Here is a 72,089-nt window from a genome sequence, read left to right as displayed (position 1 = left end):
ATTCAATTACACATTCTAAACCATCTGTTGCCATGCACAGTTTATCAGCCGCCATGTACTCCATGCATCATTTGTCAGTTTCTGACCACAGAACTGTTGTTGACCAAATATTATTTGTGTGGTGGATCATTCTCAAGGTACATACCACAGTATGTCAGGCACAGTATTTTTGGTTTTTACACAGTGTCACAACTAGATTTAGAGTGGTCCACCTCCTAAAAACTGTGCATCATCAGATAGTCCACAGTCTTTAACTGTACACTAGCAACGTGGAGCTACAAGGGGTTTCTAGTAAAGTAGCCAATGAACGGACTTCAGTGAGATGTTTGAATACCCAGGCACTACACCACGGTGGATATGCCTGAGTCTTTGAAGGGCTGTCAGCATGCCTCTGCAGGGCCATTTAAATCCTCATAGAAGAGCTTATTGCTTTAGGCAGCTTATATCGGTATAAATGAGCAGCTGTAGCATGTCTCCGATGTCACTGGATGAATGGCCATATCAGGAGCAATAGCATTGATTTTAGATTTCAAGTGTCAGCATTGGCTACCATCTGATGTTGCATCTGTGGAGTCCATAGCAGTAAACAGAGCTGTAAGTGACAGTAATATGGGGTTTGATTGGTGCAAATTGAGATTATAGTGACAGTCAAGTGGAAGAGGATTGATCCTAGTCCTAATCTGCCTGAGATAGATGCTGGGATCAGCAATAAAACAATGAAAGCTGTCCTATCTCTCAGACACAGGCCAGTGCGGTGCCATAGGTTTGATAAGGTCACTGTGGATGGAAGCTCTGCTGAGGGTCCTTTTATTCTTTTCTGTTCATAACATTAGCATTGTGCTGTGTTTTGTAGGCTAATTATGAACTAATTCAATGGCAGTGATTGAAGAGCATTACTTATAATAGTAAGTAATTTTAGAGTCCTGACGTAGAGAATGATAATGAACGTGTGCACCACAGATTTGATCAAAAGAAGGAAGCAAATGAAAGCAGCATTAAGTATAACTTTTCATTTGCAACTTAATGAAACATTTAAATGTAATCTCACTTGATGTTTATTGATGCTGAATAGAACACAGTGATTAGAAGTAAATTCTCAGAATTATGACAAAGACTGCGCATAAGAAAGGAGCACACGTGGATGAAGTAAACACTGTTTGGAGCAGATGGCTGGTGTACTGATGGGATTCAGCTAATCATTGATTATCATTACTAGAGGGATCCAGAATAATTAGACTTGTTTATCAGGGCCTATTATTCACTGAGGTAATAAACATTGTTTGTATGTCCCTCAAATGAGAGAAATAAATGGACGGCAAGGCGTAATTGACAACATCTCCAGAGTCCAGATTGTTATTTGAAATTAGCAGATAAAATTTATGACAAACATTTGTTCTGTTTTTGAAGATAAAAGAACCCACTCACCTCTCTTCTGGAATCATTGAAGCCCTCTTGGTTGTAGTACACATGTACTGGCCACTGTGTTAGAAACTACTATCTTGTATTTCCAATCTCTGGCCACTTTACCAGAAACAACTACCTGGTATATCCACTCTCTGGCCACTTTATCAGAAACATCTACCTGGTATATTCACTCTCTGGCTACTTTATCAGAAACACCTTTTTTGTACGCCCACTGACTGGTCGCTTTATTAGAAACACCTGTTTTGTACTACCACTCAATGGCCACTTTATTAGAAACACCTATTTTGTACTTCCACTCACTGACCACATTGGAAACACTTGCTATGTCCTTCCACTGACTGGTCACTTTATTAGAAACACCTATCTTGCATTTCTACTGACTGGTCACTTTATTAGAAACAACTCTTTTGTACTTCCACTGACTGTTTACTTTCTGAGGCCCAACTACCTAACAGGTAAACTATATAGATGTTCAGTTACAGACTGTAGCCCCTCATACACAATTTTTCAGCCACTCTCAACTCCCTTCATCACTGGTCAGTTTCTGACTACAGGACTGCTGTAGTTCGCACTGGGTGTTTCAGGTACAGTGGTGTTACTGGGGTTTTTACACACGTCATTGTCACTGCTAGGTTGAGAGTGGTCCACCACCCAAAGATATCCAGCCAAGAGTGGCTCTCTGGTCAGACACTGACCACTGATGAGGGCCTAGAGGATGGCTAACACAAATTATGCACCAACAGATGCTACAACTACAGTACACCAGCAAAGTGAGTCTATAAGGAAGTAGTTTCTAAATTCTAAGTGGGTGATCAGTGTTTTTTTATTGTATTATTTACTGAGCACTGAACTTATTTTTCTACTAATAAATAACTGTTTTTTCCTATAAGTTAACTAAGTATGGATTTAGTTTATTCTGAATTTGTCCACACAAGGAAAGAAAACCGAAGCCTACTTAGCTCTGGGAGTCCTACACATGATTATATTTACAAAGCAGTATATATGAAATATTAGAACTTTGTGCCTTCTCTATTTATTTACTTTATTATTTATTTTATTATTAAATTATATGTCCTTATCAGTGTTGGGGTAGTTACTAAAAAAGTGATCAAATTAGGAATTACATCAAGCTATGGTGGGATTGCTTACTTCCTGGAAATAGTAATCTCAGTACTCCATTACGTCTGATTTAGTCTCTAAAACCCATATAAATCTGTACCAACTGGAAAGTAAAACAGAAAACCCATTAGTCCTTTTCAGTACTGCATTTTAAAAGAAATAGCCAATTCACAGTAAATGTCATTACAAAGGTCTGTCACAGTCCCTGTCATTGTACAAGACAACCAGTTGTGCTTGATTAAACTTATGTCCTGAGTGTTCTGTTATTTTTGTCATAAATATAATGTATTCTATGCACTTGCACCAAGACAAAATCTGATAGATGCTTGTGTATTGGTGTAATGTTCTGGTGAACAAAGTGTTTTCTGATAGTAATACATGAAGTTTATTAATGAAATCATGCACTAAAACATGCATAAAACTTGCATGCTAATACATCCCCATTGGACACACACAGTTTCCATTTTAATGGGGCTTCCATTAACTTTAATTACACTTTTTATGCTGACAGGTTGACAGTCGAGAGCAATGCCTGAGGCCGACAGTCAAAACAAGCAGAAGAGAAGCCAGGATAAAAAAAGGCCAGAGGTACATTCAGCTTTGGTCTTTAAAGTCTGATGAAATCTGAACTGATTATCCAGACTGTGTTCATTACCCAACTGAAATCAAAGTGGCCCAAAAAAGCTCACTTTGGTCAAACTAAAATCAAAGTGGTGTAAAAACATATATGATGGTCAAACTGAAATCAAAATGGTCCAAAAAAGCCCATGTTGGTCCACCTAAATCAAAGTGGTGTAAAAACATATGATGGTCAAACTGAAGTCAAAGTGGTCCATAAAAGCCCATGTTGGTCAGACTAGAATTAAATCGGTCTAAAAACATTTATGATGGTCAAACAGAAATCAAAGTGGTCCAAAAAGATTACAATGGCCAAACTCAAATCAAAATGGTCTAGGTAAGCTCATGATGGCCAAACTACTATCAAAGTGATAAAAAAGGTCCTGCTGGCCAGACTTGCATGAAAGTGGTTCAAAAAGGCTTATGTTGCTCAAACCAAAATCAAGCTGGTCTAAAACCATATATGATGGTAAAACCGAAATCAAAATCGTCCAAAAAAGCTTACAATGACCAAACTCAAATCAAAGTGATCCAAATAAGCTTGTGATGGCCAAAGTGATCAAAAAAGCTCCTGATGGCCAAACTGATCTCATAGTTGTTTAGAAACATTCATGTTGGAAGTGTGAAATCAAGTGAAATCAAAGTGTATCATAAAAACAAGCTCAGATCGCCCAAAACGAGACAGAAGGGGTGTAAGAAAGCTCATGTTTGACAACACTATTTATTCCATTTGTGCTCGCACAACTTGGAACACAACCGTCAGTGATGAATATTAAATTACAGAACATAGTAAAGTACAGGTTTTCACCTGGAGCTGAGTGTGAGTCAGTGGCATAACTAGAGGGAGGGCAGGGTTGGCAGTTGCACTGGGGCCTGCAGTGAAGGGGGGCACGCAGCGACCGGCCCCAATTTTTTTAATTTTCAGACTCTAGCTAATCGATCTTATTAACGATGGCATGTTCACATGCTTACAAAAAGTCTAGGTTCTGCTTCCTGATGTATCCAACTTGCATCTGATGACAAACAGAACCCAACAGAACAGTCTTCAATCATGTGGAACCTTTTTCTTACATTTGCAGTTTCTGCTCAGGCTGATTAAAGCTTTTTTTAATTAATATTTTTAAAGAGATTACAGAATACTTAGCAAACACATTGCATCATACACACAAAAATTACTTTTACATTTAAAGAGGAGCTCCACCATTTTTTTTTTCAATTTCTGAATAATTCAGTCCTTGAGATGTAAACAGATCATGCTGGTTTGGTGTGAAATGGTTCAATGAAGAGAAATTTACAGACTCAGATTTCTGCACAGTGGTGGTGATGGGAACCAGGGGTCATTATGTCTACAACATAAATGTAACCATCTTATTTACTATCCAAAACCACCAGTGAACCTACACGTGTCTTATGAGTTTTATATGTAATGTTAATGATAGTAAAATAGTGATAAATCTGAAAAAATAAATTTTCTTTGGGGGGCCTTACCATGCCCTGCTTGTACCTCTCCACTATACATTGATTCACATAAATGGGTTTAAAATAAAGCCAAAACTTTATCACAAACCTTTCATAAAACAATGTGTCAGACATCCGACAGCACTCATCTAACCACTTCATGTTATAACTGCAGGAGCTTTCAGCAGTGTTAAACTCAGACGCCTGGCTCACTGCTGCGAACTTGGCAAGTTCCTCTAGAATGGAAGACTTCACACCAAACCATTCTGAATGACTTTGTTCACATTTCAACCCATTAATTGTGCAGAATTTTTGAAAAAATCAGTGGAAGTCCCCTTTAAAGCATTGAAGGTATCACTGAGCTTTAACTTCATGTGTCCATGTATTTAAAATATTGTATGGAATGGAGGATTATTTACACTGGGATGTTTAAGTGACTGAGCTGATTATGGTAGTCATACTAAATAGATTATTTATTAATACATGATCTACATTTATTTTAAATCTGAAATCATTTCTTATTCTAAACACGTAATCAGGCATCTTAGAAAATGATATAAAAAGTTATTTATCTAGTCCAGGTTATTTATCTTTTTTTTTCTAACATTAGAATAAATACAAATAAACAAATAAAAACTCCCTTGCAATTTAATGCTAAACCATCTTTTGAATCTCTCCTGGATGAAGTGTAGGATTTACAATTACCATCCAATACCTAGTTTAACAAACAGTTCCTCATTAAATTGAACGAGTGCTGCGAGATGTCAAGAACCAAACCTGTGCTCTTCTAATTGTATTCATCTAATCCACATAATAAATAACTTCACCACCAAGCAACACATTATTTTACTGTATCTGTGCTTATTTGTATTTGTTTCAATGTTATATCTTGAACTAAATACATTAGATGCTAGTGTGTGGAATGGTGTGCCTTGAGAGCATCAGCTTGTTTGAGAAATAATACCAAATAAACATGCAAATTACATCATCATTTGCTATTAATAGAAAGTCATTTTTGTATGGTGGGCGGCCAGTTAATTTTTTTGCACTGGGGCCCATAAGATCCCAGTTATGCCACTGGTGTGAGGAATACGTCTACTTTGGTGTTTGGGCTTTTCATAGTAGAAGCCAAAGGTTCAAAACACTGAATGAGTCTCATCTTAAATGTAATGAAAGAAGCCACATATATAACTCTGCACTGCACTGAGGCACACACAGACAACTCAGCACAGCTCTGTCATTATACATTTCAAATGGCAGTGGATTTCAGCCTGAATGAAAAATTGTTACTTTTCTGGAGGGATTTCATTTGTTCTGGCTGATCCAGGTTAAGCACACAGATGTATGAACAGAGAAGGCTGGATTTATCAGCCAAAACCACCCAGTGTAAATTACAAATAACAGCAATGGAGAGAAAATAGAGAAAGCAATGACATGATATTACACTTTCAAACCCACAAGAAAAAGAAAAGAATATTAGAATTGGCGATCCTTAATCTTTGTTATTACTTTGTTATTGCATTATTGCTTTGATTAATTACATAGTAATAAATAGATTCCACTTGTAGTTTATGTACATTCTGTATATATAGGTTTGAATCTGCACTTCTGACTTTTTTCTGTTTGTTTTAATCAAGCAATGACAAAAACATGGAAATGATGTTTGTTTCCTCAAAACAAGAGTGCATAATAGCTTTTCCACAAATTCAAACACATTGAAAAATGAATGTCAGCTAAACTTAGTCATATTTTTCAGTTAGGTAAATAAAATACATAGAAATAGTTTTTCACTCAATTTCTCCCTAGCCACTCCATCACACCAGGCACTCTCTCCTCTCAGGCTTCAACTTATGTATGGCTGTGGCTTCACTGGGGTGAATGCTTAGTTGCATCACTCAGGAGCCCCTGGAGTTTTAACAGATTTCTCTATCCATAAATGTTTAACAGACCATTATAAAAATCACATATCACAAAAAAAATAGGGTTACCCCCTTAGAATCCCATTATTACATACTATGGCTTATTATTCAGTAATAACAGGTACCTCAGTGCCAACTGGTTTAGCTATTCTTAGGTTATAGAAGTGTGTAATAAAGTTTTGGGCCTGCCAGAGGGCTCTGGCCATGTACTTTAAATGCACTTGGTTAGAAAAACTTAAATCTTCAAGTTTTGCAATTGAATGTAAATATAGTTTTAAATTATTTGTGACTGACCTAAAATTTTGAGCTAACTGAACATCAAAAAGTATTTGTCTGTGTCTTATATTTTATGTAAACATATAAGCTGATGTTCAATAAACTTAAGTTGAAACAACATTTTTTACCTTTTATCAAACATTTATGGACACAGAATTCTGTGTAAATTTAAGGTAAAAAAAAATATCTCCTGAGTGGTGCAACCGTTCCTTCCAACATCAAGGAATCATGAACTTGAACCCCAGCGATGCCACAGCCATCCGTAAGTAAAGAGGAAAAATTGCCCTATGTGAAGCTAGTGGAGAAACTGGTTTAAAAAATATTGTTTACTCAACTGAGATATGGAACATAAATGTGAGTTAGGAGAACTTTTAACAAAACTAAGACATTTGAGCATGGTGAATTCTAATGTCCTAAATTTGAGTTAACTCAAGAAAACCTGTGTAATTAGTTACCTTACAGTTTTAAGTTGAGCTGACTTTCATTATTTACAGTGAATTATAAGAAACTACAACCCTATTTCCAAAAAAAGTTGAAACACTATGCAAAATGTAAATTCAAACAACATTCAATGATGTGCAAATCATTTAAACCCTATATTTCATTGAAAATAGTACAAAGACAACAAATCAAATGTTGAAACTGAGAAATTTTATTGTTTTTTGAAAAATATATGCCCATTTTGAATTTTGCCAACAACACATTCCAAAAATGTTGGGACGGGGCATGTTTACCGCTGTGTTTCATCACCTTTTCTTTTAACAACACTCTGTAAGTGTTTGGGAACTGAGGGGACACTGCTGTAGTTTTGAAAGTGAAATATTTTCTCATTCTTGTTTGATACAGGATTTCAGCTGCTCATCAGTTCAGGGGCTCATTTGTCAGGCCAGATTAGCACCCAGACTCTTTTAATATGGATCATTGTATATAACTATCACTGAAAAATATTTATGAATGAATTGTTGTTTTGACACATACCTCTCTTTTCTGCTTTTTGTTTGGCTGGCAAGATTTTTTGTTCCCTCAGATTTCTGCACAAAAGCTTAGCTCATTTTACACCTTGTTCATTTTTAATGATCTCCTCGTTCCTGCTGAAGTTTCAGGCGACCCGTTGTCACCACTGAGGAATCGTCTAACAACAAATCTCTCACAGGTGCCAAGCAGTTGTTCTTTATGGCCTGGTTACTTTGAAGTGATGCTGACAGTATAATTGCTGTCCTACTCCAATGCCTCGAAGAGATGGCCTCATTTTTAAAAGAAAAGAGGGCTGAGGGTAGTTTGAAACGTCTCAGGCTTTTGATGGATCCCACATGGAAAAGTACCGTGAGAAATGAAATAAGGCCGACAGCAGTTTGCTAATTATGGTGAAGCGACTTACAAATGTTATCATGAGTTCATACCTGTCCTTTAAAACGCTGTCATCCTGAAATGAATCATAAATAAGCCTTAAATGAGCAGCGGAGACTTAGCCAATTAAGATTGATAGCATGATTGCTGCAATGATGAACGATGGCCTTCAGCTACAATATTCTCCACTATGACCACATCCTCCACTCTCCTCTCTCAGGCTAAGGAAGAGTTTGCAATAAAATCCAGCACAAACCTCCCTGGCCTCTAAAACTGTGCTCCACAGATCCTTATGAGGAGCTTCAACATGCTGCTATTATTCGCTTTTGCCTTACAGCTCAGTGTCAGGCCGCTTCCTTCGTGGTGCACATAGTTATTTGGCTCTAAATGGGTCAGTGAAGACCCTCTCATGATGTATAATTGCCTAATTGTGCAGATAGATCCATTCACTTACTCTCCATCAATGCATCTCCCCTCGGGCTCCTTCACTCAGCGGCCCATAGACACAATGAGTGTCCAGCGTCCAGTCTCTTGTTCTTCCACTTTCCCCTCTCTCTCCCTCTCTCTCTCTTCCTTCTTCTCTCTATTTCTCCTCTGTTCTCTCTCCCTCCTCCATCTATCTCCCTCCCCCACTCTTTTCTCTCTCTTCCTTGTTTTCTATTCCCCTTTCTCTCTCCGTTTCCTCCTCTCTCTTTCTCTCTTTCTCTCCCTCTCTCAATTTTCCTGTTCCTTTCTCCATATCCCTTTTCCCTTTTCCTCTCTTTTTTCTTTTTCTCTCTTTTCTGTACTCTCTTTTCACATCTCATTTACCTCACTCTCTCTCTCTCTTTCTCTCATTCCCATTTCCTCTCCATTTCTCTCTCTCTCTCCTCTTTTCACTCACCCCTCGCTCTGTCTTTCTCCCTCTCTATCTTTGTCTCTTTCTTTCCTCCTCTCTCCCCCTTCTCTCTTTCATTTCTTCTTTTTCTCCATCGAACTATCTCTCTTTCTCTGTCTCTCTCTGTTCCTAGCCCGTTCTCTATTTCTCTTGGTCTTTTCCTCTCTTTCTTTCTCTCTCTTTTCTCTCTTTCACCTCTCTCATACCTCAGTCTTTCTCGCTCTCTCTTTCTCTCATTCCTTTTCCATCTCTCTCTATGCCAACTGCTCTCTCCCCATTCCTCTCTCCACTTTTCACTCACCCCTCACTCTGTCTTTCTCTCTCCCTCTCTGTCTTTCTTTCTCTCACTTTCTGTCTTCCTCCTTCCCTCTTCCTCTCCCTATTTCTGTTTCTCTGTTTCTTCCCTCCTCTCTCTCTCTCTCTCTCTCTCTCTCTCTCTCTCTCTCTCTCTCTCTCTCTCACTAGCTGTGAGCTAATGTCACTGTGCATCCTTTTAACCACCTATTGTTAACAGCAACAGATCCCACGTTGCCGTGGCAACAGTTTACTCCATCAGCTGCATATCTGGCCATTGATGAAGAGCATGATTGGATTATCCAGCCTAATTGACTTCATTAGAAACACTGATCTTTGTGTATTAACACTGCTGTGTGGGGTAACTTGTCTCTGCTGGTGTCTAGGGAGTTTTCCTTCATGACCCACGCTAAAGCACAGTAATTATCCTCTCGTTATTGCTCTGTTTTCTTTTAATTATGCTTTAATTTAGTCAGGGCCCTCACCTGTTCATCATCCTCAGCAAGTTTCAGAAGAAACAGCTTCTGCTAAGATGTCCATTTAAGAAAAGTTCTGTAAATGATGAAGTGGTGCTCTGTAGGCGACCCCGTCAGTCTGCAGTGACTGCAGAGGAGGGTAAAGTTCAGCAACCTTAATGCTGGGCTTTAGTTAAATTTAGGGCATCATATGCCTTTAAAAAGGGGGGATGTGATAATTATTTATTGCCTGCCCCTGATTCTTCAGTGATATCAGGCTGAAGTCAGCTATTCACCAGCTTCTCATTCAAATTTTCCTGTTTCACTATAAATGGAGCAGCAGTTAAATGCTGCCGCCTCAGGCATAATTACTGCTGGACTATTTAAGATGGAACAGGAAATTTAGCCAGCTAGCTACTGAGACGTCTTTTTATGAAGAAACGGACCATAATACATTGAAACATTAATCTGAGATAATACAATGGTTAACATAATTTTTTAATAGAGAAAATACTCACATTTGTGGGTTTCTTTGGTCACCTGAGCAGCCATCTTGCTAAATTTTCTTTTCTTCTCATAACACTCTGTTGGAGTGTGCCTCTGAAAAACCTCTGTTTGGAGGGCCATGTAGCCCTAACACTTCACTCTACTCCTCTATCTCAACTAAAATCGGGACACCCTTACCTTAGACGTGAACGTGCAAAACAGAGGGCTAAGCGTTAAGTGGTAGGGGCAAGGGGTGAAATGTGATTGGGCCCTTAAAAAATACCCAAGTATTTTTACCCTTGGGTAAAAAAACCCAGGTTGACTTGAATTCTGCTGACAGGATTGGCCACAAGGGGGGTGGGGCTGCATAAAGAGGCTAGAAGACTTAATTCAGTACCAAAGTCCTGTAGCTTCAGATACTTTATCAGTCCTACTATATCTGGATTGTCCATAATAGATTATCAACTAAGTTACATTTCAAAGTTATTTACTTGTATGTAACTTTGTGCTACATTTTTCTTAAACTTTTTTTTTCCTCTGATGTTGACTTATGACACTTGTGTGGTCTTATCTTCCAAAAATAGTTATGATCAATTTTATGTGATCCTTTTTCAATCTCTCCTTATACCTAACAGTTAAACAGGCTGTGCCTTTAAGACTATGTACGTAAATGACTTCTGCTCTGATCGGCAGCCCTGTATTTTATTGTGCCTTGTTCAGAAAGCAGTCCAGCCTGAAGAACCCCTTATAACTTCAGTGTGAATAGGCGGGGCTTAACTGCTATAGGCTCACAGGTGGATATATGTAAACTGACATCACAAAAATAATTAATTCCAAGCGGGAATTTTTTTTCAGGATAGTTTCCACTTATGGGCTGTACAGACTGGAGACTGAATGGTACTTTCAACGATATTTACATAGATCAAACTTTTCTTTAAAAAAAGCAGGGAAAATGGGGTTTTCTCTGATATGAGCCCTTTAAATCAAGGCCAGTGGAACCTAATTTAAAATGTTACCCCTTCATTGGATGCCCTTTTATAGAGCATCAGTGGGGGGCACCTGTGAACTGCACCAAAGCTCTGGACAGAGGAATTTGGTAATTTAAAAATATATAAAAAACTAGCCCCTTCGCTGAATGTCCTTTTGTAGAGTGCGGACGAGGGCACCTGTGAACTCGTTTTATGTCTCCACAGAAAGAGCTCAGTTAGGGCAATATTCATGTAATGTTTGGCTCGGGCCCATCTCAGTGTGATGACTCATCCTTTAACAGGCTCTCTGAGGCCTCGGCACAGCTGCACACAGATAACTGTGTTTCTGTCTATGGCACCCCGCCAGACACACACACACTCTCTCTGTTTTTCCCACTGTATCTATAAAAGAAATAACTTCACTGAACAGGGCCATTATGGCACAATAAAAGCAGGCCTCTTCTTATTCACAGTTCAATAGTTTTATAATGTATGGAAAGTGATCTGTGATTTCCTGTGCTGGAGGAACGTTCTCCATGAGCTCCTAAATGACCTTTACTTCAAATCCTCCCTCCCTGGGAGTATAGCTGTAAAGGTGAGTTTAGTCTTCAGTAAATCAGCGCCGGAGTTCTTCACACCTCTCACCGGAGCAGAAATGCGTCTCATTTGCGGACATTAGACTGAGGTTTTACTTCGCAGTAGGTGCACAATAAAAATGAATGTGTGAATGCATGTTGATCTGGAGCTCTAATGCACCCCGCAGACATCTTAATAGGCTCTGGATTTAAACAGAGACTGGTTATGCTTTATGGCACATCAAAAGTCTTCAATTATTCCCCTGTGAAATTTCATTTCCAGTCAAAACAGCCATTAAGTTCAGGTTAATCATTTTTCAGCATCGGGAAACAAAGCAGAAACCATGTTGTAGTAATTATAAAAAATGATAGAAAATTACACAAAAGATTCAACAACTAAATACAATATTGCTTTTTTTGTGTGTCCACTTTTACCTTTATTACAGCTTCCATTCTTTTCAGGAGACTTGCTTTCAGTTTTTCAAAGAAATCTGCAGGGATATTTTTCTACACCTTCAAAGTTCAGTCTTAGAAGTTGGTTGCATTTTCTGCTTCTCACCATCCAAGTAATCCCAAACACACTCAGCAATGTTTAAGTTGTCAGTCCATTGTTCTGAGGACAACAGCTGCTTCTTTGATATGCTTTTCTTTGATCTTTTTTTGCTTTGTTGTCTGTTTTCTTTTCTCAGTAAGGGTTTCTTGAGCTACACATCCTTTCTCTCATAGTGTTGATTTGTCTTGTCACAGTGGAAGGATGGACAGAAACACCAGTGGGTTTTTTCAGATCTGAAGTATGAGTGGAGCTTGATTTTCTCCTCTATCTCAAAGATGAAAGCTTTATACTGTGTATCTGGGGACAGTTTTGGTGGTCTACCAGGTCTTGCAAGGTTGTTAGGAGTCTCATTTTTGAGCTCCTTTTTTGAAAACTCACAATTTTATTTTCCTTTGACTTTCCCCTCCTTATGAAGTGGATTATCTTCTTATCTAATCTCCTCAGAAATATTTCCTAAAATATAAACAAATTGCATTTAATGACCAATTTGACTGGAAATTAAATAATTGAAGGCTGATTTCTGACTTTTGCACCGTAATGTATATATGTGACTGTAAGTATTTACACAATGGGCAAAGTGTGTCAAAAAGGTCAAAAAGAAACATGGTATCGTGTATTAATTTTGAAGGTTTTGAAAAATAGGTTATTATTAATAGCAGTAGTAATATTAGTAGTAGTACTCGTTCTGGAGCTAAAACTTTAAGAGCACTTTCATAGACATCTCTGAGGTGCATAGATCCAGTTTTATCTGCATTCGGAGATGCTAGCCTCATGCATGATGAAGCAGAAGACAAACTCATACTTTTGATATTTCCTATAGTAAAAGCTATAGTTGCCAACCGATCAGTCATCTTGGTATTTGCCATGCCGATGCCAGAGACAATATCAACTGGTTGAGTGAGTTCATGTCAAGTTCAAAGTTTGCAAAAAGTGAACAAAGGGTGAATACAACACTGTTTGATTCTCACCACCTGAAAAATCACGTTTGGGCAAGACATCATCAGTTATACATGTGCTTGAATTAATTTATTGATGTTATAAATCACACCTGGCCTTTAAGCAACAACAGTATATGATTATTAGTAGTAGTAGTAGAGGCAGCATCTACAGTAGATTATTATTATTAGTAGCAGTAGTAGAGGCAGCATCTACAGTAGATTATTATTAGTGATAGTAGAGGCAGCATCTACAGTATATGATTATTATTAATAGCAGTAGAAGCAGCATCTACAGTAGCTTATTAGTAGTAGTAGTAGAGGCAGCATCTACAGTAGATTATTAGTAGTAGTAGAGGCAGCAACTACAGTATATGATTATTATTAGTAGCAGTAGAGGCAGCATCTACAGTAGATTATTATTAGTAGTAGTAGAGGCAGCATCTACAGTATATGATTATTATTAGTAGCAGTAGAGGCAGCATCTACAGTAGATTATTATTAGTAGTAGTAGAGGCAGCATCTACAGTATATGATTATTATTAGTAGTAGTAGAGGCAGCATCTACAGTAGCTTATTAGTAGTAGTAGTAGAGGCAGCATCTACAGTATATGATTATTATTAGTAGCAGTAGAGGCAGCATCTACAGTAGATTATTATTATTAGTAGTAGAGGCAGCAACTACAGTATATGATTATTATTAGTAGCAGTTGAGGCAGCATCTACAGTAGCTTATTAGTAGTAGTAGAGGCAGCATCTACAGTATATGATTATTATTAGTAGTAGTAGAGGCAGCATCTACAGTAAATTACTATTAGTGGTAGTAGAGGCAGCATCTACAGTATATGATTATTAGTAGTAGTAGTAGAGGCAGCATCTACAGTAGATTACTATTAGTGGTAGTAGAGGCAGCATCTACAGTATATGATTATTATTAGTAGTAGTAGAGGCAGCATCTACAGTAGATTACTATTAGTGGTAGTAGAGGCAGCATCTACAGTATATGATTATTATTAGTAGCAGTAGAGGCAGCATCTACAGTAGATTATTATTAGTGATAGTAGAGGCAGCATCTACAGTATATGATTATTATTAATAGCAGTAGAGGCAGCATCTACAGTATATGATTATTATTAGTAGCAGTAGAGGCAGCATCTACAGTAGATTATTATTAGTGATAGTAGAGGCAGCATCTACAGTATATGATTATTATTAATAGTAGTAGAGGCAGCATCTACAGTTACAATCTAAAATTGATTGGAAAAAAATCCCTTTACATTAACCTACGTTACAAGTAAAGAAAGTTTTTGACATTTTGGAGATGCTTGTTTTTCTTTGGACAGTGGTGATATGATTATTATTAGTAGTAGAAGCAAACTATCAAGCTTCTACTGTCTATTTATCTATTATGTTATTGTCCAGATAATGTAAAATATGATGACATCAGTTTCAGTTTATATCATCCACCCAGACTGTGGAGTCACTCAGCAGTGTGGTTTGGAATAAAGGACAGCTCTAATATGCGTGTTGTGGGTAATGCAAACACAGCACGAGTTACTACAAATATTTGTGCATCTCTTTGCTTGAACATCTACAGGGGAGCTCTGGAGCTCTCCATGGTGCTGAATGATAGATACTCCGTCACTGGTGCTAATTTTAGCTCACTCCATTTGCTTCACTACTCGTAAGGCAAAAAATTGAACTGAATCAGACAGAGGTGTCCTAAATGAAGCCTGTTATACAGTCATGGCCTTGTGACTATTGACTATGATCAAGAACCTCTTATGCAGTCATCACTGAAGTTCAACAGTGATTGTATTCCTGCGTTACTGAGCAGGGAGATATGGGGATATATGAACACCATGTCTTATGTATGACTGAGACTGATTATAAAACAGAAAGTATAGGAATATGAACACACTTCTAGGGTACATTTCTATGGCTTTCTTGTTAGCTCTTTCTCAGAAAGCATGTTATATTTCTGTTTAATATTTAAGTATACTATATGTACAAATCTAATGTTTCTTCAAAAATCAGGAGTATTAATAGGGAGTTTGACCCCCCTTTACTGTAGTAACAGCCTCTACTCTTCTGAGAAGGCTTTACACTGGATGTTGGAACACTGCTGTGAAAATTTGATGGCTTTAAGCCACAAGAGCATTAGTGAGGTCAGCTACTAATGTTGGATGAATGGCCACACACACCATTGAGGTCACTGAGGTGTATATGAGTCATGAATTAATTGCCTAAAATAACTCCCCCTTTGGTGCTGCAAAGATATTATACAATGCCAAGATAACCGACTTTATCTGATCACCGGCAACATTGCTTCACTGTGGGTGGAGTGAATGATCTTTTTATTACTATAAAATCATGGTTCTTTGGTTATGTCAACAAACCATCATCATGATGACGGCTAGTTAGTTTCACTAGAATAAATTAACCTGCTAGCTAGTTTGCTGGCTAACAATGTCAGAATCATAAACTTTCAACAAAAACTGAAATTCTTTTCTTTCAGTCCAGTTTGTGTAAAGGGTTGAAATGCTTGTTAAAATAAGGAAACTGTATGTATTTTTATTTTCATTTCAATATTAACATAGGTTAGCAACATTTACATATAAATATCAACTGACCGTGCATTTACCTTCTTCACTAACACAGACGAAAGTGAAAAGACTGCATCAATCAAAGCTCAGCTTTGAGAAGAGCAGAGATACAGGATAAAATGAGGAGACTGACAGAAAAAGAAAGAAAGAAGGTGATGGAGATGAGAAAGGAAGAGTAGGTGCTGCCCACTGTGCTCAGGATAGGATTAGCATTATGTCCCTGTGCTGTTTCAGCACAAACAAAAATTGATTGACCTGATCACATTCAAACAATGAAGGCGCAATTAACACAGAGATATCTGTTCTTTGGTAATTACAGTGGAAACTATAGGCTCAATTTATAGGCACCAACCTAGCATAATTATAGTGTCAGGATATAGTATTACTGTATAAAAATATTATTGAATAAAACACATTTTGCTTATGTTTATGCACTGTTTGAGACACATTTGTATATTCAAATCCAAAATGATGCAAACTCAAGCACAAAGATGAAATAAAGAAGGTGCAGATAAGTTTTCTAAATTATTGCCCCTGAACCCCCTAGCAAGCTCAGTTTTTGGCCCTCAGTATTTCTAAAACCCTGCATGTGGCCATGGTCAGATGATTAGCTCTGGATCACAAACATTACATGGCTGTGTCCTAAATCACATCAACGAGTCTGCACAACATTAATGAAGACCAGGATGAGGTTTGAGCAGGTTAAGAGAGGTTTTGGGGGGTTGAGAGAGGTTTTGGGGGGTTGAGAGAGGTTTTGGGGATGTATTTATGGAAAAGATTTGGGTGACTATTGATTTCTGGTGTTTGTTAGCAACATTGGCCTCTTATCTCCTATGCTAAAATTAAGAAGCAAAATTTGGACTCCAAATATGTCTTGGCTGATGAGCGACATCAGGGGTAAATGGAAGATTTTTTGCTGAACCATTCTTTCAGGTACTATACTTAATTATGTAGAATGTGCATAGTAGCAAAAAGCACTGCTGTGCATACCTGGTAGTTTTCACATAAATTACCCATGTAGCAGAGAGTGGGACACTAACACAATATTTTTTTTATTTATTTATTTATTTATTTGCTAAAGTACTTGAGCGAGATTAATAATCATTTTGTGAAAACTAACTTACTCATTATCTAATAGTTTGTTAATGCTAGTTAATTGCTATATAATTTTTAGTTTAATAAGTACGACCATTTGAAAGACTATGCAAATAATTACAGCATTCTAAGTGTTTTCTTAAATGTGTCATATCTAATTGTAATCAGCAATTTGATTTATGCTTATAAATACATTATGAAGTTGCAACTTTATATTAGGTACCCAATCAACATTTAAATAAATGGTTTAATAAGTATTTATGCAATAAGTAATAACTTAATATTTCAAGTTCTAACAAATATAATTAAATAATCATTAACAAACTATAATTAATGAATACATTAAAATAATTATTGGATATTCATAAGTCACTAGTAAATAATTCACCAAACTATTAGATAATGATTGTGTTGCTATTCATAGGGGCCTGTTATTATAAAGTGTTACCGATACAAGCAGCCTACACATCTCTGCTACAGATAAAATACATGAACTTTGTATTGAATATGTACCATTTATGGTGTGAGTGCAAATGTGACAACTTACCACATGTGTGGGTTTCACTGTAAAAGACAGAGGAACTAGTCTGATAAAATTAGCTTTCAAACCGAAAAACATGTAAATACGTACATCAAAATAAAAAGTTTGACTAGTGAAAAGAGATAATATTTAATATAGACAGATTTATTTTTAGACTACAAAGGAAAAATGTTATTAGCAAGATTAATTAAAATGCTCTCACTGTGAGATGTTTATATGCTTCAGAACTATGTTGTATGTTGTATAGTTAACAGCCAACAAGAGGGAGATTAAAACAGTATAGGAGTGAAAACATGTTTTGGTACAAAAACAAATCCTGACAACTAGCTGTCTGATTGCTGTTTGCAGATGATGCTTAGAATACAAGAATGTCACCAAAGGCATGGTGTACTTGAACCTGTGTAACTATGTAAAATATCTGTGCCAGATTTTATCTGGTCATGCCCCAAGTTCTTCTACTTTAATGTCCAATATGCAAAATATGTAGACATTACTCACAATTACTACATGTTTACCTATTAAACACTTGGTACATATCACTATTGTCGGAAGAAAACCTTGTATCTCCAAAATGGTAACTTTACAGGAGAAGGAAAAATCTACTTCACTTTTAATGTAAGTCGATGGAACCAGACTTTTTTCCAAGTCATTTTAGGTCATTTCTTTTAGTCCATTCATCATGGAATTTACAAACAATGTAAAGGGTAACAGGTATTTTCAAATTATATCAAAAACTGAAAAAGACAAAAATGGAGATACGAGGTTTTCTTCCGACAACAGCGATATGTTACTGTAAAATACTAAAGTGCTACCATTCTCTTGAATGTTTACGCAAACTCTAAACACTCTCTTCACAGTTCACAGACAGAGTATTAAGTCTGATGTCTGGATGTACTCAGCCTAGTTCAGTCATTTACGTCTGATGACACTACATTTTTAAGATGCTAGAATACAACGCATTGAGTAACCTTAGAGCAAACCAAAGCCTTGGATGATTCATAGTACCAACAGCTACCAGAGCTTCCTGAGGAGCTTCCACTGTTTTACTGTCCCCTCCATGCCTCCTCCCAAGCGTCCACTGCAGTAAAACCCTGGGTTAGAGGGGCCAAGGCCTTCTCATCTTTTCTATTACCTCTGAATCCGGACGTCCAGAGGAGTGAATCATAAGATCTCATATGTCATGTCCTATATATCTCTGACTTATGATCAAATAATATGCAGACTCAGGCTGAAGAGAAAGTAGAGAGATATGCACTGGGAGAAATCAGCACTGCAAGAGTTTATGTGCACAAAATAATCTGATGACCAAAAAAATTTGATGCAGAGAAAAATGTGTTCAGCATATTTACATGCCCTTCAGGAAAACTCTCTGCAAACATCTGTATTCATCAGTCAATAATGTATTGACCCTTATAGTTAAAAACTCAAATTACATCACAATTTTTATCATGGAGTTGCTTTGCTTATAAATGTTGCTTTATTGCCATGTGTGCAGTTTTGAAAACAAATTTAAGTACAACCACTAAATTTGGCACAAAAATTGTTTTGATTGGTTTAAAGCAGTAGTTCTCAACCTCGGGGCCCATAGAAAAGGGGGTGGGGGTTGGTGGTGGGGCGCAGTGGAACTTACTATCGAAAACAAAAAAAAAAAATTAAGAACTTCTGTTTTAAAGAGATTAAATTTTGCACAGTCACTGGACTGGGAACTACATTCAGCATTTGGTTCATTATGGAATGAAAAATATGAATATGATAAACGAGACCCCAAACTGTTGAGCAGCTGAAATCCTCGATCAAGTAAATACTGGAAAATGTTTCACTTTTTAAAGTTACAGCAGTGTCTCTTCAGTTCTCAAATGCTTACAGAGTGTTGTTAAAAGAGGAGGTGATGAAGCACATCACCATGATTAAACTTTTTTGAAATATGTTGCTGGCATCAAATTCAAAATGGGCATATTCAAAAAAAAATTCACAGTTTCAAAATGTGAAATGTTATCTTGGTATTATTTTCAGTTAAATATAGGGTTTAAATGAGTTGCACATCATCTCATTCTGTTTTTTATTTAGACTTTGCACCATCTTTTTTGGAAACTATGTTGTAATAGGCTATGTGCTGTGTTCTACACAGTTTGTGGCTACATAGTAGAGGTGTTTGAGGATTAAGTAGGTGTCTTAGTCTTGTGACTAAATTTATGATAAAAACTCACTTTTTTAGCCATAGTTTGACTTCAGATGTATGTTCAAACACAGACTTGACCAAATGGAATTTAAAATTGGACCTTAATGGATTAGGTCTGAGGTGTTTGCTGCTGCCAGAACTGATCTAACCCAGTTACTGGGCTAAAATCCATATGTCTACACCATTATTGTACTTCAAGGGACATCACACCATAGAGAGCAAGGAAGGTGGTATTTTGATGCTGATCAATAGGCCCAATCATTCATAACACCAACTGTGATTTATAAGTGCGAATGCAATGTATGAGTCATGAAATCAGCGTTCCAGATCAAAGAAGTAATCAGACTGATTTTGCTCCTTTACAAAGAGTGAAATAGTCTTGCCATGTGTTGTGAGCATGTCTTAATGATGAAGAGCACTTAGAAGGAGCACCTAATGTACTTTTGGAAAGAGTGAAATGGTGACAGCTTACTATAAGAACCCTTCTTGGTTCTGCTCAGTGCAGCAGGGTGACCTTGTAGATCAGCAGGTGAGTGCAAGTCCTGCTGAGCTGCAGATCCACAACTGCTGCTTGATTAATGGCAGTAATGGGCCAAGGGACCGGACACCGCCAACTTTGCACTTTGCTGAGCAACACCTCCTTACACATTTGTAGACGAGCGAATGGCCCCAGAATAAAGGCTGCTGCTGGAAACGCCTCACTCTAACTCAAAGTGAGACTTTGGCAATCATCTGTCTCCCTTAGTCTAACCTTGTGGCTCTGCACTTTCTCAGCTAGTCAGGAACTTTTGGTTTCAGTTAGACAGAATCTCTAGAGGAACACAGGCAGCTCTCCAAGTGGTTTGGGAGAAACTCCAGGTTTTTGCTATTGTCTAGTCTGACACTTTTTAACAGTGTTCATTACCAGTGGAAACTACACTGTGGAACTTATTTGTTCAGCACAGCATTGTTCACAAGCAGATCATGAGGCATGACTGTTTTCTGTGGTCTTCGGTTTAATGAGCATTCAGTATCTGTACTGAATTCTTGGGGTGTCTCTTGGGAAGCACTTCTCTCTTAACTCTTCTGTCAATGTCAAACAGTGACAAAATTCATCGCAAAATATAAATGACATTTTTTTATCCCACAAAACAAGATTTATACATGCAACTATAGCCGGTTTCTTGGTCACAGTGGTGTCCAGTGTTTGGTCTGGCAACAGGTCTAGGGGGAGAGCCCACTCTCATTTTCTGTCATGGCCTGACCATAGACTGGGCTGTAACAGAATTGGGGGCTCATCCAGGATTTGAACCCAGGTCATCTCACAACCCAAACAAGAATATTACCTTTAGACAAGCCCGCAATTTTATTATGACTCATTCTAGGGTCAGGCAAAACTACTTAACCCTCTCAGGTCTACAATGTCATATGCAACATCAAAGGAAAAAGTATAAACATCTTGAGAACGCTGCAAGCTACAAATTTACTTTCATTTTTTCCCAGAAGGTTAGCATTTTGCCGTTTCGGTGAGGGCTCCATTGCAGTCATATCCCTTTCAGAATCTTTTTGGAGACTTTATAAAATAAATCCATAATAACAAATCCAACACTGAATGTCTTCAGTGATTTTTTTCCATTTCTTCATGCTGAAAAGAGTTATTTGTTAGTAGGGCTGTTAGCTTTCTACTGCTGCTGGGGGTTACGTTACCTTTTTGCCACCTTTGCAGGCAAAATGAAAGTACATCTCTAGCGTGCAGCATTCACTAAATACATTTTTTTAGTCCTTTGATGTTGCATATGACCAGAGAAGGTTAATCAATTACAGCTTTTTATTATGAGTGCACAGCAAATATAGCAAAAAAAATGCAACGCTACAACACAGTAATGTAGTGGTTCAGGTGACTGTGAAGTTACAGGATGAAGCTGCTATTTTACTGTTATTTACTGTCTATGTGATGAATTTCTCTGCTTGTTTCAATAAGCTATGAATAAGAAATAATTAATGGGAAATATAAAAGGAATATAGAAAATATACTGTTTCCAAATATACCATTCACTAGTCTATGCAGTGAATATTTGGAAACTAAGCTGTTTCGAATCCTGTGATGTTATGAAAAACAACACATTTACATTCATATGCAAAAGTTTGGGCACTCATGGTCAAATGACTTGTATTGTTTTATGTTCTAAGTGAAAATAAGTTAATACATCCTTCACACAGAGCAAACTTCTGCACAATTGCAATTTGTTTTTTTTGTTAATTTTATCACAGTTAATTTAACAGATCGGAGAAAAAATAAGCATAAAATGTGGCCTGTGCAAAAGTTATGGCTCATTTTATGTCTTATTTTTCCCAATGTGTTAAGTTAATAAATGGACAATGTGCTCTAGAATTGGCTTAAAAGGACCATATAAAAGTGTGTCCTCTGTAAGGGATGTGTTAACTTATTTTTACTTGGAAACAAAACAAGTCATTTCACCAGGGGTGTTCAAACCTTTACACATGACTGAACATATTTCCACCTATTCAGCTATTCAGTAAGCAGGTTAGCTCCACCCTTTCACTCTGAAGTTATAAGAAGTGTTTCAGCCTGGACCTTTGAATTAAGCACAATAAAGGGGAAACAGACAGAGCAAAGGTCATTTACATTTATCCATCTTAACAAAATCACAGAAACACAATCAGCATGTTCAATGCTGAATGATAAAGAGAGATTGGAAAATGGTGAAGTAAAAATAAATTATCTCTAGTTTTGGTGTTAGGACCAGACACATAGGATGTTGAATTACAGCATGCCTTTGTTGTCACCAGCCATAAACTGCAAATTCTAGGTGTAAAATTTCATGCATTGATCACAAGACCCATCCATTTAATCATGCAACTGGTTATTAGCAGTGTTACATGTGTCAGAAATTCAACATAGTTTTACAATATGTTTAGTTTTTTATTTGTTGCTGTTTTATTTTGTCACTGCCTAACACCCCCCCTTACCACAGACACACATACAAATCTCACATTCTGATCATTTTAAACCCTGAGAAGCATGTTCTTCTCCATCACTGTTATCTGTTCTCAAGTTCTTACAGTTTGAACAGAAGAGTGTGAAATCAGTATGGGGATTTAAGGCCACAGTCTGTTTTAGCTATAGTGCGACGAACAGCCCTGCAGCTTAACCCTGACCCAACAATGGTCTATAATTGAGCAGTTATAAAGACTGTCTCTGTTCTGTGTTTATTCTAATTTGGCACATGGCAATCAAAAAGCCTGAATTCGAGAAAGAAAAGGAGAGCTAAGAGGTGGAAATGTGGATGTCTTTGTGACAAAGAAGCCACCTTGGAATTTAGAGTTGAGGATTATCAGCTCATTATCTGAGCCTCGGCTATCATCAATCTCCTAATGCCAGCGCAGTCTTTCTCCTCTTCTAAATTCCTCCTCCTCAGAAATGGCCTCATTTATCTTGGATGTGTCGGCTAGACGGAGACAAAATTACCGGGCCCTTGATAGCCAGGTGTATAAGAATGCGTGAAGTTTAAATCCTTATTCTCTATGGATACAGGACACACTTTGACTTTGTGACTAACATGATACCTAAAGTGCTGTTAGTTTCTGAGGGTGTTAATGATCTACCGGACAGAGAGGGTATTTATTCAACCCTTTCTTTGACCATAGTGAAGCTACCTGACACTTAGTCAAACCTCGCCACTAAATGCCAGTTGGGTACCTTCTGGGTACCTTCTGGGCCAAAGTCCTGCAGAGATTAATGTTTACTCTCATCTAATGATCTGAATCCAGTTAATGAAGGCCTTGCTAATTAGCTGATGAGCTATGAGCTATGAATCAGGTGTGTTTAATGAGGCACTACGCTGAAGTCTGCAGTGGTTTGGACTGTGAAGACTGGAGCCTGACACATGTGATCTAGAGTAAACAGAGTGGAAGACAGCATTACAAATAACAATTAATAAGAATAACAATTATAAAGAAAAAAGGGTTCCATGAGTACAAGAACACCATACCCACAGTGAAGTACGGAGGTGGGAGCATCATGATAAGGGGCTGCTTCTCTGTATTACATGACACTGAAGGAAACATTAGTGAAGCCATGTACTAGGATATATTAGAGGAGAATTTATTCTCATCGACCAAGAAACTGAATCTGGGGAAAAGATTCTCTTGTTGAAGTGTCCAAAAAAAAAACCAAAATACAGTCAAAATAACTCAAGATTGGATTCTAAAAACGTTGAAGGTGCTTGCATGGCCTAGCCAATCTCCAGACTCCTGAATCCCATTGAAAAATTGAAAAATGGAAAATCTATCAGATAGAAGTGGGCATCTGCACTGTAAACTGATGAACACTTGTTTTATCCTCACTGTGTAGTAGGTTTAGTTGACCACATCTGTCAGGCTATTACCAGTTTCATTCTGATTAGCTACTCACACGTCCAGATGCACCCTCTTCTGGGCTGTGGGTTCTATTGCTCCAAGAGGAAACGGCCCCTACCTTTGAAAACTCCACATCAGACTCATAAGATTGTCAAACTGGTTATTAGGATGAAGGTGGGCAGGGCTAAGTAAAAGGTCAATTACTTGGGTCAAGTCTTGTTCCAATATAAACTCTGCATTTGTATTTATGGTCAAAACATGAAACCTGTTTTGACTTATTACTTCAAGCATTTTTTTATTTATTTATTTTTTAAACAAAAATGATCTGCAAATCTGCTTGTTGGCATATTTATGAGATTTTGGAATTGCTGTTGTTGTTGTTGATGCTTAGTCAGATTATATACATAAACCGGGTACATAAACTAGTGCTGCAAGTAGATTTCTGTTTGATCTTAATTTGAAAGTGCTCAAACATGCTCACAATTGGAAAAATACTGAGAATCTGTAATGTTTCTCCTTCAGCACCATCACTTCAACTACTTGTTACTTGAATCCCCACTGTATCTGCAGTTTAGGCCTTAGAGGAAAAGCTACCTGCTACTCTTCACTTCATTCATGACTTCTACTTGTCCTTGTGCTCACAATGTGCAATAAAGTGATTCATCTATTTTTATTACCTTTTGTCCCATCTGTGTCTCTTAAATGATATGGAAAATGAGCATATTTAACCATGTTTTAAGTCATTTGTGCATAGTTTTTGCATTATCTTTATTTTTTTACCCAAAATGAAGAATTAAATGTTGATTTTAACTGTATAAAATGTCTCATTCTAATTTAATCCACTCCACATAAACACGCTGCATTGTGCCTGTTTAGACTGATTGTCCGATTCTACAATAACTCGAGCTTCTTGTTATCTGCTGTACTGAGTGAAGGTCTGCAGCACAGGGACACTTAATATCACTGTAACAACACAATAATGTCCAGAGAAAATGCTTATGTCTGGCAGCCAGACTGAAACACGCTCTTCATCTGCTCTCCTCTATTTCTAATTAACATAACAATCACACATATTGACGAACATGTCTAGTTACTGCTCTTTAATATAGCTTTATTTATACCTATTGGCTAAATATCTGACTTTTTGCAGTTTCAGCTTACAAAAAGTCATCCAAGGTCAGTTTGGTTTCTATCAAAAATGTAGCTTTTACAAGTGATTTCAATGAGAACGGTGCGTGAACAGACCACAGACACCGACACACAACAATGCATGAAAATTACTCTCTGTTGTCTGTTTAAAAAGTTAACCAGAGTTGAACTTTTAACAGAATCTGATATAATCATGTGTCAGCCAATAGAAATAGGGATAGGGCTTCCGTCAGTCACATCCAAGCTAATCAAGATAGAAGAGAAACTAATCGCTGTTATCAGTTCGCATTCAGAGAAATGTAAAATCCAACTCTAAAGCTCAAGCAGCAGATTTCACTTATGAGCATTTATGATTGAATGAGTTTCATATGATTCCTAGTGATATGGAACAAAATGTTCAGTTCAAATGTTCATACAGGATAGTGAAGAGCAAAGCAATAAGTACTTGGATATTGCTTTTGTAGAGCATTGTATTTTGCTCTGTGTTCACAGTGACTCATCCAGGTAATGCATTGCTTCTATTTAGCGGAGATGAGAGCCCCATTGCTGAGACCCTGGTTCAGTCACGTTATAGCATGGCAGTGCCAATCTGTAATTGGATGGGAAGTATTGATGTAGTCTGAAGTAGAGCGTTTATTATGACTAACTGACCACCCCTACTTACAGTCACATACTAGGCTGATACCAATATATGTATAACTACAAGCGTCATCCACCAAGTCAAGTCAAGTCAAGTCAAGTCAAATTTATTTATATAGCGCCTTTTACAACAGATGTTGTCACAAAGCAGCTTTACAAAGAATCCGGGTCCACGCCCCCAGTGAGCAAGCCTCGGCGACAGTGGCAAGGAAAAACTCCCTCAACAGGAGGAAGAAACCTCGAGAGGAACCAGAGTCAAAAGGGGAACCCATCCTCCTCTGGTCGACACAGGATAACAGCACAGTCACAAAACAGTATAAGTGGATACAGTTTTACAGTTCTGTACAGTGTTGGGTATGGAGTTAAGAGTCCTTTGTACAGCGAAGACCACACAAGGATCCACATAGCACAAGGGTCTACGATGCATGCGAGCAGCCCATCCAATCATGGCAGACGAAGCGACAGCACCACACAGGATGGAGCGCCAGCCGCATCAGACCCCCCTGGGACGGGATTGAGTGGTGTTCACATCAGACCCTCTTGGGACGGGCAGCCGCTCAGCTCAGGGAAAGAGAGGGGGAGGGGGGAAGAGGGGGACAGATAGTTCTGTTATGGGTGACTGAACAGAACAGTGAGTTGACAGAGTGCAGCAGTAGGCCTGACTATGGCAGCATAACTAAGAGGGAGAGCCAGAAGGTAACAAGGACATGAGGGCGCCCTGAGAAGTCAGCACCCCTCTGCTCCATCGTCAACAAACTTGAGTGAACACGTAAGAGCAGTGGGATGACAGAGCAGTGGGACGACAGAGCAGTGGGACGACAGCACCAACATTCCCAGATTACCATAAGACTCTCTGTCTGTGAACCCCCAGATCTGCACCTTTTTCTAACAGGAAAACTAATTAACCAAAGGCTCGACTAAACAGGTAAGTTCTTCCCCCTGACGTAACTTTATCAATTCTAGGTACTAATAATGAGCAGCACCTTGTGATCTAAGTGGGCGTGTCAGTTGATAGAGGAAATAAGGTCACTGAGGTACAGAGAAGCAGGCCATTCAAAGCTTTATATGTCAGTAAAAGAATTTTATACTCAATGCGGAAATTAACTGGCAACCAATGTAAGGTACACACAATTGGGCTAATGTGGTCAAATTTCCTGTTTTTGCTGAGAACTCTGGCTGCAGCATTCTGGACTAACTGAAGCTTGTTAAGGTTTTGGCTGGAACAACCAGAAAGCAGAGCGTTACAGTAATCAAACCTGGATGAAATAAAGGCGTGAACTAACGTTTCTGCATCCTGTAGCGACAGTGCATTTCTTAATTTAGCGATGTTATGCAGGTGGAGGAAAGCTATTCTGGTAATATTGGTAATATGCTCATCGAAGGCCAGATCGGGATCGATCGTGACACCAAGGCTTTTTACAGATGTGCCTGGTGCAATTGAGAAACTATTGAGATTAAGAGTAAACGTAGGCAGATTATTCCTAGCAGCTTTTGGACCAAGAAGAAGAACTGCTGATTTGTCCGAGTTTAGTAAGAGGAAGTTACTTGACATCCAGTCTTTAATGTCTTTTAAACAGTCCTCTATCTTATTAAGTTCAGTTTTGTCCTCTGGTTTAGCTGAAATATATAATTGTGTATCATCGGCATAGCAGTGGAAACTGATGCCATGTTTTCTAATGATGGTACCTAGTGGTAGCATATATAAGGTAAATAATATGGGTCCTAAGACAGAGCCCTGTGGAACACCATACTTTACTCTTGTGAGAGCTGATGGTTCACCATTTACATTAACAAACTGGCGATCACTAAGGTAAGATTTGAACCACAAAAGAGCTTTACCTGTCATTTCTACTAGCTTTTCAAGCCTGTCTAATAGAATGGAATGGTCTATTGTGTCAAAAGCTGCACTAAGATCACGTAGAATCAGTAGGGATATGTTTCCTTTGTCAGCGGACAATAAAAGATCATTCACAATTTTCAGACTGAAATTTTTCATGTATATCACTCCTATCCAGATGGGAACATAATTGTTTTGACTCCAGCGTCTCTGTAGTGGTTATACTGCACTCTAGATCTAGATTAGGTTTATAGGACACTGCACTTGATAGCTGTGAATTATGAATTTTGTGCATAATCGATTCAATTATATTATTAAAGAAGTTCATGAAGTCATTGCTGCTGTAGGCAGATGGTATCTGGGCCTCAGTAGCTGCTTGGTTATTAGTTAATTTAGAGATTGTACTGAATAGTAGTCTAGGATTATTCTTGTTATTTTCAATCATTGACGAGAGATAGGCTGAACGTGCTGACTTTAGTGCTTTCCTATAGTCTATAAGATCTATAAAACTCTCCTTCCAGGGAGATTGGAAAACCTCAAGTTTAGTCTGACGCCATTTACGCTCTATTCACTTAACAGTCTGTTTCATAGCTGAGAATGATCATTGTTCCATGGAGCGAGCCTTTTCTGCCTTATTCTTTTACTTTTTAGTGGAGCCACAATATCTAAAGTAGAGCGAAAAGTGTCCTCCAAACATTTAGTCAGCATATCTAATTCATTAGGTTCAGATGGACAGCTAATTAAGGATGAAAGATCTGGAAGGTTTTCAATAAAGCTATTGGGTGTAGATGATGTTATAGTACGCTATAGCGTCTGGATGGACATATATTACGACTAAAACTGATTTCATATGAGATTAAGTAGTGATCTGACACTGCTGTGGTCTGAGGAAGGATGGCCAAATGCTTAATGACTATACCTAAGGTCAATATTAAGTCTAGACTGTGGTTACAGTAATGAGTAGGCCCCATAATATTTGGAGTGAAGCCAAAACAGTCTAAAATAGACACAAATGCCTTACTTAGCGGATCCTGTGGTTTGTCTATGTGGATATTAAAATCTCCAACAATTATTACTTAATTCGAGATTGTTATTAAACTATATAACAGGTCAGTAAATTCCTGTAAAAACTCAGAGTAAGGCCCCGGTGGCCTGTAGATTATGATGAGCGAAAATGAGCTCTCATTTGTTTCTTGATTGCTAACATTGAGAAACTGAATTTCAAAGGAAAAGAGAAACTATGGTCTGCTTTCTGGTTTATTCCTAAAATATTGGTATAAATGGTTGCTACGCCTCCAACCATTTGAGCGAGGACTATGTACATAGCTATAGCCTGTCGGGGTGGCTTCATTTAAAGCTAAGTACTCTTCAGGTCTAATCCAGCCACATGTTGCCTATGGTTAACAAGACTAGCCTATACACGAATACCTATAATACATTCACAGAACTGTGGCATTGCTGAACTTCTTTGTTAGTGAGCTACTGATTAGCACCCACAATGATGCATTCACATGTTTGCGTTGAAAATCAGAGTCATTCCGTGCCTCATAGTGGTACATGGCTGACGGCAGCATGAAGCCACGCAAACATTGGCATGGTGACCACAGTGCAGGCAAAAATGGATGATTATGAGAAGAGAGCTTTATCAGTGTAGATGGTTTATTTAACTTTATTTTTGTTGTACAATACTGAGGAAGTCTGGAATTCAACATTGAGATGTTTGGCATCCATGGCTCCCAAAAAATTAACATCTGGTTTACTCCACCACTGTGGTCAACAGCAAAAGTCGGGAAAACTGAACTCTTGATGGAGCGTCCTGTTTACTGCTCAGTCAGCAGACCATTGGCACTCACAGTGACAGAATTTCCTGTTGCGGTTCCATTGAAAACAATGGAATATCCAGTTTGCCGTCATCCGTCTACCGCAAACATGTGAACGCAGCATGAGCCCCTGAGAAAGCCTGTAATTCTGGTATTTAATTTTTCTGTTTTGATAGATTAAGTTTTGTTCACCCTGCCAGCTCCCCTAGTTTCTCTTGTTCTGTGGCTAACCGCCAAGCATTCCGTCTGGTGCTGTACACATGAGCAACTGTATTGTTCAACAATACTTCCTGGCCACGTCTCTTCTTTGCTGACACCACAGTAAATTTGTGTGGCAATTTCAGTAACATTCAAAAATACTACCTGCAAAATATTCATTTTTCTATTGCTAAAGTATTTTCATATCTAAATATAAGAATATTTATGTGTACAGTATTTTTACTTTTCACTGCCATGATTGTTCAAAATTAACTTTTAATGTTACTTCTTTAATTCAAGTTATTGTGTATTTTTTTCAAGTGAGTATATGCAAAAAATAATGGTTTTCTAGTAACATCTTTTACATTTGTTTGTCAAATGTTTGACAGAAAAATGTCAGAAGTGCAGACTCAAACATAGATACCAAAGGTAAACTGAATGAAAATGTGATTCCTTACATAGTTAACTATGTAATTAATGTAAGTAATCATGCCATTGTGTAATTCCTTTTATATAGCATAGCTAAACAACAGTACTAAGTCTAGACATCTACTACACATAGCCTCTATTAAATCACATGAAAAATAGAACTAATACACTCTCACCTGTATGTCATTCATACACATGCTTGGAAGCATATACCTGTGTATCATGTAGACCACAACTCTGCTGAGAGGAATCGAAGGATTCCTCACCCTCAGCTGATGTAAGCCATATACCTGCTACCTGGAGTGTTCGTTAGGTCACATGGGCAAAGCTGAGTAGCTTACAAAAAAAATAGGGGCAGCCTTCACCAATATTGAAGCAAGTTCATCTCCAATGGCAGCATTCATCATTTCAGACTGCCGGTGCTATTGCTTGTTAGGACAAACAGCCTACAAGATAGGACAGCTTACAACAACGGATTAAAAAATGAATAAAAAATTGGCAAAAATTAAGAACCACAGTTCAAAGAAAGAGCCTTCCATGTCACAGATGAATTGTAGCACCATGTCTCAAAAAGAGTACAAGATTTAAAAGAGCGTATTCATCCCTCTCTGGAAGCAATGCAGTCTGGACTTGAGAGATTTCTCCCCAGCTGCCAGCTGTACCTTACTGATGATGCATGCCTTGGTAGGAGCCTTTAAGGCTGAAAGTAAAGAATGGGCCTGTCCATTAGAGCCCTGCAGACATGCTCAGCTCACAGAGACAGGCATTCAGTTAAGGTTTCTGTCTCATGCTGGTAGGACACAGCAGAGGTGGATAGAGGAACGTGTCAGTGAAATCAGGCATGCACCACAGGTCTTTTATTTGTTTGACACAATGCTCCAAGAGTTCTTGGACAGTGAGATTTTTTCTCATGTAGGCCGTGTACTCCTGTCATGCCGGAAAGGTTTTTCTCTGTATATCCTATATATCAACTTCCAGACGTCATTACTAGCAAAGCGCAGTGTTGCTAGGAAGGCCTCTTTTTCACTCTAGAACCAAATGTTCTAAAGGCCATTAAATCAGGACTAGAAAATATCAAAGAAAATCAAGAAGGGGAAAGTTTATAAATGAGCTTTAAGATGACTGTTACTATGGAATCCCAGGTGGTTGCTAAGGCGTTTTTTCGGCCATTGCTATGTCTTCCAAGGTGGTTGCTAAGGTGTAGCTAGGCCATTGCTGCGGTATCCCAGGTGGTTATTAAGGTGTTGTTAGACCATTGCTATGTATTCCAAGGTGGTTGTGAAGGTGTAGGTAGGCTGTGGCAACAGCATTCAAGATGGTTGCTAAGGTGTTGCTAGGCCATTGCTATGGGATCACAGATGGTTGCTAAGGTGTTTGCTAAGCCATTGCTATAGTATCACAGGTGGTTGTGATAGAACACCAGCTGCCTGACTTCACTCCCTCAGATTTATCATCTAACCTTGTGCCAGTATAGCTTCAGTTACCTGGAATTGGAACCAATTGGAGATGCATTTTTAGAAGACTTAGAATCCACTGTTTGCACTGCATTTTTAATATGACAGGATTTATATATATGTTGCTGATGATTGGGTAACATCTCTGACACCCATCAAACAAGAGAAAATGTACTTCAAAGCCCACTGCACAGCATTTTGCACTGTTTCATCAAATGTCATTCAACCCCAAAACCACGGCAAAATGGTGCACGGCATTTTCAGGCTGAATGTACTCCAGGTTTTATCAGTCTGATAGGAAACACAATTGCAAGCAGTTACTCATTCAGCACACCATGATTAAGCCTTTCAGAGCAAGATATAATATTGGATTGAAGCATGGGAAATTCATGACATATGCAAGAGTTTTCTTTGAAGCAATTAGTAGTGTTGAATTGAGACATCCTTGCAAGTTTGCCAATGCATTTGTTTCCCCGTTTTGAAAAATCATCTGCCCCAATGCATCATGCTAAATCAATGGTCTGTGGTTGGTTATTTTGTGTGCCAGTCAAAGGCCCTTCCTGTCAAAGCAGGCATGTCTTGGTGTCACATTAAGTGCCACATTTTACAAATAGCAAAAGAAAGCCAATTTGAGATATTAGTAACTTGTGCATATGAGTCATTCTACAGAAACATCCATTTTTGTGTCCCTAGCGTTTACAGATATATTACACTTGAGAAACATTTTAGGGTTACAATTTATTTACATTTTAAAATAAAACTATACGTTATTTTAACAAATATACTTTCTTGAGCCATCGATTTAGCAATATTGGTTTTTAAATCAATTATCTAGAATTCCAAGCACCACAGAAGTGCTCGTCCCCACAGTGACGTGTAAAGGGTCAGTGCCATATTTAGAAGTAAAAATAAGTTTTTCTGCAATTTTAACTGCAATAATCTATACATGACTATGGAATATGTGAATTAAATGACATAAAGAAAACAAATGCCAAATAAATATTATAAAATATATATTGCAAGTTGTCGTCCCCAGGAGTCGTGTCACTGGTGTTACCGCGTAACAAAAAACCTCTTATTTTGAAACAAAAATCACACTGGTGACATCACTTGACTTCCTTTTACCTATTTTCTGAGGATCTATGAAGAAAAGCACGTGGTAAGTCCACTGTGTCTTTTCAGTTATCAGGAATTTTCTCATTTAGCTCATGATTTCATATGAAGCTTTTAGTTGAAGTCACTGGTATGACCGACTTTATTCTTAGGTAACTGTGAAAAAATAGAATACAAATGGATTAAATTACATATTTTAGTGGATATTCCATGTTTGACAACATGTGGTTTGATGATCTGTAGCAGCCATTTTTTAAAATGCATTTTTCATTAAAAATGTCACTGGTGTTACTGTTTCTGGTGTTACCTTTATTATGTGTAACACCAGTGAGGATCAGTAACACCAGTGACTCCTATGGATAGATAGAGAAGTGGACATTTCTGTAGAATGACCCTTATGTGTTTTGAACAAGTTTCAAGTACGTTTGCATTCTTAAATTGTGTAAAGAACGCTTTAAAAAGTGAATCAAACAACATCAGTTAACTAAATTTCATGTAATGAAATGCCTTTGCTGTCTTAAAGCAGAGTAAATGGTGCACCCAATTTGCAACCATGCTAATTTCTTTATCTAAAATGAGTAAAAACTGCCTTTAAATTAAAGCTGAGACATTAACTGCCGTAGTCATCAGCTCAAATCCTAAATGCTGGCGCACAGAGTCAAAACTAAATGTGTCACCTTACTAATGCTTTTGGAGGCTCCCTGCGTCTGACAGTTCTGATATACAATGTGACAGAAATTAAAACCAAATTGATTGTGTTAAACTAGAGAGCAGCAAAGTCCCATTAAGCCATTACACTGCAGTATATTATCTTAACAGGTCCTAATGCAGATTTATGGGGTGGATTTACAGTAAGTATGTTTTATAATGCCTATAATTCAGCTGTAGCAAGAGTCACGGTGATAGAAGCTTCATCACTAGATGACATTAAGACAAGTTATGGCCTTCAGATAACATCACAGCAGAATCTGGAGCACTTAGAAGCAGATTATTTGTTTCCCATGCAATTGGTATTGCTGAATGTACAAGTAGGCTATTAAACTTGCAATGTTGTAGAATGACTAAAATAAGCATAAATTCTCAGTTTAGTCATAAACTCCTGAGGTGAATTATACTGGAGAAATATTGCAAGTGGAGATACTTCAAATAAGCAAATCCTGAAGCAAAGTTTTCACCCTCCTCTATCCAGTTCTACTGGGGTAATGACACCAACACTCTGGTAAATAACAAGTGAATCACAGAGCTGAGACATTTTTACACGTACACCTTCGCAATGGAATCATCACTGTCCATGAAATAGCTAATGGACTGTTTTGTGTCGAGAGGCGCGGCTTCGCTTAAAGTGGAATCCCACAGATTTTTCAAAATGTCTGCATAATTCAATCATTGAGATGTAAATGAAGTCATTAAGAGTTGTTTGAAGTGAAATTGTCCTTGTAGGATTTGTTATATCATGTTAGCGCTAAGCTAACATGAACAGTTTTAACAGAATATTTGATGCTTGAATAAGACATTCTGCATGTTTTATCTGAAAAGTGTAATACACATTTCACCTTTACTGTGACTCTTTCATTAAAGAGTCCTGGCATAGAGCTGCTACCTTTGTCCATTTCTAACAACTGACCGAAACCTGTTTAGACTATGATTTGTATTCACAGCCAGTGGCATATCTAAGACTTGCAACAGGCCTTGAGTCATGTTTTTCTTCGAGATTAGTCCCAGCAAGTGTGCAGTGATTGCTGATTCCACTGTCATGTCCAAATTAGGTTGGCTTAAAGGCCTTCTGTCCAGCTCCTGAAGGCCTAATCAATGGAAGATGCTCACTTACTCTACTGAAAAAACAAGCACAGGCCAATATGAATTCTATGCTAGCCCAAGCTGGTTTATACTGGTTTGTGCTGGTCTGGTGCTGATTTAGCTTGTCACTCAGCATGGTCATGCTTGCTGACCAGCATACCAGCATCTAAAACAACATATGCTGGTTTTGCTGGTATCTAGCTGTGTTGGTCAAAGCTGTTTTTTCTTGCAGGCTCAAGTCTATCTACCTACATTCCACAGGAAAGAAAATCCTGGTTGAACAATGTTCCATTTCAAGACTTTAACCCTTTTTTTTCCAACCAAAAGTTACCATGAAATAAGAGGATTGATGTAAGTCTCATAGAGTTTAAATACTGCAGGAATAATGATTCTATTCATTAGAAATAAACTAAAAAGCTTCAGCATGTATTCCAAGAAATCATCAGGCCCTCTCTGAAAGCCTAGAAGGCCATGATAGTGATGATAATGATGCTGTTAAGCTGCTAATGTTACATGTTCAAGTAAAAGCCCAATATGTACTAGCTATACAGTTGTATGAGTTTTTCATGCCCCTGGTCAATTTACATTTTGATGATTTTCTAAGTGAAACTATGTACACGTCCTCTGCAGAGAGCACAATTACTGTTTATTTTCTGAATTTAACCCCTTAAATGGCCAAAGCTCACTGGCAGGCAACACTTTTATAACCTATAAATTGCTCATCCAGTTTGCATTGAGGTCCCTGTAGTTACTGAATAATACACCTTAGAATGTAATAAGCCTGGGATTTTTAATGGGTTAATATATTGGGGAAAAAATTCTACTTAAAATATGGCCTTTGCAAATGTTATGGCACATCTTATATTTTATGTTTTTTTTTTTCCAATACATTAAATTCAGCAAAGAAATAGAAATTGTGCACTAAAATTGTGCAGAAAATGCCACATTTATGTTTGTTCCTTGAGGATGTGTTAACTTATTTTCAGTTAGAAATTCAACAAAACATGAGATTTGACTGGGGGTGTATGAGTGTACATCCATTGGTAATCAGTGAAGGTATTCAGGCATACTCTGTTTATACATTTGAGTCTGTTTTCCATTAAGTTCATAAGAAATGACAAGTGATGCTGCGCTATTTGAGTCATGCAGCAAACAAAACTGTGCAAACATAGATGTTTACCTTCTAGAAAGACACTTGAATGAAACTCTCAGATAATACTGAATTAGATGTCTTAGTGTAATCAGTGGATTACACTGATTATTGTGTGCATTGGAAAGTTTAGAAAATTAGAAAGTTTTACTTCAGCAAAGACTTTGCACTTGCTTTTTCTCACGTACAGACATTCAAAGTTGTGTTTATTGTGATTTAACACAAGAAGATGAACAGAATTAGCTTTACCATCGTATAATAAATAATACAAATAACTTGAATTACTGCAGGACTTGGGTGTTGGCATTACTGAAATACTGTGAAGGATTTGTGGGTTTTTTGGTGCTTCACACTTGCATCTCAGTATGCTAGGCCAGGCACATGAAGGCCAGTAGGGAGAATTTGCCTAAGCATCAAACAGATCTGATGAAATAGTGACGTATTGAACATGGCTAGCCAAATTTTTTGCTTTGGGCCTTCAAATCACCATAGCTATTACTGCGGATTATGATTTACTTGAGGCTGTTATTGGTGATTTGTTGAGAGGACCCTCGTAACATCCTTTTAGTGTTTTCAATCAGTGACTTGTTCACAGAGGAACCACTTCAAACCTTCCTATTAGACAGACAGCATTCAGCCAGCCACTCTCCTTGTTATGGACAGGCCATTGCAGACAGGCTCTAGGTTCCAATTCCAGACACAGGCAATTTCCCCCGCACACTTCAAAGAGATTTCTGGGAATAGGCAAAAGGTCTTGAGAAAAGGCACCGAGAAGGAAAAAAAGAGAAGCGAGAGAGAGAGAAAGACACATACAAAGAGGGAGATAAAAGACATACATATTCAGAAAGAAGAGGGAAAGTGCCTGAAGAGAGCGAGATGTGAGAGATAAAAGATCCTCTATGAATCCATTTCCCCAAATTCCTACAGCTTCTAAAGGCTGTCTTAGAAATCCATAGACTGTAGCATGTGAGAATAGCATCCCAGTGGTGCAATTCAATAAACTGATATTTATGAGCACACAGACACATTTCTGTGCAGATAATACCCGGATTTGGACAAAATCTAAACAACAGGATAGCTCACGCATGTGACGACTGCAAATGTATTTCTTTATCACAGATAGAATGTTTGCTCTTCTGTAGGGCATCATCTTTCATCGCAGCAGACCCACTGAATGAAAAGTAGATGTCTCTGTTTGTACTCCTCGGAGAACAAAACTGAAAGGATGTAGACTCAAATCGATCGAAAAAAAAACAGCTCATGTCAACAAAACACCAATTTCCGTACAGTATCTTCCCAAATGTCGTCAAAAATGAATCCCTACAAAATGCCCTATACATAAATGCTGCTGTACAATACCTGCTGCTACCCAGAATTGCACACACTTCTATTCAAAGGGCCCATTTCATGGAAAACTGAATTTCCCTCACTTCTTTGAAAGAAAAGTTTCATGCAGTATGTGAACACTGTTACTGTATAGGGGAAGTAAGCTGCAATACAGTTCATTTTACACTGCCTGATTTTTGTGATGTCACAAAAAACAATAGTCCTTATTCATTAAAGTTGCATATGGTGACTGTAAAATGAGCGCACACAAATTTCACCAACAGTTTTGTCATACATCAGTTTCATCTTTGGTGTATCTGGTTAAACTCATGTCTAGTAGAAGCAAGGTGTGAAATATAGGGGGTGCTGGAGGGTCCGGGATTACCTAATTAACCTCTTTGACCATCTGTCAGGGAAACATAGATGGTCAAATGCAAATTCAGGGAAAGCTAATTGTTTATCCTGCTTCACCCACAATTAGTGACCTCCTGTTTTTAATACTGTAAACTAGAGATGCAGCACTAGTCTGCCTCAGGGTGACGCTATTGTAAATTGGTTCAACTTGTTGATCCTTCATAGCCTAGCAACTGTAACTATGCTCGGGATACCTCTGAAAAACTTTACTTTTGTAAATCTGAAAACTTTCCCAGTTTCCCAAGAGATTGGTGGAAAGTGAATTGTTACTCATTTCTCAAACCGAAGACAAAAGAGGAGATGTGTAAGTCCCAATTAATGTGAGGAAGACTGCATTACCAATATACCAGGGGGTATTTCGCACACTGAGTGGCTGTAAAATTGAGCAGAATATCTTAACAGCCCAAAAAATGCCTGATTTGCAGTTAAATAATCAAAATTACTGTAAACAACATTAACAATATTAGCAATAACAGTGAACATAGAAAATAACAATGATAATGCAAATAGGTAAGGGGTGGAGAGGGACGGCGATCCTACCCAGAGCGAGGACAATTGTGCTTTCTCGGGGACTCCTGGCTGTAACATCACTGCCGATCGCCTCTGACAGAGGTCAGCAACTCAAACATTAAGAAGAGCCATTTTATCCTTTCAACAAAGACCAAACCACTTTGGGAGCCGCAACATTTTATGTCCATCTGTTTTACTATCTTGGCTGTAAATATGTCTCAGTGTGTGCTAATGTACTAGTGTAGGCTAAAACATATGATGTAAACACAGACTTACTTAGCTCTGCTTTAAGCTTCAGCTCAGCTATATCTGCTTTGCTCATATCACGGGCAGTGAAATGTCTCTCAACGTTCAATTTTTTAGAAAGCTGAAGTCAGATACTCATTCACCAGCTTCTTGTTCGAATTTTCCTGTTCCACCTTAAACGGTGCCTGCAGTGGCGGAAGGTAACTGCCACACCATTTAAGGTGGAATGTGAAAATTCAAACCAGAATTGAGCAAATGAGTAGCTGACTTCAGCTTCGCAACTTTTTAGTGTTTGACAGTTTCTCGTTGCAGATTAAATGTGTTAGCCACTAGGCATGATGTTATCTGCATTACTGTGGTGACCAGCAGTCTGCGCGCTGATCTTCAGAGTCAAAGGTTGGTGAATTAGCAGTTATACATTAACTCAAAGACCATTTATTGTTAAAACTGCGTTAGAACGTTCAGCAGAGCTTTATTTTACTGTAAAGGAGGATTATTTTATTTTTACCTAAAACTCTAATTCTGCTGTGAAGCCGCAACAGGGTGGTAAAAGAGCCGCATGCGGTTCTGGAGTCGCATGTTGCTGACCCCTGGCCTATGAGGATAACCATTGACCCATGAGCCTGCTGAATACTTTTCTTGTATCGGCTTACTATCGAAACATCTGCATTAATTGTGACAGGGTTCATGTCAGTTATATGTAGATGAGGTCATGCCCACAGCAATTGATATGTAAATAAAGTAATTGTGCACATGGGCCCGTTTTGTACACTGAAACTGAAGCTGATTAATCAATTGCACTCAACTCAACGCTTGTCTTGTTGTTGTAGGACAGTCTCCTGAATCAGAAGCAGTGTAGTTCATACGTCATTCAAGCATGCTCAGTTTTAAAAAGGGCCAGTGCCCTCCTGAAGTCTGATTGGTCACCCCAGATTGGCCAAATCTGCGCTCATTTCTATGCAACTTTAATTAATAAGGGCCATTATATTTATATATATCCCATTACTCAGTCTACTGTAGTTTAGCCCCACCCATTTATGCTAATGTTATAAAAAGTGTTTCAGCCTGGACTGCCAGTCAGAACAAAGCTCATTCACATATATCAGCCTTAAAGGCCGTGTAACAAACCAGCCTGTATGATTCTAAGAGATAAAGAAAGGTTGGAAAATACTAATGTAAAAATAAATTATAAGTATTTTCGGCACATAAAACATGAAAATATTATAAGTAGAGCTGAGGAGAAAAAAATAAAATTCAAAACTGTAGACATGGTCTCTAATTAAAAAACAGCTACTTAATTTCAGGATTTGCAGCTTAAAAAAACGCTTTGTCATTGCATTTCATAGTCACACAATTGTGTTGTTATGGTCCAGCACAACAGAGCAGCCCTGTAGCACATTCTGAGGTCCAGCAGCTCTGTCCAATTCAATTTTACACGCTCTGGCGAGCCGATGTATATATATATTTATTTAGTTAGAGACATAGGCATCATAAGGTGGAAGATTTCCAGCCAATCTCCAAATACAACATGCTCTTTAAGCTCTGCTCCTTACTTCTTTGCCAAACACCTTGTTGGCTCCCCAGCTGACTGGCAAACCTCTTTCTCTGCATTTAAACACAGTAGCACTCAAATAGGCCAGCCATACGCTTCGTCCCGCCTGCACTCTGCTGATAAGTTCTCTAAATCCATCCATTTCTCCATCAAATGACACAATCCCAGATGGCTTTTGAGAAGAGATATTACTTATTGTTTACTGTTTGGTGGACTGCAGGGAAACCATTTTTCATGTGGTTGAATGCGCAAACTGCTTATAGCAGCATGTTATAGGCCTAGCATGAACGAAAGGCCTTTTAGGTTTCTTGCTTGTGTCCAGATGGACCTCGCTGCATTAGTTCATTAGTTTAAGCCGCATGTCAAGGTAAGGATGGGCTAAGCATGTGCACTAAGACATGCTTTATTGTAGTGTTACTAAACATGTTATGATTAATATGTAAATAAAATGGTTTAAGAAACAGATCAAGCCTGAAACTCCAGCACTCGAGCATATATGTATATTGTAGCGACTCGCTACTGGCTGGCGCTGGCCTCTAGACACTCATGAGGTGTGGCCACCCTGATGGCCATCTCAGGAGGCCCATGGGAGGTGCACACCCTCCAGAAAAGGGACTTAAATGTTGTTAATGTTGTTGTACATCAGCTAAAGGTATGTGGTATGTGTTTGTGTTATTTTGTGTTGGGCTGTTTGTGCTTCTATATGTGCCTTTCTGCCTTAGTGTTTTATAAAGAGTACTTCTTGTGGTGGAATCATGGTCCTGTGTCATATTCTGTGCTGATGATACAGTATACACTACTGTTTAAAAGTTTGGAATCTCTTGCCATATTAACAAAAGTAATGGAAATGGATTTAAATATTACAAAAATATTTGTTGATGTTTTATTTAATATTTCAAGATTTGTGTGAACAAGCAGTAATTCAGAGCTAAATAACACACTAATTATCACTTTACTTACATTTTTGTCAAGTTATGTGGCTTGAGCTTTGATCTCTACATTTGAAATATGATGAACTACAGATATTGTTTTTTTTTGTAACTTAATTCTTAATATTGTACAGCTTTCTCAGTCAAATTAGGATCACCTACATCTCTGTTCATCATTCTGGCCATATTTTAAATTTGTTAACTCTTATTTACAGCTTCCTAGAGTCCTACGAGATATTTTAAACACGTGACGTTGTACAGGATTAACATATTAGAATAATTTTATACACCTGTCTGTAGCTAAATTGAGTTTATATTATTGAAAATGGTTATTGTAAACTTTTAAACAGTGGTTTCAGACTTTTGTAGGGTTTCCATATAAGAACATTGGAGGAAATGATACAATCAAAACTGTGAATAAGATGCGATAATCACAAAAATGATTTGAATGCCAAGGAGCTGGTGAAGCTATCATAAAAATATCATGAAAAACTATATTTTCTCATTTTTCTGTTTGTTTTTTGTTTGTTTGTTTGTTTGTCTGTTTTTTGCATAAGATTTGGAAGTTAAGCTACATCACCAGTTTGTTTTTAATTTATCATGACTGTGATGTCACAAACATGAACACTTTTACATATATTCTCTCATCCAGTCCACAGGAGTTTAGCCCTGTCCACTCGCACTGAAGTGATGAGTCCCCAGTTTTGTGGACTTGTGAGTAACTTTGTGTGCCTCCTGGTTAGTATTCAAATATGTATTCTACTGAAGCCGATGTGATCCAATTGGGTCATTTTTAATGGATCCTCTCTGGTCAATCATGACTTCGCGTAGTTGATTTTTGGTCATACAATCATCAACTTGTACTAGCCACACATTTCACTGCAGTGTTCAAGGAGCATTCACTTTTTTACGTTACACATTAAGAAAACTGACCCAAACAGGAACCAACAGAACATACGGTTCTAGTTCTACTTCATTTTCCACCTGTTTAAGAAAGAGTTGGAACCATCATTATGATTGCAATTAACAAATTTAGGGTGTTTTTTTTGTGATTTTATACAACTTTAAAGTCTAATTTGGCTAATTATCTACTGTTCTGCACATAAACACACACACTCACACAAACATATATTTGGGTAGAATCATACAGTTAATATTTTTCTCTGCTCAAAGTGAAAATATGAGTAAAGACACTGTGGAGTTCTGCGGAGGCTAGACTAAATAATGTTAGCATTAGCTTCCTAACTAGCTTGTCTCACCTTATAAAGAACTATTTATTCTAATAAACAGTAAGTAATAATTCTACTTCACATTCCGGTGCACTTGGTGATGTAATAGAATAGAGAGAGTAATAAATTTGCTAAACTGTCGTTGACGTCCGCTGCAAGTGAAAGACACACTAAAGACAGAAAGACTAAAGACAGAGGATCCCTCACTGGGATTAATACTACTTACAGCAGCTCTACCTGCTTTTAAAGCTGGAAAAGCATAACCCATAACCATTATGTACTTCGGTACATTTGTATTACAGCCTCAAACACAGGTTTTCACCATTATTGCCAATGTTTTGTCTGTTCTGATTGTATTTACTGTTATTTAAACTGAGCTGCTTCCATGGCTGACAGGATGTGAGTTATCCACACAGACATATAGCCAATCTTTATGTTTGCAAACATTCTGATTTGACCGCTACCACTTCAAATACTGTATCCTAACATCTACAACTAGCGAATAGATACAACACATATCTACATAGTCGTGTCTTAACAAGTGCTTGCACTTTTTTTTTAAAATTCGGAAATACCTTACATAAGTGTGTACTGCAAAACCACAAACAGCAACTGTGAGTGTTGTTATTTTGAGGCTGAAGATGGAGGAAAAGTAATTAAATGTTGTGCTGTTTCTGGCTGTCAGTATAGCAAGTGTATCATTATAGCTTTCCAAAGGATTCACATGTCCGAAAGAGTGTCGGAAGTTCAGTACAGTACAGTAACAAAAACAGCTCATTTCATTCTAAGGCAGGCATGTCAAACTGGGGAACTTCTGGGCCAAAGTGCTGCAGAGATTAGCATTTACCCTCATCTAACGCTCTGAATTCAGTTCATGAGGGCCTTGCTAATTAGCTGATGAACTGAATCAGGTGTGTTTAATGGGGCAGTGTGCTGAAGTCTGCAGTGTTTTGGCCCGCAAGGATTGGAGCCTAACACATGTGAGCTAAGGGATGGAAATGTTGGAAAATGGTCATGTACAAATGAATCATGTGGTAGATAAAACCACACAAATATAAGCTACTCATTCTGAACATTTTTTAAAACTTTGTTAAATGTGTTTATGTCACATCTCTCTCTGGTTCCACTGTAACCACTACCCCTCACTCCGTTGTGGACTCCAACTCCCAGAATCCTCTGGGAGGTCCTATAACTCTGGACTCTTTGCAAACATCCTATCCACGTTCAGCCTCTCCTGATTATTGATTGTTTACACCTGTATTCTTTGTCATGTGATTCCTTGTTAGTATAAAGCCTGGGCTTTTAGTTAAGATGTTTGTGAAGTACTGTATCAGCCTGCTGTTCATTACAGAGCCTGCTGTTTGTATTGATCTCCTGGTTTGTGACTTTGTTTTGGCTTCTCGTTTGTCTTTTTGACTGAGCCCTTTGGACATTTTTGCCACGTTCATGTTCAGACCTTCTGTCTGCCTTTTTGACCTTGTCTGTGTCTCGCCTGCATGTATCCGTTTGCCTGTGTATGACCTTAGCCTGTTTTTGGATTCCGCCTCTGGTTTGTTCCTTTATTAAACCTTTGACACAACAGCCTGCTCTGCAAGCGTCCATCCAGACCCCTCATAGTTCATAAAAAACAAATCTACAGTCATTATATATCACTCTTTTCCTGTCTCAACCCTAGTTTTTTATTCTTTTCTCAGCAAACACACAACATTGTGCACCGTCTTACATTACATTATTAAGTAATGCTGCCATATGGTGTTGTGACTACCTGTTGGCAACTCAACAAAATTCCATGGATACATGGAATGGTCACAACTTCCTAGAATGCTGTCAGATAGCATTGTCACAACTTTCTGAGGAATTACATTTCAACATTGTGACAACATTCTGGGCACTAAAACAATAGGTTGTCACAACAGAACCATGTTTGCCAGGTATGTGGTCCAAAAGCTTCTGTCATTCAGTCTAAAACCTTCTTCAATTACCCTGTTTGTTAGGAGTATAAACACTACACTAATGACTACACTTCATGTGAGCACCAGTTTGCACCAGTTATGTTGATACTATACTGTAGAACCAATTAAAACTGCATCAGCAACAGCAGAAATATGGATACATTGGCAGTTACAGATTAATGTCATAATCAGTCTCAACACTCATTGACCTTTCAGCATGTCAACTGAGTAAAAAGCTTATTTTGGATGAAGGCAGGCCTGCGCTCTGTACTTGTGAAGTGAAGTTTAATGTAGAGTGCCTTCACGATAACATCAAGACGTCCTGAATCTAAGAAGGTGATTTAACACAGGAGATCAGATAAGATGTGCTTTTATTGGCAATCCCTGTACATTACAAATGTAGACACAGACTCTCTCAAGGACACTCTCTGTCTTATAAGATCCACATTTTGATGTGTTGTGATCACAAGGCGTGGAGGAAAGACTGCAATTACAGGGGATAATACATAATCTCCTTTCAAATTAAAACGCATTTGTGCAATTAGCCAACTGACCCCAGCCAATTTCCTACTCAAAATCCTTCTGTAATGCAAATTGTGTAGAATCACGTTAACACAGACTTGAGGAGCATCTTGGAGCTGAGAGTAAAAGAATATTAGGTCATTTATCTTTATATGCCTGTGAATGCTGAGATGTTGGTTCGGTTCCAGTCAATCTAGGCCAAGAATTTTAGCCATGATGTTTCTAACATCCTATTAGGCCTCATTCACCAATATCTTCCTAAGTTTTTTCTTAAATATGTTCTTGAGAAAGGTCCTATGAAAGAGTCCGCATCAGATTTAGGACGTTTTCTTAAACCGCAGAACTGTTCGCACCTTTGTGCTCTTCAGTGTGAGTAGATTCTGTTCTTGTCTAAGAACAAATCCCAAATAAGAAAACACTGGTGAATGTCGGAATCTTCATTAAAACTGCATAAGTGGGCTTTGAGATGAAGTTTCCTCTTAAGAACGGTCAGTGAATGAGGCTCATTGATCTTTGGCAGTTCAACACGTTGATGAATTGACCTCTTAAAAATAAATGTGCCCAAATAGGAATTCTTAGAACAAGCCTGAAGCAGAACCATTTGTGGTCTTCTAAAGAAGGTTTTAAAGGATGGTTCTTTGAAGAACCAGTGTTGTAAATGGGTGAGTGTAAAAACCTTTTTAAAGTTTAAAGAACTTCCAAATTATACAAAGGTTCTAAAGATTTTATTTGTCCAAGCCAAAAAACATTTAACAAACTTTAATTTTTAAGAATGTGCTTAGACAGTAAGTGCTTGGTAAGCTCTATATGAAAGTTTAAGGTGTTCTTAGCTTTTAGGACAGTGGCTCCCAACCCTGGTTCTGAAGGACCCCTAGTACATTTGTACAAGTATTTGTGCTGCTCCCAACACACCTGATCCAACTAATTCACTAATTAACAAGCCCTTCCTAAGTTAAAGTGGGTTGTGTTGGCAGGAAAACACAACAATGTGCATGGTAGGTGGTCCTTCAGGGACCAGGGTTGGGAACCACTTTCCTAGACCATGTGGGCATGTGTCTTGGAAACAGTATTGGATTAGCTGTTAACTAACCTTTTAGAGACTAGAAGCATCTCTGAGAAGAATATAATTGTTATTGTGATAACAATAAGGCACAAAAGCCTTTCTATGCCACAGAAAAACACTTTTGGTTCCCTAAAACAGCTGTGAGATGTGTGAGTGTAAAAAACTTCACAGGATGTAAAGGTTCTAGGATAAACCCTTAAATTAGTGTAGAACATGCCAGGGCATACAGTTCTATGCAAAATTTCTAGTCAAGATGGCCATTAAATACACATTAAAATATAGTCCACTTGCAAAAAGGATGGAAAAGTAAAAGGAAATAAGTAAAAAAAGGGAGTTTCCAAAACCAGAGTTCAAGAAATGAATAAAAAATGCAAGACCACCAAAACTGTCACCAGATAAACAGTAGTTAAAGCTTTCATCTTTGAGAGAGAGGAGTTTATAAAATTAAGCTTCAAGCTTCACTCTTACTTCATATATGAAAAATCCATCTGTCCGTCCTTCCACTGTGAGAAGACAACTCAAAACTCTGAGTCTGAAAGGATGTGTAGCTGTCAAGAAGCCCTTACTGAGAAAAGCAAATAGACAAAAAAGAAGAACATTTTCAAGTCAAATAAAGAAGCTGCTGGTGTTCTCAGAACAATGGACTGACCACCACCAACAACTGTCCAGACCTCAACATTACTGAATTTGTTTGGGATTATTTAAATCATGAGAAGCAGAAAATACAGCCAGCTTCTAAGACTGAACTTTGGAAAAATATCCCTGCAGATTTCTTTGAATAACTGAAAGCAAGTCTCATGAATTGGTGGACACACTCAATACTCAAAAAAGATCAATTTAGGCTTCTGTGTAATTTTCTGTTAAATATATCATCGCTGTCCAAGAAATGCTTGTATTTCTGAATAAAACTTTATAGAAGAAGGTAAAATTTCAATGTCCCACTCAGCTGTGAAGATGTTGGCAGTCACTGCCCTAGTGACACACTTTTTAAACATTGAATTCACATTATCACGTTAAAACATGACAAAAATACAACAGAAACTCTAACGAAGAGCTTCAGTATCTGATGAAGTCCTCAGCCATGCTCCTTATTAACATTTCAAAAAGCGACATTGACTTTGATTCTCTTCACACATTGCTTCAGAAGAGAATAATATCCAGAAGCTGCCGGAAATAATTTATGGTCAGCGTGAATCATTTAAGCTGGCGCAGATGTTAGAAAAACAAAAGCCCCATTCACAAGGGATTACAATTAATTGGGCTTCTCGAAGATTATCACTGATGGCACTGTAGTAGTCACTAATAAAACTGACTGCTGGGCAACAAACAACTCTGCTAAATTCCATTGAGAATGGAACCTCTGGCATGTTTAGCTTTGTACAATCATCTTGAAATGTGTAACCTTTCATTATGTGCTAATCTAGCTTCCTCCATGTGCTCTTTAGCAGACAGGGCCACGTTATCTGCTGAGGTGTTAAGTGAAAGAATGAGAAGTAATTGTAAGCATTATCTGATCGAGGCACTTAAAGCGACAATGACAATTTTATGTTGTTTTATCTGTTGTAAACATGCTTACTCACCTTCTACAGCTATGCCACAGCAGTCTGTACAGTGAAAGTTTCCAGTTTGAAGACTAGTAACCCCCCTTCTGATGTTTCATGAATGTTGGAGAAACTTTTGAAAGACAACAAGAATTTGGGGTTCGATATATGAAGGTGGGCTGTTTGAAAAAAATCATCTAGCTGGCTAATGCAGAAAGAAGCCGGACATCATATCTGTATTTATTAGCCTCAACATCAACAGCTAAGCTTGGTATTGTAGTGATAGAACATTGATGAAAACACGAAAAGGATGCAAAATCATGTCAAACCTCTGATGTCAAACAAATAATATATTAAATGTTAATTTTAAGCTGGAAAGCCCCTTTGAAGTTCAACTTAGCGTTCATCGTCAACAACCATGTTTCAGTTACCCCAAACAAGTAAATACCAGAAGACACTTTACAGCCCTCTGAGAGTTTTACATTACTGATGGTATTTTGTTATTGTTGTTTCTTCTTTTTTTAGCTTTAATACATAAGTTACAACTTCTAAACTAGCTTTTTAGATACTCAAATGTAATTTTTCTTTTTTTTTCTTTTTTATACTGCTTCTAAAATAATGCTAAATATACAGCTGTATGCCAAAATTTGGGTATCCCTGTCAAATCACACAATTAGTTGATTTACTAAGTCAAAGAAGTTAACGCCACCTCTGCATAGAAGAAACTTATTGTTATAATGTCAACAAAGATCAGGCGCTCGCAGACAAAAAGACAAGGTTGAAGTTTACATGACCTTGGTAGTGTTACAGAGGGCGTAGTCAGAACAGGCTAGGGTCAGAACCAGAAAGCAAGATAACCAAAATGAAAGGGTCATCCAGAGAGAAACCAAAGACCAGTCCAAGCTCAAAATCTAAAAGCTCAGATAGTTCAGATGGATCAGCAAACAAACCAAAAAAGGGCAAACATAAAAAGGGCAGAGAAAAACATGGAAACAGGTCATACACAGAAGGACTTTCACAAACAAAGACCACTCAGGATGCAACAGAAGGTGTTGGCACTACTTTGCAAATTACTAGACTAAAGCCTGGGCTTTATATACTAACTGACTAATAGAGTGTAATGACTAACAGGTGCGATAACTTAGAATTCTGGTAAGGAGAAATGCTGCAATGAATTTTCATTGGTTGAAGGCGATGGGATGACAGTCATGTGATTTCCCACTGGACAGTTCATGGACTCAAGTGATCCTGCAGGGAAAAGGGGACAGGCAGAGGAGGCACCCTCAGCAGGAGGCATGACACTTATATCTGACATACTTCTGCAAATTGGAATGCATAATTATTGTTTATCTGCAGAGTTTAATATATTGAAAAAAATAATATGTAAAAAGTCTGGATACCTTTTCAGTCAATCCACTATTATTTTTTGTAAGGTCTCAGATCATATTTGTCTCACTAGTTCTTAATTCAAGCTGTAGACAATTCTAGAGCATGTTGAATTATGTGACCCATCAAAACTCTCAGGTCCATGGGCTCATCTCAGTGGCTCACTGAGAATCTGAAACTGAAGGTAATTGGCTCTACAAAAAGTATGTAAACACTTTTCTGCTTGTAATTTTCACTGCCTCAAATGTCATTAAGAAATGGAAGATGAGGAGAACTGTCGAAGTCAAGACAATGTATGGAAAGTGAAATCTCAGAAAATAACTCTTATTGTGGTCATGCAAAGCAAAACCCCCACATCACTGCCAAGAACCTTCAGGAAGATTTGGCTGCTATGGGGATAATGCTTTACTGGCTCACTATGCAGTGTTGTTGAACAATCATCATCTACATCAGTGGTTCCCAACCCGGTCATTAGGGCCCCCCAGGCAGTCCACATTTTTCCTTCATCTCTGTGTGTTGCAACTTGAGTTGGAGCAAAAATGTGGACCATCTGGAGAGGCCTGAGGACCGGGATGTCAGTGTATGAAGTATGAACAACATTTGGATAAACCAGAGGTATTTTGGAAACAAGTTCTGGGGTCTGATGAAATAAAAATTTAACTCATTGGCTACAATCACAAAAGGTTATGTCTGAAAAAAAAACTAACATCAAGAATAGAAAGACTGTTAGCTGGCTATTTTTCCAAAATGTTAAATTTAGCAAATACATAATATTTGTGAATTAAAATCTGAAGAAATATGTCAGATTCAAGTTCATTGTAGAGGTGGTGTTAACTTCTTTTCACTTAGAAAATCAACCAAATTTGTAATTTGACCAGGGGTGCACAAACGTTTTCATACAAGTTCTACATCAGTGATTTTGGAAATTCACTTTTGTCTAATGGGTTATTCTCTACTTTGTATTCAAGAATAATTTAACAGTTTTGGCATCGAGTCTGTGCTGAGGGGACACAAGCTCAGTTTCCCATTTCAAATGAACATTTATTGAATTTCATTCCACAGTTCTGGCTGGCCTCTGCGCATTATTCTGACCTGCAGGAGTCTCTGAACTCAGCGCCTCTGAAGTGGATGGATGCAATCGGGAGCCTCTTGTTCTTGATTGCTTTTATTTAATTATCTGCCTGTGGGGGACTGAGTGTGACAGCCGGCCTACACTTATCAACAAAAAGTTCATTTTGGATACTGAGCCAAAGAGAGGAACACCAAATAGATTTGGCATCAACTGCACATTTGCCGTGGTCATTTATCATGGCCAGTGTTTATTTTGTTTATAGCATATTGCCTTGGGACTGCAATCTCTGGACACTTCCATCTTCTGTGGTAACTGAAGAAGTCTATTAATCTCTTTTTCCCTGTGGAGATATTGAAGAGCTGCACATTTCCTCATCTTCTGAGTGCAACTTCCTGTCGGGCAGCCAGAAGCTTTGATTTTCAGGTTGATGGCATTGTCGCTGCTTTTGCAACACTGAACTGTAAGCAGCAGTTTCATCTAATGCAGGTTTGCTTCTAACAAAACAAATCCCCATGTGGAAGTAACAGGGTGGAAGTTACCGTTCCAATCATGTATTCTTCCAATCAGATTTGCTATAGTCAGCTCCATGGTGAAATTCTAGCAGGGCCAGAAGACTCTACAAGAATCAAAGCACAGTTTAGGCAAGCTTTCCCTATGCATTTCCTTTATTATCTCTCTATCCCTCGCTTTCCCTCTCTCTTTCTGAGTATTGACAGGACTTCAGTTCAAACAAGATCCACTTATGCTGAGAGGTGCACTCAGATGCTCAGCTGGATCTGTTATTTAACTCTTGTTAACATTCTAAAGGAGAGTGCAGCAGTTTGACCTATATCCTAGTCAAATAAAGCAATACGGCAGTGTATTACAGTGATTTTACCACAGTTAAATGGTGTTGTTAGACACAATGTAGAAAGGAACAAATAAAAGCATATAACGCAAATAAAAACTATACTATTATTGCTTTTTTTAAAAACAGCGACAAAGTGCAATAAAATTAAATCAAAGGAAAACCATTAAAGAAATCCTAATGATGTCTGGAAACCAAAAAACTCATGCCTGTAATTTTTAACTAATTTTGAATTCAGTGAAATCATCATGCTTTTTGTATCACCAAATATTGTAGTAATACTCCTATTTTATGGTTAAGCTTAGGTTGGAAACAAAAGGAGTTTTCTTAAATCTTAAAATTCTCAACAGAAAACAATCCAATAAGGATTCTTTTGCCCATGATATAATGCCAAGTGAGCTTTCTCATTGGTTAGGCCTTAGACAGAAGGTCTTACATGTTAGTTTACATTTAACGAATCTGGACTCAGTCTTCACTGTGACTTTCTTAGCAAAGTGAAATCCTCTTTTTGCAAATATGTTAAAACATTTCCATTGCTTTCAGTCATTTTCTCATGTTTTTCAAAGTATTTTAGTGGGATATTCAGAAACATTTGTTTGTGCTTTTTGTCATATTTATTGAAAAAAGTTAGAACTGTTGAAGGCTTCATGCCCCAAATCATCACAATAATGTCAATCAGGACAGGAAGCAGAAGATATGAATTTGACAGTACAGGGTCAAGTCTGTTATTGTATGAGGGGTTGGACTGTCCTTCCGCCTTCTGTCATGGACAAGCAATGACTGATGACAGGGTCTATAATTGTTTTGTCCAAATCACACTCATAATTTCAGTTCAGGCTGGTATGTGTCAAAATCTTCTGTTTGGGTCCCTCCAACAGAGTTTATCCTGTACTGATACTGACTCAGGCTCAGAGTTCGGCATCATTTGGGACCAAGTAGGACAAACCACTCTCGCCTTTGTTTAAAAGGTATGGCAAATCTCTCTCTCTTTCTCTCTCTCTCTCTCTCTCTCTCTCTCTCTCTCACCCGATTGTGAGTTGTACTGTTTGATGGAGTTTTTATGGTGTTGTGCCAGTCACTTGACCCACAGGCACCAACAACAGCCACGAGAGAGGGCGAGAAGGCAGTGCCCAAGCCTTACACCCTGAGAAAGCCCGCAAAAGACAGCAGGAGGAGAATGTCAGCCATGAGAGAGCGCAAGAGCACGAGAGAGCGAGAGAGCGAAAACCCCACCTCCCAGGCCCTGCCTTTTGCTCCACAGCGAGATCACTAGACTGTGCCTCACGTTTGATCCCAGTGGACCAGAGCAACAAGCTCTCTTTCCTTCTTGGCTCAGGTGCTCACACTGCCCTTAATAAAAGCCAGCTGACGCTGATCTGGTTTTGGCAGCATGGTCACCTTTGAAAGGAGCAGAGAAAGAAAGAGAGTTCATTCAGAATCACCAGGTTCAACCATAAGGTCTATTAGAGTGGCCTCACTGTGAGACTGGAGGTGGTGCCCAAGTGGCAGAGCTCAGAACTCAGGTGCCGTCCCTCCAGCCCTTGTAGTTATCATTCTCCCCCTGCAGTTCTCGTGGGCTGTCATCTGCACTTGGGGTTTGAGCCCAGCCTTCCTGCCGACTCTCAAGGCTGTCATGGGAGCCCAGGGTACCGGCGCCTGACACAGGTGTGTCTAAAGTTTTGTGGGTGTCGGATCATTTCACAGAAAGAGTGTGATGATGTAACATACAGTAATGTGCAAAAGTCAGAGTCTATCCTTCTTTTACAAGTCATTTTTTAGTGTGAGAAAAAGCAGACATATACACATATTTAACAGAAAATTACACAGAAGCCTCCAACATCTCTATTTTTAATTTTTTTTTTTTTCAATATTTAACATGTCCACACTGTACCTTTATTACAACTACCATTCTTTTCAGGGGACTTGCTTTCATTTTTTCAAAGAAATCTTATTTTTTATAAGAGATATTTTGTCCACACCTTCAAAGTTCAGTCTTAGAAGTTGGTTGCATTTTCTGCTTCTCACAATCCAATTAATCCCAAACACACTCAGTAATGTTGAGGTCTGGACGTAGGGGTGGTCGGTCCATTGTTCTGAGGAAACCAGCAGCTTCTGTGTTTGATTTAATTTGTCTATTTTTTTTCTCAGTAAGGGCTTCTTGACAGCTACACATCCTTTCAGACCCGTAGTGTTGAGTTTTCTTACTGTGGAAGCATGTTTCTGGAAACATCTTCTGAAAAATGAACTTGTATTTGATGTCTGTTTTGACTAGAAATTAAATAAATTAATGGTGGTTTATGTGTTTTATTCATGTGGAATGTAGAACTCCACACCTCTTTAGATTTTATTATTAGCTTTTGATTTAATAAAGCTGCGCATCTGACAAACTGTGCATGACTCCGCCTACTAACTGCACACACTAAGAAAATAGAGTGGGTTTTGTGGGTAAACATTCTCTCGGCACACGTTCAAGGCTTAGAGGGGCTTCCAAATGAACATGCCACATTTCATGTCTAAAAAGAAGCAGGGGCACTTCTTAGGGGGCAAGTTGACACCTCTGACTGAGAAGTAGATAAGAACGATTTGAGAGAATTTGGCTGTTTTGACTAGAAATTAAATAAAAGAATAGTGGTTTATTATGTGTTTTCTTTATGTGGAATGTAGAAATTATGTACACATTTGATACAAGTGAATTCAGTGCATCGCTTTTTGAACCTAAGCAGTCAGTTTATAACAGTGAGGCTATCCTAGTGCACCTACAGTAGTGATAGCTGTTGAAATGAAATGATTATAATGAAGACAATTTTGGTACCAGTAGATTAACCACCTCTTAGGGTTAGCCAAGCATCCATACATGCGTGAGTGATGGAGGAATGACCTCTGCATGACACAGGTCAGCTGACCGTAGAAGGCAATCGAGCATGAGTGCTTTAAGTAAAGCATGACAAGTAAACAAGACTCATGTTATGTTGTCATGTTTTCTCCCAGCAGAGCTTTTAGTTTGTCTATTCATGTTTTTCCTGCTCCTCTCGGTACCTGGAGCGTCTGTGTGGTTTGTTCTGCCCGTCTCGTCCAATGACGTCTATATAATTACCCTGTGTGAAACAACAGGACAGAGAGCGAGAGCGTGAGCGGGGTTTTCTCTGAGGAGAACGAACCTGCCGACTCACTTTACACAGCGGCGCAGTCTGCTGCCTCACTTTTCTGTTTGTTTGAGGAGGCGAGAGATGTTTACATTCAGAAAGTTTGTGTGGAAATAACACAGAGTTCAGAGATACAGAGAGACACGTGGGAGAGAGAGGAAAATACTGAAGGAGAGAGAGAGTGAAGATAGGAGAAGAAGAAAGAAAAAGAGCAAAGAGAGACAGAAAAAGAGACAGATGATTTAAAGAAAGAGACAGAGAGAAAAATAAAAGAGCGAGAGACGGACAGAAACAAAGAGACAGATACACAAAAAAAGAGAGAGAGACAGAGACACAGAGAGAGGAACTGAGAATGATGAGAGGAAAATACAGAAGGAGAGAGAGAGTGAAAATAGCAATAGAAGAAAGACAAAGAAAGACAAGAGATGCAGAAAAAGAGAGTAATTGAAAGAAAGAGACAGAAAGAGAGGAAAATAGAAAGAGAAACAGAGTGAGACCGAGAGAAATGGACAGAAAGAAAGACAAAGATACACACACAAAGAGAGAGCGAGAAAGAGAGAGAGAGAGAGAGAGAGAGAGAGAGAGAGAGACAGAGACAAAGAGAGAGGGACTGAGGAGATGAGAGCAAGAGAAGAAAACAAAGAAAGAGAAGAGAGAGAGAAAAAAAGAGTGACTGGAAGAAAGAGAGACAGAAAGAGAATAAAGAAAGAAGAGAGAAACACAGGGAGAGAGGCGTGATAGAAGATACAGAGGAAGCGAGAGAAAAAGAGATACTGAGGGAGAGAGTGAGCGAGAGAAAGAGAGAGAGAGAGAGAGAGAGAGAGATACTAAGGGAGAGATTGAGAGAGAAGATTGAAAGGGAGAGAGAGAAAAAGTGATACTGAGGGACAGATTAAGTCATAGAGAGAGAAAGAGAGAGAGAGAGAGAGAGAGAGAGAGAGAGAGAGACACTGAGAGAGCGAGATAGAGATACTGAGAGAGAGAGAAAGAGATAGAGACAGAGAGATACTGAGGGGAGAGAGAGAGAAAGAAAAATCAGACGAAGGATAGAGTGAGAGACAGAGAGATAGAGAGAGGGAGAGAGAGAGAGAGATAGGGAAGGAGAGAGTGTGAGAGAGAGAGAGAGAGCGAGAGAGAGATAGTTAGGGAGGGAGAGAGAGAGTGTGAGAGAGAGAGAGAGAGAGAGAGTTAAGGAGAGAGAAAGTGTGTGTGTGTGAGAGAGAGAGAGAGAGAGAGAGAGTTAAGGAGAGAGAGAGCGTGTGTGAGAGAGAGGGGGGGGCGTATTCAGCTGATCAGTCTGTGGTGGTGATGAATACTGAGGGTGTGGAACTCCAAGGTAAGAGCTGCACCGTCTGATTTTTCAGTATGAAAGTGACAGTGGAATAATGTGAGAGGAATCAGAGTAATGAGGTGATACACACACCCAGCCCACCTTCATCTGTCTTTATTTAGCTGCATCCTCAACACAAAAACATGTGACCCAGGAGTCTTTGGAGCTCTGCTGCTTGCATAACAAAATTCCTATTCATGCTCCGCCCACAAACGAGTTCTTTCATAGCAACTGCTACTGAGTTGGACAAGCTTTTGCAGAAATTCCATTCAACTTAAAGAAAAATTACCATTTCTATCAAAATATCAAAATTTAGAGATGTACATACAAGCACAGGCACAGCACTACAAATTAGCTTTTGATTTAATAAAGCTGCGCATCGGAACTGCGCATAACTCCGCCTACTAACTGCACACTCGCTAAGAAAAGAGAATTTGTGGAAACAAAGGCACAGACTGCAGATTGCAGCTGCATAGTGACATATTTTGAACAGCATCGCAACTACATCTGATCCTGAGAGCTTTCAATAATGTTATTTTGTGGGTAAATATTCTCTCGGCACACGTCCAAGGCTTAGGGGGGCTTCCAGATGAACACGCCACATTCCATGTCTAAAAAGAAGCAGGAGCACTTCTTAGGGGGCAAGTTAACACATTTGACCAATAAGTAGATAAGAACGATTTGAGAGAACATTAAAGGTTGAGACAAGCACTAAACATGAAGATATTGACACATAAATAGAAAACTCTTTTTTATGTTCAGATTGTAGCCATATTTGCTTCAAGTGCTGTACAGCTCTGGGTGTTCAAAAACATTTTCTCCATTGGTGACTAGAGAACATGCGGTGCACCTTGCTCCATAAACAACACTAAAAAGAGGAGTGCTTGAGAGATTTATTTTATTATTTATTATTTTATTTTTTTTACAGTTTTGCAGTTTGAACTAATGTAGTAGAATGGTCTACATAAACAAATTATAGTGCTATTGCTCATTAGTTTGAATCTGGTTGCTATTACGGTTCTCTGAAGTTTGTCCAACCTCTCAACAGTTGCTAAGAAAGAAGGCTAGATAGATCAAGCACATTCAAAAAAGAGTCATTTTTCAGATTGACTTTGTCAGTAACTTACGTGTAATATAGTTTGAATAGTTTCCTATTGATGTGTTTTCTCAGGGGATCTATCTACAAAACATGTTTTCTCAATAAGCAAGTGCCAGCGCCAGACTGGTGATTCAGGGTGTTTCATCACCAGAGAACCACTCGCAACTTGCTGGAATGACGGTGCGCCACCCAGGAATCTGTTATGACTGGTGTTACTTTTGTTTCCTTTAATCTGAGACACGTTTTGTCACGGAGCTAAATTAGCATATGGGCTCACAATGGTCTAAATAGAGTATTACATTGCAGCAAGTCATGTAATCCTAACCACTGTTTGCCTTTGTCATTTCTTATGCTATGGAGCCTGGCAGTATCTCAGCTCGACATAAGGCCTCCTAGGGGAAAAGACAAATACAGATGCTGGAATCAAATCCAAAACAATCATCAAATGTCTAGGGAAGTGGAATAAGAAGTACTGGATGAAATGAGCATAGTCTCCCAAACACTATAAGCGCTAAATGTGAAAAGTGAATCAGTGGTTCACAGATAAAATAATCAAAAACGTGTTACCAGACTCTATTACACCTAAAGGAATGCAAGATTACTCAGTAGGCTCAGTAATTTGCATAAACCAAATAGTGATTGGTAAAAGCAGACTAGCAGTTTCCATGTTTAAAAATAACCATTCATTCATTCATCATCTAACCCACTTATCCTCCTGGGTCGGGGGGTAACAATAACCAGTCAACTCCAAAATTACCCAAACAATTGAGCTTGTAGTCCCACGTTGCACATGTGGCATTTTGTATTGCCTTATAAAATCATGATTTGTTGATAGCTATCAACATCACTCAATTTCATTTTAGCATTTTATCCAGCAGAGTGATCTCTGTGGCTGCTCTGCAGACACACTGCTACTTCATTCAACACACACATTCACTTATTTTGATAAGTGGAGATGTTTTTACTACACACACTAACAAGATGACTATGGCATGATACTCAATATGCTCAGTCATGCCTGTTCTAAGAAATGTAAAAGCCAGAGACATTCCCAGACAGCAATAAGCATACAGTGAAACAAACTTTCTGCTATTATCAGTCAAGGAACATAAACACATAGAGTGGGGTCCAACAGTCTGAGACCACTTTAAAAATCTAGGACTGTTTTTCATTTAATCCTGCAAATGAACAGAGAGCTTTAGAATTTTGAAAAAAAATAAAACAAAGAAAATGTATGACAAGTGAAATGAAGAAGAAATATTCAAAATTCGAAACTATTTCTAGGTCAATACACAAATTCGTGTCACTGATCATGTCAAGGCCTTTGTACTAAAAGTTCAGATTTTTTTTAATAATTTCTTCCACAGAAACTTGTGTTCAGGCGACTCTCAGGCACTCATCAAAGACTTTTATGACTATCAGTTTGAGTGCATGCTATCATTAAAGCAACAAATTAAAAAGTTTAAATATTCTACTGTTTACTCAGATGCTTATACTGATGATATAATTTGTAATGAACAACTTAGAGAAGAATGCAAAGCAGAAACATTTTCGATAGTGGTCTCAGACTTTTGGTCCCCTCGTTCACTCACTTTCACACTTGGCCATTTTATTGGAAACATTATTTATTATTATTTGTATTAGTATCTATAACTTACTTACAATACTGAGAGGAGCCCATCTGTTGCTTCACAATGTATCAGCCCCCTTTAGCATGTTCAGCAATAGAAAGGGATTACCTTAACCACTGTAAAGGAACCACTAAAGGACATTATCCACAACCTGTAGTAGAGATGGCACTGGTCCGATACCAGGTTTCGCTGTAATGCAGTGATGCTGTATCGGATGTTGGAAGGAAAAAAGAAGAATCCAATCCTGAAACAGATCTCTTATTTCAGGGTTTCTCAACCCTGGTCCTGGAGGCCCACTGTCCTGCACATTTTAGTGCTGTCCTGCTTTAACCCACCCCCTTCAACTCAATAAGGATGTCTTAATGAGCTGATTAGTTGGATCAGGTGTGTTGGGAGCAGAGAAAACACTGAGAAAACAGGTGCAGGGCAGTGAGCCTCCAGGACCAGAGATGAGAAACACTGAATGATTTGGATGGCCATCAGTTCAGACCACAAGTGACAAAAACAGCTTAAAAAAAAAAACAAAGATAAGAAAAAACTGCTAGCATCCCTATCAGGTTTCTTATTCTTTTTAGCGTTACGCTAATACTGATGTATGTTGACTATTCTAGACTAAATATGTACATCTAATGGTTGTAAAAAACATTCCATATGTTTAATGTGAAGTTTGTAACATACATCAACATACATGTTACCTCATATGTCAGTATGTAAGAGTTTTATCTTTAAATGAGGCTGAAGTTGGCAAACTATTCGCCAGCTTCTTCACTAAATGCTCCATTCTGCCTTTATTAGCATCACAACCCCAACAGCAACCTGTAAGTAGCGATGCTGTGTGATTTTATCCAGTTTTTGACAGTTGAAGCCAAATCATCTTAAATTAACAGTTTTATAGTGAGCAAACAACTTTAATATACTTTGTGTTGTTGTTGAGATTGAAAGCAAGTAGCTAGTGTAGGTAATGTTAGCTACTAGAAAGCTTCAAGTAACTTGGCTAACTAAAGAGTATGATGGCCTAGCGTATTTACACAGAGGTATAATTTTCCTGCTTGTGTCTATTTTGACATTTTGCTGCTGTGTGAGTCAGTGCGGTGCATCAGTGTAAACCAGAGCAGAGCTCATCAGATTACTTATGATCCCCCAGAAAAGGGAAAACAGCTTGTTTCATTCTAGGGCCAAAACACAGGGTTGTAAATGGTCGTGTAAAACTTACATTTAAAAATCTTTAAAACAAGCAAAATGATCTGCCAACACAGTCAAATAATTTCACATAATAAAATTACTTAAGTAAAAATGTATGGGAAGAAGTTATGATACTTTATTCTTACAGCAGTCTCAAAATGGGAAATATTAGACATAACAACTAGGTTTAAGATTAATCCACCTGCCAAGATATCGTTTTTTGCAGTGTAGACAGCAGCATCACTAAAAATGTGCATTCAGTGGGCCCCTTTTTGTCTTTTGCCTAGAGCCCCAGAATCACTACATTCGCCATTACACCTACATGGTAGCTGCTTCTAATAAAAGTGGTGAATGAGTGTAGATACACGGTAGGTAATGAACTGGAATATCTGTGCATATGCCATGTGAAGTAAATTGTTTCTGTGATATGATTATATTTTCCAGCTGCTTTGCTGTGGCTATTCAGCCCAGTGTAACTAATCATCTGCCCACTCACCATTGTGCTTTTCCCTGTCGATCAGCAGTTATTCAGAATGAGATGGGAAGGAGTCTGTAAGTATCAAAGGAATCTTCTTATGTTAAATAAAACGTAGAAAAAGAGGAATCTTTTCAACAGCACACAGGATAAAATGGTGTCACACACGTTGTGACCTACATAGATTAGCAGTTGAGCTCTGGGGTGAAATTAAAAGCTCCCTCCAGTGAGGAGTATTGAATTGCAATATTTAATACCAGGAACTCTCTACAGATGTGGCGTTGGGGTGCGTGGACAAAGGGACGAGCTTATATCGCTCATCTGGTGCGGTACATACTATTTAGAGTCTATCCCTATGTGATTCATTAGTAAGGATGGCCAGTATGTTGATATGTTATCGTTATTAGGATAAATTATGCTGTGATACTTTCTTTCAGAGTATAATGTGGGTGCAGTCAGCACTTCTAGAACACTGAACAACTGCATTTATCACAAAAAAGAGATTTAAAAAAGAACAAAAGATTCCAATCTCCAATTACAGACAGCGTGTAAACAACAACAACCAGTGCATTGTAACGCTATGGTTGGCCTGTGCTGATAACAGGATCCTCTTATTCAGGTAAAATGGTTAAAGGCCCGGCACAGTACTTTTCCTCATCACTCAAAATGTTAGCAGGAAGTATGTGGTTATCTTCAAACTTCTGCTTCAGTCCAACATTTATTGGGCACTGCAGAGTGCATAAAATGACATCTTAAAGTTTAATTATTTGTATACTGCCCCCTAACCACCGTTTAGGAATTACACTACATTTATTTAAATCATAAGCTACGAAATATCGCATAATCATGAACTGTGACCCTCCAACACATCATAGGCTCTGCATCGCTCTACATGATGTAACATTATAACTACAAGTAGATGGCACTCATTGTCAAATGCTGTTGCCATGGTAATTTGGTTAACCATAACTGAGTACAGGCCTACTCTAGTGAACCAGTAAACTGATTGGATGTCAGCATATCATATCATTTGTCATTGATTTGTGTTTACCAGTGATTTGATTTAATAGTTTATTAAACAGTTCCTTTATGCAAACGCTGAATTAAAAATGTAGTCATTGCATTCGGACTTCAGAAAAATGAAATATTGTGGTGTGCATAATGTGTCATGAAAATAACTTTGAGTATCATGAAGCTGTAATATAGTTTGACATAAGTTCAACCACCACACAATTAAATATGAGCTATGTACTATAGAAAAAACCAATGAGCTTATTACCCAAATAGATAGATGATTCTATGTGAAGGTTACCAATACAAAATGATGTGTAGGTGTAATATATCATATACAGTCATATGCAAAAGTTTTGGTGCCCCTGGTCAGGTGACATGTTATTTGCTGAATTTACTACATCAGGAAGAAGCCTCAAATGTGGCCTGTGCAAACATTATCGGACATTTTTTATGTTTTATTTGTTTCCAGTATGTTAAACTCAGTAAATGATAAAAATTGTGCACAAAAATTTGCAAAATGTGTTATGTTTATGTGTTAATGCCTATATTGGTATGTATTGGTTTGCCATCCCCTACTTTAAACAAAATACTTGGGAAAATGGGGCAAAAAGTAACTCATATTTCTATTGCTGTTTCACTGCGTTCACTAAGCTCCTTATTAATGAGTCTTTAGTCGTTTCTCTGACACTTAAACCGATGCTCGATAGAAACTCATAAGCTAAAGAATTTTAGATTCTTATGAGCCATCCTGGTGTTTTTGTTTAGTTCTCCCTGATTGTATGCAGTGTATGATTTGAACAGGCCTGGTGTCCAGGCTGGATGCCAGAACTTGCTGATGTGAGCTCTGTGCATGAAATGAACAGAAATGTAATCATTTCGTTTCAGAAACGCTAAGAAACGCTGCTTCTATAAATTACTCTGTATACAGCACTGAATGTGCTGCCTGTCAACAATACTCAATTTTAGAAATGTAGAAAATGTCCACTGCTTATTTTGCAGTGTCCATTTACTTGTTGGTTCTAAAACCATTCTAATAAGAGTGTAGTTTGTTCTCATAAAAGTCTAGTTTAGTTTAGTTTATTTGATTATTATTCTGTAAAAAACAGATATAAGGGATTTTGGCTTTGATGACAAAGAAAGCTACCACTACAATTTAAAAAAAGGTTCTTAACATATGGTTCTATGACAATATTTACATTATGTGGAGGTTCTTTAAACTTTGAAAAGGTTCTTCACACACGCGTAGCTGTTTGTTGTGATAATAGCTTATTTGTGATAATGAAAGAATCTGATTCAATTCTGGTTGTAAAATGCACAGGCCTTCCCACCTTCTTCATAAATCTGCCAAACAGTGTACGTAACAGATCAAACTTGGTGAAATGGTGAAATGGGATTTTGAAAGCCTATTTGGCTCATTACAACAGCCATTCATGGCAGCACGAGTAATCACAGTTCATTTTTCCCTTTGGGCCAGTATGAGCTTGGGCTTCAGTTTCACAGAGCCAGATATTTATCCTTATTTAGGGCGAGATAGAGTGCACCATATGGGCGCTGATTAGTTTCCTGTCCAAAGTAGAGCTGCCATTACTCAAACTATCTTTGAACCGATCTCGGTACAGCGTATCTGCTCCAGAACAGCAGATTCCCTGGGAGAAAGACAGTCTGCAAACTGAAAAGCGTCCTTTTTTGGTGGGGTGGAGGCTTTTTGTCCTTGTAAAAACATCATAGCTAGAAACAAAGTTTTGAGTGTTTGTTTACTGGGTTGGCTGAACAGGATATAGGTGGACTAAGATGACCCAATTTTAACTTTAGACAAGGAAACAATGAGAAAAAAGAAAATTATATCCTTATAATATAAATCTATATATCCTTATTTCAACATGTCAACCAAAAATGAAAAAAATGAATGTACAGTCATATACAAAAGTTTGAGCACCGCTGGTCCAATGACATGTTTTGTTGATTTTCAAAGTAAAAATAAAAAAACAGTGTTATGTCTACCCCGCCTCTGTGGAGACTTTGCTTGGACTGTCCCTGGCTCTGCCAACACTTCTTCTCACTACTCATACCTGCATGTGATTCTGGACTCATTAAGGCCCAATCCCATTTCACCCCTTGCCCCTACCACTTAGCCCTACCCCTCCATTTTGCGTGTTCATGCCTAAGGGTAGGGTGTCCCAATTTTTGTTTAGATAGAGGGGTAGGGCAAAGTGTTAGGGCTACATGGCCCTCCAAATGGAGGTTTTTCAGAGGCACACTCCAAACAGAGTGTTATGAGAAAAAAAAAGAAAAACAGCAAGATGGCTGCGCAAGAAACCCACAAATGCGAGTATTTTCTCTGTTAAAAATTACAATAACCATTGTATTATCTTAGTTTAATGTTGTTTCAATGTATTATGGACTTTTGTTCATAAGAAGCATAAAAAAGTTGCTAGTATTATGCTGATGTCTTGGTAGCTAGCTAGCTAAATGTTCAATGCCACCTTAAATGGTGCAGCAGTTACATTCTGTTCTACAGTTCTGTTCTCCTCATGCATCACAACTGCTGCACCATTTAAGGTGGAACAGGAAAATTCGAACAAGAAGCCGGCAAATAGCTGAGTTCAGTTTCATATCACTGAAGAATCAGGGGTGGGCAATAATAAATAATTGTCACATCCGCCCTCTTTGAAGGCATATGATGCCCTAAATTTGACTAAAGCCCAGCAGCGACGTTGCTGAACTTTACCCTCCTCTGCTATCAATGCAGACTGGCAGGGTCACCTACAGAGCACCGCTAGTAGCTGTTAATGAAGTAATGGTTTTTTTATTTGAGGATTGTCCCATTTCGTAGGGAAGATTTCAACCATTACCCCTTTTAACTAAGTTCCTAGGTTTGTTTCCACCATTTGTTTGTGAAGTCTCTGTCTTCTTAACCTGAGTTCTGAGTCTGTTTACTGTGTTTGGTCTTTTCTGGTTTTGACGCCTGCTTCTCTCTCTGGTTTTCTGATTAAGGATCTGCATCTTCTCTTGCCCACCCACCTGGGTGGGTGTGCTGTGAAAATGAATATTGGAATGCCCCTAGTAAAATCACTTTGTACTTGCAACCTGCCTCAGCCCTTACATTACAGATACATTCTCTACAGAAAGCACACTTCTGCAAATTTAATGCACAATTACTGTTTACTTGCTGTGTTTAACATAATGTAAAAGAATAAAACATCAAATGTGGCCTGTGTCGAAGTTATGGCACATTTTATATGATGTTTTATCTTTTTCCAACCTGTTAAACTCAGCAAATAAATAGAAATTGTGCAAAAAAATTGCAAAAAAATACCAGATTTAAGTTTGTTCCATGTAGATGATGTGTTAACTTATTTTCACTTAGAAAGTCAACAAAACATCATTGGATCCAACTTTTGCATACAAACATGAGACAAAGGGCTATGAAAATATCATTTCTTTCAAAACCAGAAAAGCCCAAACAGTGTTATTTCTTTGTTATATGATGCTTATAACAAAATACAAATAACCAGATAAACTTCAATACTCAAAATATGTTATTGGTAATTTTTAAGTAGTAAAATGCTTTCAGTTAGAATGAAGACTGAACATGGAGAAAAAAACAGCAACTTTCCAACAGTGTAAAACCTCATATCTGATATACACCTTTAAAAATAAAGGTGCGTTCTTTGGATCGATGCCATAGTAGAACTACATTTGGTTCCCTAAAGAACTGTCGGGGGAGCGACTTTAATAAATTAGATGTGCAAGTGTGAAGAACCAGTTTAAAGTTGGAAGAACCTCGATAGATAGATTATCTACAGATGTTCAAATTGTAAATAAACTATGTGGTGCAACTGTTTATTCTCATTAGGGCTAGAGCTAAGTTTAGGACCAAGGTGCTGGAGATATTGTAGCCTATATATATGTCACCCTTTAACCCTGAAGATGTTGTCTGCGTTAACCATAGTAACACAGACAACAATCTCGCCTACTAGAGCTAACAAAACATATAGTAGATAATTTGGAGATGAATGGACTTATTTGCACTTATAAGCAGTCAGCAGGTCTGATATGTTTAATCTGCAACAAGAAACTGTCAAACACTAAAAAGTCATGAAGCTGAAGTCAGTTTCTCGTTTGAATTCTCCCGTTCCACCTTAAATGGTGCCGCAGTTACATTCTGGTCCCTCAGGCACCATTTAACATGGAACGGGACAGTTTGAACAAGAAGCTGGCGAATGAGAAGCTGACCTCTTCAGCAGAAACTATTCTACTTTTGAGGAAAAGTTTCCTGACTAAGATGAGAGAAATGCGGCCAAAAGCTGAAGCTTAAAGCAGAGCAAGGTAAATCCGCATTATAATTTATATTTTTTAGCCTATAGTAATACATTAGCACATACTGAGACATATTTGGAACCAAGATGGTAATATAGACATAAAATGCTGTGGCTCCCAAGATGGTTTGATTTTTGTTGAAAGGACAACATGGCTCTTCTTAAAATTTGGGTTGCCGACCCCCAGGTTAGGATAAGACCAGGGTTAAATGTAAGGTACACTTCTACAAGGCATCCACAGTGGACTGTGCAAATCAACTGTTAGTTCATTTTTCTTACAACTGTACATTCAAGCCAATAACCTTTTAGGATTTTGAGTTCAGGCTACAAAAGTGGACTGCGGCACAATTTCTGTTGTTTTCTCTCTGTGCTCCACCACACTGGATTTGGTATAAAGACTATGAGGTTAAAGTTTAGAATGCCAGCTTTAATTTGAAGTTCTTTTCATCTGTCATATCAGATGTGGTGTGCTGGACTACAGAGCCAAAACAACAGAAACTGTGTCTACTTCCTTAAAGACTGCACTGTTAAAATAGATTAAAAATGATTAGTCTACCATCTGTTGTTTCTACTTCCACCAAACTTTCAGAACTAAAATGATCTACCAACAAGGCCTATGTTTACTTCCTTAGTTTGGTCTTTTTCACATTCCTCAGGCATCTGTTCCTGGAAAGATATCAATTAAAAGCCAATCACTGGAGTCTGCTGAGACACACAGCGAGGGGGGGGACTTGGGGCCACAGCAGAAGGTTAGCAATAGGAAGACATGAATTTCTGTGTGAAGCAGGGGTCCCTGACCTCTATTACTGTCAGCTGGCTTTCCAATTATAGCTTTCTGCTTAGAAGGTGTAGGGACAGACTCGCATCTATTTCTTCACGCTATGGCTTCTCAGTAGGACAACATTCATACAGCTAGATAACTTCATGGACTCACACGGGCTTAAACATATCACTGGTCCATGAAGCTTGATGATAATATGCATATTTCCACTGTGTCCATTCTTCAAATGTCAATCATCCACAAGTTTTAGGCTTCACTCCTTATCAAGTAAATGAGGAAAAACCTACGCATGATTTGTTTACTTAATACCGAGAAAAGTTGAAATTATGCTCATTTGAAAAACCTAATTTTCCATTTGCATTTAATGAAAGCCTACCTCATTTCAAATTAAAGGAAAAGCCTGAATAAATGAGAAATAGAGAAACATAATGAGTGCAGGTGCTTCTAACTAGGTTCTAAATACTGAATGATACACTTAAGCAATTAACATCCTACCATGCTCTGTGGCATGTTTAAAAGTGCAGAGCAGGTCAAGCTGACCTAGATTTTGCATCAAGATGACTAGAGGAAAGGTTCTAAATGACTCTAAAAGAGACTTCATTATTGATGACAAACTCAACTGTCTAGTGTTTCAATAGGAACAGTGACTAAAGTGAATCTGCATTTAGATCTATAGGAAAGACATCAGTAGATAGGGCTGGAAAAGTGAACATTAAATGAGTGTAATGCTCGTGCATTAATGTGAGATGTATGGAAAAACTGAAGAGCAGTTGTTCGATATAGGATGTGATCAGACTGTCAGCAAGAACAGTCTATCCACAACAATATAGAGAGGGATATTACAGTAGGGCTGCAGTGCATAACACCCTCATTACAAAGTCAAAGACACATTTTCAGAGGGTTCAGTGGTGCAAAAACCATCAGCACTGGTCTACGGAGATTTGGAAAAAGTGACATAGTCAGATCCTACACCATATCCTTCACAAGTGGGCGAGTACATGTGCAGCATACAGCAAGACAACAGTACAGGCCTAAATGCTAGACCCATACAGTGAGGGAGCCTGGTGGTTATACTGTCGAGGACATTTTGCTGGCATGGTTTGGGTCCACTTGTCCTTTTAGAGGGAAAGATAATGCATCATGTCACAATGCAAAAGTACCAGCACAACTCACACTAACATGCCAACACCATGCCACTGTCACTGCAGTGCAGAGAATGATCTAACACCCAAATAATACCTGCTCCATGGTTGTCCTGGGGGGTCCAGACCATTAAAGAACAGGGTGAAAGGGGGCTAACAAAGTATGCCGAGAAACAGATGGACATCCATCTGTGATTGTAGAACTACAAAGTGCACCTATATGGTAAGTGTAGCTGATAAAATGGACAGTAAGCATAAATACAAGGAGTTAGTGACTTATATTAGCCTATGATAAAACATTTCTATCCTGATAGAAGTGTCCACTTCCAAGATGATAATTGCCCTCATCCGCATGGGACCACAAGGGGTCACCAAATGGTTTAATGGGTGTGAAGAGTGTGTAAATCATATGTTACGGCCTTCACTGTCACCAGATCTTGGCCCAGTTGAACACCTATGAGAGATCTTGGACTGATGTGTTGGACAATGCTTTCCACCTCCATTATCAAAACAGTTTTTGAGGGAATATCTTTTAGAATAATGGCGTTCCATCCCTCCAGTGCAGAGACTTGTAGAATCTATGCCAAGGCACAATGAAGTGGATCTGGCAGCTTGTGAAGGTCTTACTAAGACACTTCCTGTTGTTTTTTCATTTGTAGTTTTAAAAGGCATAAAAAAAAGTTCTCCAAACCAAATGATTTGGGTCCACCATAGTGAAGAATCTATGAATGGGTTCTGGACTTACTGGATAGAACTTCAAATACAGATAGAATAGATTGCATACATATAAATTTGTCCTATAAATTTACTGTTTCAGAGATATAAGGTTTTACAAAACTGATGATATGCATTCTGTTATGCACATAATATGCACATATTTTATGTTTCCTGCACCCCAGCAATTATACGAGCAGCCTCTCGACAATAATCTTTCCCCAAAATAACCCTGATCATGCCATTTACTTCACCATCACTCCCTGAGAAACATTATTTTCAATCAATAAATAACTTCAGCTAAACAAATACCCGGATCTACTAACAGATGGTCTTGTGTATAAAGAAATTAGTGGGTAATTGGAGAGAGATGTGTTGTGCAGACAGATTTAGCAGATGCACTTAGAGGAGGAAAAAGGTGAAGGATGCAGCGAGCACAGATGTGTTCAGTTTATTGCCATTAACAGCGTTTCACAGACCATTTGCTCGCCGCATAGTGACACGGGAATACATCTTGGAAAACTTTCAGTTGAGTTTTAAAATTTGCCAATAAAATGATGTTTGCACACTACACTGCTGGGCTTTGTTTGTCTTTCACTGTAGTGACTTTCTGTTTGTGCTATAGGCGCCAGGCGCCTGTCCTTGTCTCTGAGCAGTAGTATTGTTATGTTAGGCCCAGAGATGGCAAACTAAGTATAAAATACATTAAAAAGAATGAATCCATTTGCTTCTGGTATCATTCATATAAGGAAAAATAATTGCAGAAGGCAACATTCCTATGTAGATATATTTTTTACTCTAAGATTAAAGTCCTTGAGAAAAGAAGAAGTGAATCTATTATCCATTGCAGAGGCAGAGGTAAACAAACCATGAAAATGAGCACCAGCCTGAATATCAAGGATCATAAAATTTTTCATTTTGGTTCACTCTGAACTAAAACAGATTTTTTTTCCTACCCCAGCATTCCACCCTCCACCTAAAACAAGTTAGACCCAGAATAAGGGTCATGAACAGCATTGGGTGCCATTTCCATTTCTTTGAATGTTCATTATAGTAATTAGACTGGAGACTACTGAAGAAACATTTATGGCAATCTAAGACTCTTGATTTTGTAACCACAAGTAGACAAATTGTCAGACTTTATAAGGAACACCTGTGCACCTACTTATTCATGTAATTATCTAATCAGCCAATCAGGTGGCAGCAGGGCAGTGCATAAAATCATGCAGAAATGGGTCAGCAGCTTTAGGTAATGTTCACATCAACCATCAGAATGGGAAAAAATGTGATCTCAGTGATTTTGACCATGGCATAATTGTTGATGCCAGACGAGCTGGTTTAAGTATTTCTGTACCTGCTGACCTCCTGAGATTTTCACACACTACAGTCTCTAAAGTTTAAAGAAAAAACATCCAGTGAGTGGCAGTTCTGCAGACAGAAACACCTTGTTGTTGAGAGAGGTCAACAGAGACTGGTTTGAACTGACAGAAAGGTTATGGTAACTCAGATAACCACTCTGTACAACTGTAGTGCACAACACATTGAACCTTGAGGCCAGGGGGCTGCAACAGCAGAAGACCATGTCTGGTTTCATGTCTGTCAACCAAGAACAGAAAGCTGAGGCTTCAGTGGGCAAAAGCTCTCCAAAACTGGACAGTTGAAGCCTGGAAAACATAGCCTGGTCTAAAGAATGTTGATTTCTGCTGAGGCACACAGATGGTAGGGTCAGAATTTTGCCCCAACAACATAAATCCATTGACATAACCTGCCTTGTTTCAAAGGTCTAGGCTGGTGGAGGTGGTGTAATGGTGTGGAGAATGTTTTCTTGGCACATTTGGGCCTGTTAATACCAAGCAGTTTTCACTTGAATGCCGCAGCCTATTTAAGCATTGTTGCTGACCATGTGCATCACTTTATTACCACAATTTTTCATCTTTTATTGGCTACTTCCAGCATGATAATGCACCACGTCACAATGTAAATGTACCAGCACAACACCCACTAACAAGCCACCACCACGTCAGTGTCACGGCAGTGCTGAGAATGAACCACCACACACATAATACATGCTCTGTGGTGGTCTTGTGGGGGTCCAGACCATTGAAGAATGTATGAAGTATGCAGAGAAACAGATGGACTCCCATCTGTAATTGTAGACCTACAAAGTGCATCTATATGGTAATGTAGCATTTTGAATGATAAGTGTACCATTTTGAAGCCATGCAGGCCTGGCATCAGGGGGTCATATAGTGGGGCCAAATACCCCACTAATCAATCATCATGCCCCACTAAGCCCACTACGTTTTATACAAGCTAAGTATTTCACAAAATAAGTGAAAGTGAGCCTGGTATAAAAGGCTACATGATTAACACAGGAGGATTTGATGCATCACTTTGTGTTGGCTGCATTTAGGGCTGAGCTGTATGTTGGAGGAAAAATACATCAACAGACAGTTTCCTTAATGGGTACACTTTTGGTGATTTGCTGTAAATGTTTTTCTATTGTTGATTCTCTCTTGAATGGGTGGCTCCCTTGGACAGATGTATCATATATTTTTCCTGGCTGTATCCTTTACCTTTTTTATGTGCTGCTCACCCCTGCCTATCACCACCTGATCTAAACACACATACTGCTGATCTAAGATGCCTCACCGCTGATCTAAGATGCCTTTCACAATGAGACATGCCACGGATCAATGGGGGCAAGCAAATATTTGACCTACCACTTTTTAAAGTAATGGGTCAATGCCCCACCACTTTTTGATTGAGCTCAGGACACTTTTTTTTATAAAAGAAATAAAAACTCCCTTACAACACAACCTACAGGCACAATCAGACATACAGTCAAACTGTAGACTGCAGAACCAATTAAAATCTCAATTTCAGCCATTTCAGCCAGGAGATGGGACATTTCCCAAACAGTAAAATCCCTGTTCGGTAAGATGACAGCTGCAACTCACTAATCCAGTAAATGTTTAACAGTGATGCACAAACTAATGCATTTGATGTTCTTCAGAGATGTGCGCTAGCTCAGTTAGCTATCTGAGCCCAGCAAAGCAAACACACACGCTAACATTGTCATGAAAATATTTATTGGGACATCATTCTAGTATAGCCATGCCATGGACTACATATAGTGCTGAAAGATTCAGTTAGTCAGTCAGTAACTCAGCTGAGACACTCAGCAAATTAGGCTTCTAACCTGAAGCACTTGATTCAGATGTTCAAATGTGGAACCTAAATCCAGTCTTGGATTTTGTAATTGTGCATTCAGACAGTTCTTGTGAATTCATGAATTTCCAGGTTAACTACAAGGAAGTTACATGTGAATGCTTTTGGGAAAGCCTGTCCCCAAAGATGGCCTAAACCCTGCCATCCTCTTCCATGTCCCATGGACTTCAATGCAAACTAATGAAGCTATTCTTTCATTATAGAAGTGTGTAATAAAACTTTGGGCCTGCCGTCAGGCTCATGGTTTGTAAAGGGGTTAATAAGCATAAATGATTAAAATATTAGAGGGAAATTCCATCCAATTTTTAACATTTCCATATATTTCAAAGGCTGAGATAGAAAGAAAGGTTGTTCAGAGTGGGATGATGTAAAATGGTAATTGCAGAGGCTATGATGTCTACAGCAAAAATATGGACATTTTATATATTATCTAAAACCACAAGTGAGTCGACGTGTGTCTCTTGAGTTTCCATACGTAATGTCGATGATGGTAAAACAGTGGAAAATCTGAAAAAATAAGTTTTCTCTAGGGATTATTTTGCCTTACAACATACTGCTTGGATTTTAGGCCAAACTTTTTCACAAAACTATCAAACACAATATCCCAGGAATCAGGCAGAATATTCATAACTATTTTTGGGCAGTAACTTTTGATGAGGTTGCTTATAGATGCCAATCAGCACCACTGTGAAAATTCTGACTTGGTACACTTCTCTAGAATGGTGCATTTCACATCAAACCAGTCGGAATGACTGTGTTTACAACTCAACAGTTTAATTATGCAGACATTTAGAAAATAAACATGTGGATTTCCCCTTCAAACCTTCCTGTAGTGAATATGCAACCCCTGACTGTTAGCAATGTCACTGGTCCATCCCTGCCCCAGTAACTGATTACCAAACACATAGTTGCTGGTTACAATGTGGTGACATGATGTGACACTTTTCTGTCTGTTACTAGCTGACCACATAATGAACCATAATCACTGGCAGTCAACTGAACAGTTAATGAAAGTGGTTGCCAGTTTATCACAGCTCTTAGGTAAAGAGAGCGTAGAAATTCTGCAGTATCTGAACCTTCTGAATGCCACCAGCCTTCTCTGACTCTAGCTCAGTCATTGAGAATATACCCTGCTGAGCACTGCTGTTACTCTATTCCTTCACACAGACTGTATATGAAGCCTGGGAGAAAAGAAAATGAAGGGTTGTTGGTGAAATAAACAGAAAAGAGAAATATATTCAAGCTACAACCACAAGAGCTAAAAATTGTGGAAAAAGCAGAAAAGGGGGTGAAAATATCACCAGCTAAATTTAACCTGGAAAGAATGTGCAGGATACATTTCTGTGTAACAACATGTCATCTAAACTGGGAAATACAATAGTGTGCCTCTCTATTCTAATGCAGTCTCAGCACAACAGAAGAAAGCAATAACAACAAGAGAGGAACCATAAGCCCACAGTGTCTCCTGCTCAAGACTGTTCCCACTGTCATATTGAAATATGTCAGATCTGCAGAATCAGGCTTTGGAGAAGAGATGCCTAAATGTGAGGAAAATCTGAAAAATATAACGGACAGAAGAATGACTGAATGTTTTCATATTTTTCACCACATTATGCACCATTTATTTAGATATATGGTACTGCGCAAAAGTCTGTTTCAACTGTTTAAAACTGTTTATCTCAGCAGTAAGTGTGGTTTTGACAAGATATAGCAACATAGCCTTAGAATAAATGCGAATAAACATGAATACAGTAAAACGCAACTAGAT

Source organism: Colossoma macropomum, unplaced genomic scaffold (genome assembly GCF_904425465.1).
Source record: "Colossoma macropomum unplaced genomic scaffold, Colossoma_macropomum, whole genome shotgun sequence".
NCBI classification, from domain to species: domain Eukaryota; kingdom Metazoa; phylum Chordata; class Actinopteri; order Characiformes; family Serrasalmidae; genus Colossoma; species Colossoma macropomum.
Note: the sequence above shows the minus strand (reverse complement) of the source record.